This window comes from Haliotis rufescens, unplaced genomic scaffold (assembly GCF_023055435.1).
Source record: "Haliotis rufescens isolate VD_foot unplaced genomic scaffold, xgHalRufe1.0.p SCAF_15, whole genome shotgun sequence".
NCBI classification, from domain to species: domain Eukaryota; kingdom Metazoa; phylum Mollusca; class Gastropoda; order Lepetellida; family Haliotidae; genus Haliotis; species Haliotis rufescens.
The window spans coordinates 29879239-29938903 of record NW_025963835.1 but is presented as its reverse complement, the minus strand read 5'-3'; the positions used below and the strand labels follow the sequence as shown (position 1 = coordinate 29938903).

At 41.0% G+C, this 59665-nt stretch overlaps 5 protein-coding genes across 5 annotated transcripts; all 5 read left to right on the top strand.

The window, feature by feature from the left end:
* The first annotated feature begins 17973 nt into the window (after window positions 1–17973).
* On the top strand, window positions 17974–25907 carry LOC124131949 (39S ribosomal protein L18, mitochondrial-like). The gene is made up of 6 exons (XM_048396434.1): window positions 17974–18176; window positions 20304–20391; window positions 21782–21859; window positions 22479–22592; window positions 24487–24604; window positions 25570–25907. The coding sequence occupies exons 1-6, from the start codon at window positions 18086–18088 to the stop codon at window positions 25717–25719; spliced, it is 639 nt and encodes a 212-aa protein (XP_048252391.1). The 5' UTR covers window positions 17974–18085; the 3' UTR covers window positions 25720–25907.
* Window positions 25908–26678: 771 nt separating this feature from the next.
* LOC124132081 (follistatin-like) lies at window positions 26679–31599 on the top strand. The gene is made up of 4 exons (XM_046495714.2): window positions 26679–26777; window positions 28692–28881; window positions 30053–30298; window positions 31354–31599. The coding sequence occupies exons 1-4, from the start codon at window positions 26735–26737 to the stop codon at window positions 31469–31471; spliced, it is 597 nt and encodes a 198-aa protein (XP_046351670.2). The 5' UTR covers window positions 26679–26734; the 3' UTR covers window positions 31472–31599.
* A 1720-nt stretch (window positions 31600–33319) lies between these two features.
* LOC124132079 lies at window positions 33320–40887 on the top strand. The gene is made up of 4 exons (XM_046495713.2): window positions 33320–33407; window positions 37664–37862; window positions 39863–40111; window positions 40709–40887. The coding sequence occupies exons 1-4, from the start codon at window positions 33365–33367 to the stop codon at window positions 40824–40826; spliced, it is 609 nt and encodes a 202-aa protein (XP_046351669.2). The 5' UTR covers window positions 33320–33364; the 3' UTR covers window positions 40827–40887.
* A 1530-nt stretch (window positions 40888–42417) lies between these two features.
* On the top strand, window positions 42418–47285 carry LOC124132077 (follistatin-like). The gene is made up of 4 exons (XM_046495710.2): window positions 42418–42522; window positions 43331–43529; window positions 45920–46168; window positions 47038–47285. Exons 1-4 carry the CDS (start codon window positions 42480–42482, stop codon window positions 47153–47155), a joined length of 609 nt encoding a protein of 202 aa, XP_046351666.1. The 5' UTR covers window positions 42418–42479; the 3' UTR covers window positions 47156–47285.
* A 10336-nt stretch (window positions 47286–57621) lies between these two features.
* Window positions 57622–59222, top strand: LOC125379959. The gene is made up of 2 exons (XM_048395876.1): window positions 57622–57716; window positions 58970–59222. Exons 1-2 carry the CDS (start codon window positions 57622–57624, stop codon window positions 59220–59222), a joined length of 348 nt encoding a protein of 115 aa, XP_048251833.1.
* The last annotated feature ends 443 nt before the right edge of the window (window positions 59223–59665 follow it).

Sequence of the window (59665 nt, the reverse complement as noted above, 5' to 3'; positions counted from 1 at the left end):
TTAAAAAAACCGTCTTGCAGAAAATGTATAATTTGTGGCATGCAATTACTTTTTCTCAACAGTCAGACGCATAATTATTTGTTCAAGTATTTTCTGGAACAATTTATCCATATACTTTACAAGCTACTGAGATCCAAGGTAAATCCTTTAACGAGTGAGTGAGTGAGTGAGTATTGTTTTTCGCCGCTTTTAGCAATATTCCTGCAATATCCCTGCGGGGGACACCAGTGATGGGCTTCACAGATTGTACACTCACACAAAGATCCAGGTTTCAGGACATACTCGGAATATTTTTCAACTGGATTTTCATTGCAATGTATACTGAACCGCAAAAGAAACGTCACCGTGGATAGATATATGAGAAAAGAGACATTCACGCAATACAAGTGGTATTTTGTAAATTAATATTTTAGAAACCATAGATTTGCCTTGTGGGCGTAGTACATGGGTACAATGTGCAAAGTCTATTTCTGGTGTTCCCCGCCGTGATATTGCTGGAATATTACTAAATTGAGCGTTAAACCGTACTCACTCATCCAATAGAGTGGATCGATGCTCCTGATGTCAATCACTGGATTGTCTGAACCAGACTGGATTATTTACAAACTACCGTCATATCGCTGGAATATTGGTGAGTGCGGCGTTAAACAACAAACAAACAAACAAAGACACTGTGGATGGACAGGTGGAACTAGGTGGGCGGAAGCGGTTCAGTACTAATGTAATTGAGTACCGCTTGGAGGTGTGGGGACCATTACATCTGTACAGGCAGCCTTTGGTTTGAATGCAACAGCATAGGGCAATTTGGGCATCTTGACATGTCTATATGAGATGAGGTTAAATAGGGTTTAACGTCGCGTCAAGATTATTTCACTTATATAGCCGTGCATGCACGTGTGTGTGTGTGTGTGTGTGTGGGGGGGGGGGGGGGGGGGGGCTGCTCGTACTAGTCCGGACTGATGCCGATTTTAGAGGACACTGAGATACCATGCTGCAGTTTTATCATGAATACCCCACTTAGACACAGTATACTGACTCCGAGCCGACCAGTCCTTGTTTTATCCCCTTAATGCCGAGCGCCAGGCAGGGTACCATCTTCTAACGTCTTTTTGGTATGACGCTCTCCAGGCGGACGCTCTGCCACTAGACCACGGAGGCCGTCTCATGCATATGCAAGTATGTCGTGTCTTGCTATTCACGCACGTCAAGTACCATTTTTCTATACATAGCCGTGCCATTACACGGAACAAAAGAAGCCAAATGAATATTAAAATCCTTTCCAACAACGACATATGACACGGATACCAGATTGAAAAAAGACTCAGAGTGGAATCCAGCATGGGTCTACGCACGCAATCCACGTCAAAAAAGACTACAAGGATTCGATCGACATAATAATAGTAATAATAACATATCCAGGCCAACAAATCTGATCTTGTCTTTTTTGATAAATCCAATGAAATCATTCATATTATTGAATTTTCTGTCCCATGTGATTGACAAGATTCAGGAACAACATGGCAAATATGCAGACCTCGCTTTCGAAATGTCAGGCTTGCATCCCAAGTACCAAGTTGTCCGACTCCCCACTGGGTGCCTTAGGTTTGGTCCCTCCCAATATGTTGACTGACATTGGGAGAGTACCCGGGTTTGCTTCTAGGAATACAGCCCTTCTGACAATCTGGGTAATGCAGAAGGCTTCAGTGTTGGGGAGTCTTCACATTCTCTGAAAGGTTCTGGGTGGGTTTGACTAGACAGCGCTTCCTGGGAGAAGTTCCATTCGCTGTCTGAGCTGCCTGTAGAGGGGACAAGGACCATGAGGTGATAATGAGCCTAACCAACCTGACTGTGCCAGGATCACCCAAACCCTCTTTGCTGCATGTTTTATTTTAATCTGTAAATAATAAAGAAAAGAAGAAGAAAAATGGGAAGAAGATGGACCAGATGTTGTCATGCCTCTCTGTAGTGAGCCTAGACAGGGAGGATTTATTTCCCTGAACTAAACGTACACCACACACGTTTGGGACAACCCCAAACCCTGGCGAATTTCTGGGTTGCAGAAAATCAAGGAGAAAATATAAATCTTTCATTTTGGCAGCCCAGTTTGCCTCCCTCCGGCAATGAAACCCACCTTGCTGGGGATCGGACTTGCCCCAGGGGAAGGCACAGTGCCCGACCAAGAATATCTTAGTGGCAAGATTTGAAACTGACACTAGTGGAGTGAGCAAAAGCGACCGAATGGCCTGAAAATCCACGCAACAATGAAAATTTGCTGAAACAGCATTGGGACAATGCCATGCCAATGCATGCTTACCTCACCGAGCAAAATCTTTGCGGCCAACTCCGGCGATGAGAAAAGTACTTTCGTCGTGAGGCAGAACGGCCAAAATCAATTCAGCAGCCCGTCCCGATGGCAGCAGACCAGAAATTAGAGATGGATGTCCGTATTCTCCTTTCACCAAAGATGAAATTAGCTCACCTGACAATGAGCCAATAGGTCTTGAAGATTTTGAACTTGATTACTCTCCTTCTTCTGTTGCAGATTTTATTTGTTTGTTTGTTTGTTGTTTAACGCCGCTTTCACCAATATTCCAATATATGGGTTGCTGAAGACCTATTCTACCCACGTATCTTCACGGGTCGTTGCAGATTTTAATGACGACCCCTTATAGATTTTGTTTCATTCTATTTGTGATGATATACGTGATTTACCTTTAGAAAATCGAAGGCCATTAAAACAATCAAATCAACCATATCCCCAAAATGAAATGAAAACAGTAAATGATGGTATTCCTTCGTCAACTCTTTCTGCGGCGGACTGTTCATTACATGACATCAATTGTAGTGTGTATGCTGCTGCTTGAACTTTGGAGGAACAGCACAGGTTTTAACGTTGCAGAAAACAGTGAGAACAAAACTGAAACCCAAAATAAAACCCGGTTACAGTTAAAATGAACTGAAACATGAAAGTGCCTCTCCTCAACTGAACTCTGCATCAAATGTCAAGAACTAAAATGAAAATGAAAATGTCGTTTTTGTTTTTGACATTTTCGTTTTTGTTTTTGACATTTTCGCTTCACTTTTCAGCGATTCAATATCTACTTTATGCATGATTTATCACATATTTGTATGGCAAATCGTGTTAATTTGCAAAAGGTTACGATAACAGTGAGTGAAATATCAAAATATTGAAAAACAGACTCCATGTCCCTAAGGGGCCACCGTAGCCATTGAATATTGTACTATCACTCTGTTGTGTACTGCCGTTGAAATTGCTGTGCAGTTATTTGTATTGATTTGTAAACCTATCTAAGTTTGTAATATAAGTGTCGGTCGTATTCCACTTGTTGGTTGCTTGTAGGTTTCACACTTAATTCTTTTTATCTACAGATTACTGGGTTGACATATTGTTTCGACTCTAATGCCGGTCCCTAAGACATACACGTCACAGTGTCTACGTTTCGGGTTTGGGGGGAATATCACGATTCTTATAATGACCGGTTGCACACTGGTTGGGAGAGGGTAACGAGGTTTCACGCACAGGGAAGACTTTTGATGTTCAACAAACCAAGGGAGGCAATTCAAATCACACTTCCTGTTACAATATGGCCACAACAGCACTCAACATTTTACCAGCGCTTCAATCATTTGCTGCTACTGACAGTCACTGTAAATAAATCTACACCAATCTATACTGCCACTTAACAATATGTTTTGGGATTTTTTCAAAATTATCATTTTGCATTTATATTTTCTGAGAAGAAAGTGGCTATATGGCTCAAGCTTTTTTTATTAATATTTTAATATATTTTATTTTTTATTCGAAGGACTTAATCGGTCCGTGCGCGAATCACACAAGTCCGTCAGGGAGGACTAAAGCGCCGCCGTGTTTGGAAGGTAGGACTTTGTTCTTAAAGAGTGTGTTTATGGGAACTCTACGCGAAGATGTTAAATAGCCGAGTGATGGGATTTGACAACAACAAAAAGATTTTTCGTCTCGTTTTGATGAAAGTTAAAGACATGCAGATCTTCGATATATACCATTTTAGTGAAATCCATGAGCACGTGAGTGACGTTGACAGACCATTAATCATAATCATAACCAGAGGGTCATGATCCTTTTAAAGGACGCAATCTGGATTTAAAACATGTGTATAGGCTTTATCTGTATAGTCTTTTTTTATGATGATTATTATTTGCACCGGTATGAATCTAACAAAACAACAATCATTGACCTCCACGTATGGCTATTTCAACACCGTTGAAAGCCTTTATTGTTTTTTTGTATGTGTGTTTTTGAATTGTACGTATAGTTTGACTACTGTGAAAATATAATGGATGTTGCTTTCGTAACAAACTATATTTTGGATTGTAGAGGATGCTATTTAATTATTTGAAGTGATTATTTAGCTTCAGATATTGCACTTCTGCATTATTTAGATGATGTTTCTCATCCACATTCGGCATATTCTGAAGAACGTGTCCCAAACGCAATCTGCAGTTCTGAATCCTGTTTGAGGTCGTGTACCTGTCATGACAACTACAGAGATGTACTGCTGGACGTCGTCAGTGTCAACAACACCTGCATGACGAATGGCAGCTGGACTCCACCCTCAATGAACTGCTCTGGTACGTGACATTGAGTTTATGAATCAGTGTGTTTTCAATCACTATCACTTACATTTACAATAAATAGCTAACGTGGAGATGACAAAAAAGATAACGGTTTTCTTTCATTTAGTTTCACCTGTATAAGTTAATGCGCTATCGTGTCACTGGATCTCTTTCTGGCCCTCTATTTGATTTACTGGTTTGTTAATAGACTGCCGTCGCATGGCAGGAGTGCATCTTCCCGAGGCAAGGGCGTTAACTGACTTTACAAATCCAGTTTCCACCCTTGCCGAACTAGGCTGGAATTCCTCGGCTCGATCGTAGCGCCGCCAGTGGCTATTACGAGTTATGTCCCTTCTATGCCTTTCCCATATGGACCAATCAGATTCCACCTCTCGTATCACATGCATTTGCTTCAAACAAAATGGTGGCGCCCAGTCAAGACGATTTGATCGACCATCAAGATCTGTTTTGTGATAAAACGGTTCTTACTTCGCGAAGTACATCAAATCACGTGAGCACCTTGATTAAAAACATGAAAAGATTTGGAAAATATCTGTTGACAACGAGTTGGCGATGCACATGCTTTGCAAATCCTGCAATCGACCGAACACTGCATGACAGTTTACGAACCGGATTTCGATGTCGGGGCGCGATTTTGATTGGACTATGCATAGACTCGTTAGCCCAGCCAAAATGCAACTCGATAATCCCAGCCTAGTTCGGCAAGGGTGGAAACTGGACTTTTATAGTCAGTTAACTCTCTTGTCTCGGCAAGATAGCAGCAGTGCGGCGTCAGGCAACAGAAACTTCCGTTTTTATGCTTACCCTTTCCAACAGGAACACTGGTTGTCATCACTGATTTTGAGTGATCCATGTATTTATTTTTCACGTTTTATGTTAAAAAAGGAATGGGGGCGGGTCCGGTAGCCTTGTGGTTAAGGCGTTCGCTCGTCACGCCGAAGATCCGGGTTCGAATCCTGACATGGGTACAATGTGTGAAGCCCCTTTCTGGTGTCCCCCGCCGTGACATTGCTGGAATAGTGCTAAAAGCGGAGTAAAACCATACTCACTCACTCACTCAAATGTGAGTGAATGGGTGTGTGTTTTCACCGCTACAATATTCGAGCAATATCACGGCGGGGGACACCCGGGCGATCGCCTTATAACCACAAGGCTTCCCAGAAATACATTCAGTGGTATATTGTACTCCCAAGCCAATTCTTTTGGATCAATACTGTAAATACTTTTCAAATAACAGAACATCTACGTCTAGAACGTTCCCTTAAACTAAAGGTTTAAATGGAAATGTATAAAACAATGCTTAATATATATCAATAAGAATAAGAAGAAAGTTAATGATAATAAGCCTCACCGTGTTTCTTTTCCAGGTCCCTACATCAGACTGACCACTCCTAGTATCAGCACATACACCTTCCAACATATATCTGCCAGCAACCTACGCACAATATCAGGCGGCACCTCTACCGTGGTGCTTCTGGTTAAGGCCTGCAACGATGCCAACTTTGCCCTGCACACAAATCCTAAGACCTACACCACTGCTATGTATGAAGTGGTTATTGGTGGATGGGGGAACACTAGGTGTGGCATACGTAGTTGCATGTTGTCCACAATCGAGGATGTCTATATGGAATCATCGATTGTGTCCTGCATCGAGTACAGACCATTTTGGCTCAGCTGGAAGAATGGCGTCATCTCTGCAGGAAAAGGACTGGTTGCTGGGACCCAGAAGTTCATGCAATGGTCGCCAACTCAAGCCATTGGGATAAATTACGTTAGTATCAGTACCTATGTTAATAATCCTGGTACGTGGCTATTTCTACAGCAGTGAGATACATTGAAATGATGCTGTCCGTATGTGTGGGGTTACTCTTTTAGAAGTGCTATCTAACTTAAAGTGTCTAGGCTTACCTTTGACTGAACATCTAGATTATAATAGTATGGCAAGAACGCATGAAGCCCGACAAGATGAGCACTTGGAGTATTAATTGCGAAATGCAAATTATTAGGTGGCATGAAATACCGAACTTTTACAAGTTGTATGACACGATGGTTTGGTCTGTTTATTGCGGAACGCCTCCGTGGTCTAGTGGTAGAACGTCCGCCCGGAGAGCGAAAGGTTCCGGGGTTCGATCTCCGGCCGCGTCATACCAAAAGACGTTAAAGTATGATACTTGTTGTTACCCTGTCTGGCGCTCGGCATAAGGAGCTAAAACAAGGACAGGTCGGCTAGTCCTTTCAGAAAAACAACAACCATGCGTTACATTTTAGGCTAAAATTTTCTTACGCCAAATCATGATGTTAGTGGTGATAGAGCTGAATACTGCCTACTGTTCGCCAATGTGGAAGTGCTGTTAGATACGCTTATACACGTTTATGTTATCGAGACCAAGATCAGATCTCTCACAAAATATTTCGTTGGAGAAATCGTTGGGCGATAAGAAGGAAATGAAACTGCAATTTCAAAATTCAGACCTTGGTCTGGAACGTTTGATTCCCGAATTGGCTAAATTCAGGTGCGATACTGCTCCAGTTAGGGCTGGGACGGGTAACTCGGGTACAGGGTCGGGTGGGTCCTGAGTAGGACCCGGGTACCCACACGACTACCCGTACCCGTGGTTAGTCATGTGATATATTGTTTAATGACAAAAACTCACTATAGCTCAGTGGTTACACTACAAGTCGCTAATGTTCACATTTCTTTCTGACGATGCACACATTCCTTTAACGTGTACATGTTTGAGTAAAGATGAAGCTTCAGTCAGCTTCAGCGTACGCAAGATCTGATCGTTTGATACATGTTTCTAAATACTGAATACAATTCCGAATCAGACATCTTCTTCCGAACGCTTGAGACCTTCAGTGGGTACCCGGGTAGGGTCGAGTAATAGGGGATCGGGTACCCGAGGAGTAAGTTTGGAGACAGAAGGATATTGTAACCTTCCGACTGACCTTCCGAAAGGACTTGTTATCAGTACAGAAGCTGTTGAAAACGAAATTCATGTCCTGCTATTTTGTCCTGTCTGCAATAGGGCACGTAATTAAAACCTGTCACAAGGTAAATAGTAATTTTAATTGTCTGTGATATTCAAAAGTTTGTTTTATTTTATTATGTGAAATGTACAGTGTAAGAAACAACACCTTCCGTGCTATTTTAAAACAGAGAAAATCAGTCCTATATGATTTTTTTTAAATGTAATAAGCTTTAGAAATGTGTATTTAGTGCTTATTATATTCCTAAGTGTGTCAACCCGTGACGATCCGGGGTAGAATAGGTATTCAGCAACCCATGCTTGCCGTAAAAGGCGACTATGCTTGTCGTAAGAGGCGACTTACGGGATCGGGTGGTCAGGCTCGCTGACATGGTTGATGCATGTCATCGTATCCAAATTGCGTGGATCGATGCTCATGATGTCAATCACCGGATTGTCTGGTCAAGAATCGATTATTTACAGACCGCTGTCATAAAGCTGTAATATTGCTGAGTGCGGCGTTAAACAACAAACAAACAAACAATCTTAAGTGTGCACATAGCACCTGGTAGATAGTATATAAGCGTGGGTATTTTTCTCATCTTAGTCTCCTGTAACTCCGTGGTGAGTGGTCCCGTCTGTTTTACATATTCTGTCTACTATTTGTAAATGTAATTTGTATGAGTCTTAAATAAACTATCTGTCTGTAATACATATTCGTTATATAGTAGTAGTATGTATTTTACACATTCTGTCTACTATTTTTAAATGTAATTTGTAGGAGTCTTCGATAAACAATCTGTGTCTGTAATACATATTCGTTGTCGAAGTAGTAGTATGTATTTTACATATTCTGTCTACTATTATTAAATGAAATTTGTATGAGTCTCAAATAAACAATCTGTCTGTCTGTAATACATATTCGTTGGTATAGTAGTAGTAGTATGTATTTTACATATTCTGTCTACTATTTTTAAATGTAAGTTGTATGAGTCTTAAATAAACAATCTGTCTGTCTGTAATACATATTCGTTGTTATAGTAGTAGTATGTATTTTACATATTCTGTCTACTATTTTTAAATGTAATTTGTAGGAGTCTTCGATAAACAATCTGTCTAGTAGTATGTATTTTACATATTCTGTCTACTATTTTTAAATCTAATTTGTATGAGTCTTAAATAAACAATCTGTCTAGTAGTATGTATTTTACATATTCTGTCTACTATTTTTAAATGTAATTTGTAGGAGTCTTCGATAAACAACCTGTCTTTAATACATATTCGTTGTCGTAGTAGTAGTATGTATTTTACATATTCTGTCTACTATTTTTAAATGTAATTTGTAGGAGTCTTCAATAGACAATATGTCTAGTTGTATGTATTTTACATATTCTGTCTACTATTTGTAAATGTAATTTGTAGGAGTCTTCGATAAACAACCTGTCTTTAATACATATTCGTTGTCGTAGTAGTAGTATGTATTTTACATATTCTGTCTACTATTTTTAAATGTAATTTGTAGGAGTCTTCAATAGACAATATGTCTAGTTGTATGTATTTTACATATTCTGTCTACTATTTTTAAATGTAATTTGTAGGAGTCTTCAATAGACAATATGTCTAGTTGTATGTATTTTACATATTCTGTCTACTATTTGTAAATGTAATTTGTATGAGTCTTCAATAGACAATATGTCTAGTTGTATGTATTTTACATATTCTGTCTACTATTTGTAAATGTAATTTGTATGAGTCTTAAATAGACAATATGTCTAGTTGTATGTATTTTACATATTCTGTCTACTATTTGTAAATGTAATTTGTATGAGTCTTAAATAAACAATATGTCTAGTTGTATGTATTTTACATATTCTGTCTACTATTTTTAAATGTAATTTGTAGGAGTCTTCGATAAACAATCTGTCAAGCAGTATGTAATTTACATATTCTGTCAACTATTTTTGAATGTAATTTGTATGAGTTTTAAATAAACAATATGTCTAGTAGAATGTATTTTACTCATTCTGTCTACTATTTTTAATTGTAATTTGTATGAGTCTTCGATAAACAATCTGTGTCTGTAATACATATTCGTTGTCGAAGTAGTAGTGTGTATTTTACATATTCTGTCTACTATTTTTAAATGTAATTTGTATGAGCCTTAAATAAAGAATCTGTCTGTAATACATATTCGTTGTTATAGTAGTAGTATGTACTTTACATATTCTGTCTACTATTTTTGAATGTAATTTGTAGGAGTCTTAAATAAACAATCTGTCTAGTAGTATGTATTTTACATATTCTGTCTACTATTTTTGAATGTAATATGTAGGGGTCTTCAATAAACAACCTGTCTGTAATACATATTCGTTGCTATAGTAGTAGTATGTACTTTACATATTCTGTCTACTTTTTTTTAAATGTAATTTGTAGGAGTCTTAAATAAACAATCTGCCTAGTAGTATGTATTTTACATATTCTGTCTACTATTTTTAAATGTAATTTGTAGGGGTCTTCGATAAACAACCTGTCTGTAATACATATTCGTTGTCGTAGTAGTAGTATGTATTTTACATATTCTGTCTACTATTTTTAAATGTAATTTGTATGTGTCTCAAATAAACAATCTGTCTGTCTGTAATACCTCACGTTACCCTACGTTTCCCCATCACTTGTAAATACACACGGTTCCAGCGAGTGCACAGATACATGAGCACTCTGCTTACATCGGGGACCCGTAAAATTGGAGTTACAAAACAACAAAACAACAATCATTGACCTCCACGTATGGCTATTTCAACACCGTTGAAAGCCTTTATTGTTTTTTTGTATGTGTGTTTTTGAATTGTACGTATAGTTTGACTACTGTGAAAATATAATGGATGTTGCTTTCGTAACAAACTATATTTTGGATTGTAGAGGATGCTATTTAATTATTTGAAGTGATTATTTAGCTTCAGATATTGCACTTCTGCATTATTTAGATGATGTTTCTCATCCACATTCGGCATATTCTGAAGAACGTGTCCCAAACGCAATCTGCAGTTCTGAATCCTGTTTGAGGTCGTGTACCTGTCATGACAACTACAGAGATGTACTGCTGGACGTCGTCAGTGTCAACAACACCTGCATGACGAATGGCAGCTGGACTCCACCCTCAATGAACTGCTCTGGTACGTGACATTGAGTTTATGAATCAGTGTGTTTTCAATCACTATCACTTACATTTACAATAAATAGCTAACGTGGAGATGACAAAAAAGATAACGGTTTTCTTTCATTTAGTTTCACCTGTATAAGTTAATGCGCTATCGTGTCACTGGATCTCTTTCTGGCCCTCTATTTGATTTACTGGTTTGTTAATAGACTGCCGTCGCATGGCAGGAGTGCATCTTCCCGAGGCAAGGGCGTTAACTGACTTTACAAATCCAGTTTCCACCCTTGCCGAACTAGGCTGGAATTCCTCGGCTCGATCGTAGCGCCGCCAGTGGCTATTACGAGTTATGTCCCTTCTATGCCTTTCCCATATGGACCAATCAGATTCCACCTCTCGTATCACATGCATTTGCTTCAAACAAAATGGTGGCGCCCAGTCAAGACGATTTGATCGACCATCAAGATCTGTTTTGTGATAAAACGGTTCTTACTTCGCGAAGTACATCAAATCACGTGAGCACCTTGATTAAAAACATGAAAAGATTTGGAAAATATCTGTTGACAACGAGTTGGCGATGCACATGCTTTGCAAATCCTGCAATCGACCGAACACTGCATGACAGTTTACGAACCGGATTTCGATGTCGGGGCGCGATTTTGATTGGACTATGCATAGACTCGTTAGCCCAGCCAAAATGCAACTCGATAATCCCAGCCTAGTTCGGCAAGGGTGGAAACTGGACTTTTATAGTCAGTTAACTCTCTTGTCTCGGCAAGATAGCAGCAGTGCGGCGTCAGGCAACAGAAACTTCCGTTTTTATGCTTACCCTTTCCAACAGGAACACTGGTTGTCATCACTGATTTTGAGTGATCCATGTATTTATTTTTCACGTTTTATGTTAAAAAAGGAATGGGGGCGGGTCCGGTAGCCTTGTGGTTAAGGCGTTCGCTCGTCACGCCGAAGATCCGGGTTCGAATCCTGACATGGGTACAATGTGTGAAGCCCCTTTCTGGTGTCCCCCGCCGTGACATTGCTGGAATAGTGCTAAAAGCGGAGTAAAACCATACTCACTCACTCACTCAAATGTGAGTGAATGGGTGTGTGTTTTCACCGCTACAATATTCGAGCAATATCACGGCGGGGGACACCCGGGCGATCGCCTTATAACCACAAGGCTTCCCAGAAATACATTCAGTGGTATATTGTACTCCCAAGCCAATTCTTTTGGATCAATACTGTAAATACTTTTCAAATAACAGAACATCTACGTCTAGAACGTTCCCTTAAACTAAAGGTTTAAATGGAAATGTATAAAACAGTGCTTAATATATATCAATAAGAATAAGAAGAAAGTTAATGATAATAAGCCTCACCGTGTTTCTTTTCCAGGTCCCTACATCAGACTGACCACTCCTAGTATCAGCACATACACCTTCCAACATATATCTGCCAGCAACCTACGCACAATATCAGGCGGCACCTCTACCGTGGTGCTTCTGGTTAAGGCCTGCAACGATGCCAACTTTGCCCTGCACACAAATCCTAAGACCTACACCACTGCTATGTATGAAGTGGTTATTGGTGGATGGGGGAACACTAGGTGTGGCATACGTAGTTGCATGTTGTCCACAATCGAGGATGTCTATATGGAATCATCGATTGTGTCCTGCATCGAGTACAGACCATTTTGGCTCAGCTGGAAGAATGGCGTCATCTCTGCAGGAAAAGGACTGGTTGCTGGGACCCAGAAGTTCATGCAATGGTCGCCAACTCAAGCCATTGGGATAAATTACGTTAGTATCAGTACCTATGTTAATAATCCTGGTACGTGGCTATTTCTACAGCAGTGAGATACATTGAAATGATGCTGTCCGTATGTGTGGGGTTACTCTTTTAGAAGTGCTATCTAACTTAAAGTGTCTAGGCTTACCTTTGACTGAACATCTAGATTATAATAGTATGGCAAGAACGCATGAAGCCCGACAAGATGAGCACTTGGAGTATTAATTGCGAAATGCAAATTATTAGGTGGCATGAAATACCGAACTTTTACAAGTTGTATGACACGATGGTTTGGTCTGTTTATTGCGGAACGCCTCCGTGGTCTAGTGGTAGAACGTCCGCCCGGAGAGCGAAAGGTTCCGGGGTTCGATCTCCGGCCGCGTCATACCAAAAGACGTTAAAGTATGATACTTGTTGTTACCCTGTCTGGCGCTCGGCATAAGGAGCTAAAACAAGGACAGGTCGGCTAGTCCTTTCAGAAAAACAACAACCATGCGTTACATTTTAGGCTAAAATTTTCTTACGCCAAATCATGATGTTAGTGGTGATAGAGCTGAATACTGCCTACTGTTCGCCAATGTGGAAGTGCTGTTAGATACGCTTATACACGTTTATGTTATCGAGACCAAGATCAGATCTCTCACAAAATATTTCGTTGGAGAAATCGTTGGGCGATAAGAAGGAAATGAAACTGCAATTTCAAAATTCAGACCTTGGTCTGGAACGTTTGATTCCCGAATTGGCTAAATTCAGGTGTGATACTGCTCCAGTTAGGGCTGGGACGGGTAACTCGGGTACAGGGTCGGGTGGGTCCTGAGTAGGACCCGGGTACCCACACGACTACCCGTACCCGTGGTTAGTCATGTGATATATTGTTTAATGACAAAAACTCACTATAGCTCAGTGGTTACACTACAAGTCGCTAATGTTCACATTTCTTTCTGACAATGCACACATTCCTTTAACGTGTACATGTTTGAGTAAAGATGAAGCTTCAGTCAGCTTCAGCGTACGCAAGATCTGATCGTTTGATACATGTTTCTAAATACTGAATACAATTCCGAATCAGACATCTTCTTCCGAACGCTTGAGACCTTCAGTGGGTACCCGGGTAGGGTCGAGTAATAGGGGATCGGGTACCCGAGGAGTAAGTTTGGAGACAGAAGGATATTGTAACCTTCCGACTGACCTTCCGAAAGGACTTGTTATCAGTACAGAAGCTGTTGAAAACGAAATTCATGTCCTGCTATTTTGTCCTGTCTGCAATAGGGCACGTAATTAAAACCTGTCACAAGGTAAATAGTAATTTTAATTGTCTGTGATATTCAAAAGTTTGTTTTATTTTATTATGTGAAATGTACAGTGTAAGAAACAACACCTTCCGTGCTATTTTAAAACAGAGAAAATCAGTCCTATATGATTTTTTTTAAATGTAATAAGCTTTAGAAATGTGTATTTAGTGCTTATTATATTCCTAAGTGTGTCAACCCGTGACGATCCGGGGTAGAATAGGTATTCAGCAACCCATGCTTGCCGTAAAAGGCGACTATGCTTGTCGTAAGAGGCGACTTACGGGATCGGGTGGTCAGGCTCGCTGACATGGTTGATGCATGTCATCGTATCCAAATTGCGTGGATCGATGCTCATGATGTCAATCACCGGATTGTCTGGTCAAGAATCGATTATTTACAGACCGCTGTCATAAAGCTGTAATATTGCTGAGTGCGGCGTTAAACAACAAACAAACAAACAATCTTAAGTGTGCACATAGCACCTGGTAGATAGTATATAAGCGTGGGTATTTTTCTCATCTTAGTCTCCTGTAACTCCGTGGTGAGTGGTCCCGTCTGTTTTACATATTCTGTCTACTATTTGTAAATGTAATTTGTATGAGTCTTAAATAAACTATCTGTCTGTAATACATATTCGTTATATAGTAGTAGTATGTATTTTACACATTCTGTCTACTATTTTTAAATGTAATTTGTAGGAGTCTTCGATAAACAATCTGTGTCTGTAATACATATTCGTTGTCGAAGTAGTAGTATGTATTTTACATATTCTGTCTACTATTTTTAAATGAAATTTGTATGAGTCTCAAATAAACAATCTGTCTGTCTGTAATACATATTCGTTGGTATAGTAGTAGTAGTATGTATTTTACATATTCTGTCTACTATTTTTAAATGTAAGTTGTATGAGTCTTAAATAAACAATCTGTCTGTCTGTAATACATATTCGTTGTTATAGTAGTAGTATGTATTTTACATATTCTGTCTACTATTTTTAAATGTAATTTGTAGGAGTCTTCGATAAACAATCTGTCTAGTAGTATGTATTTTACATATTCTGTCTACTATTTTTAAATCTAATTTGTATGAGTATTAAATAAACAATCTGTCTAGTAGTATGTATTTTACATATTCTGTCTACTATTTTTAAATGTAATTTGTAGGAGTCTTCGATAAACAACCTGTCTTTAATACATATTCGTTGTCGTAGTAGTAGTATGTATTTTACATATTCTGTCTACTATTTTTAAATGTAATTTGTAGGAGTCTTCAATAGACAATATGTCTAGTTGTATGTATTTTACATATTCTATCTACTATTTGTAAATGTAATTTGTAGGAGTCTTCGATAAACAACCTGTCTTTAATACATATTCGTTGTCGTAGTAGTAGTATGTATTTTACATATTCTGTCTACTATTTTTAAATGTAATTTGTAGGAGTCTTCAATAGACAATATGTCTAGTTGTATGTATTTTACATATTCTGTCTACTATTTTTAAATGTAATTTGTAGGAGTCTTCAATAGACAATATGTCTAGTTGTATGTATTTTACATATTCTGTCTACTATTTGTAAATGTAATTTGTATGAGTCTTCAATAGACAATATGTCTAGTTGTATGTATTTTACATATTCTGTCTACTATTTGTAAATGTAATTTGTATGAGTCTTAAATAGACAATATGTCTAGTTGTATGTATTTTACATATTCTGTCTACTATTTGTAAATGTAATTTGTATGAGTCTTAAATAAACAATATGTCTAGTTGTATGTATTTTACATATTCTGTCTACTATTTTTAAATGTAATTTGTAGGAGTCTTCGATAAACAATCTGTCAAGCAGTATGTAATTTACATATTCTGTCAACTATTTTTGAATGTAATTTGTATGAGTTTTAAATAAACAATATGTCTAGTAGAATGTATTTTACTCATTCTGTCTACTATTTTTAATTGTAATTTGTATGAGTCTTCGATAAACAATCTGTGTCTGTAATACATATTCGTTGTCGAAGTAGTAGTGTGTATTTTACATATTCTGTCTACTATTTTTAAATGTAATTTGTATGAGCCTTAAATAAAGAATCTGTCTGTAATACATATTCGTTGTTATAGTAGTAGTATGTACTTTACATATTCTGTCTACTATTTTTGAATGTAATTTGTAGGAGTCTTAAATAAACAATCTGTCTAGTAGTATGTATTTTACATATTCTGTCTACTATTTTTAAATGTAATATGTAGGGGTCTTCAATAAACAACCTGTCTGTAATACATATTCGTTGCTATAGTAGTAGTATGTACTTTACATATTCTGTCTACTTTTTTTTAAATGTAATTTGTAGGAGTCTTAAATAAACAATCTGCCTAGTAGTATGTATTTTACATATTCTGTCTACTATTTTTAAATGTAATTTGTAGGGGTCTTCGATAAACAACCTGTCTGTAATACATATTCGTTGTCGTAGTAGTAGTATGTATTTTACATATTCTGTCTACTATTTTTAAATGTAATTTGTATGTGTCTCAAATAAACAATCTGTCTGTCTGTAATACCTCACGTTACCCTACGTTTCCCCATCACTTGTAAATACACACGGTTCCAGCGAGTGCACAGATACATGAGCACTCTGCTTACATCGGGGACCCGTAAAATTGGAGTTACAATAGGACTTCAGCAACCCATGCTTGCCGAAAAAATATGACAATGCTTGTCGTTAGAGGCGACTTACGGGATCGGGTGGTCAGACTAGAAGACATGGTTGATACATGTCATCGTATCCCAATTGCGTGGATCGATGCTCATGATGTCAATCACTGGATTGTCTGATCCAGACTCGATTAATTACAGACAGCCGCCTTATAGCTTGAATATTTCTAAGTGCGGCTATAAAAAACAAACAAATCTGGTTACGAAAGGGTAAGACCATGCACGGAGTAGGGCTAATTTGACTTCCATTTATTGTAAACGGCCTCGTTTCATTTCTTAACTATAAAACAGAGTCTGTTACACTGGGTATCTGTTGACCAAAATTATTTGCAGTGCCAGTCCCAGTGTGGTATCGTTTGAGTTTCATACGCGTAGCCATCTTCCCGGACCTGTAAAGATCCGGGTTAGAATAGGTCTTCAGCAACCCATGTTTGCCGTAAAAGGCGACTCTCCTTGTAAGAGGCGACTTAACGGGATCGGGTGGTCAGACTCGCTGACATGGTTGATGCATGTCATCGTATCCCAATTGTGTGGAACGATGCTCATGTTGTCAATCACTGGATTGTCTGGTCTAGACTCGATTATTAACAGACCGCCGTCATATAGCTGGAATATCGCTGAGTGCCAACTACACACACACACACACACACACACAAACACACGCGCACACACACACACACACACACACACACACACACACACACACACACACACACACACACACACACACACACACACATACACCTGTTGTTGCTTTTTGAGTGCAATAATCTTCAACGTGACGTCAACCCCCATTTTTCCTCATCCATCTCCACGAAGTTATAGACTATTTAAAACCTGTAATACTGGTTTTATAGAAGACTCTACAGTGTCATTCTATTAATCTGTTGTGTCTGTAATCACTTCCAGGTAAACTGTTATATCTATTAAATATTCTGTAATTCACCCTAAGCACAAACCAAATGTGTTGATGTCGACATTGCAATTTAATCAAAGACACGCATGTCGATGTTATGTCACTGTGATATATGAGTGCATGGGGTGTATGTGTGTGCCTGTGAGTGCGTGCATGCGTGTGTCTTTGTGTGTGCTTTCAAAATTTGCTACTCAAAAGAAGTTAAAGTAATCCCCCATTCTTTCTTATTACTATAGTTAATCTTGCCATGCCTTGTCAGATTGACTATAAATACATGACAGAGTCGAGTTGTTTTGAACTATTTTGACATTTTTGCACATTAATAAAGTGACATTTTCTGAGATGACCGACATATTGAAGGCGTCGGACAGCAATAACGGGTTGGATCGGTTATATTCCTTTCTAATTATCGACATTCTATGTGTATAAACTGCATAATCAGCAGTCCTCCCTTCAAACGCTTGTCAGCCAAACGCTCCAGGGCTGCGCGTGTATTTATCTTCAGACGCTGTCTGGAGCTCTGCGACTTCCGGCGTGTTCTCACGCATGTCGAATACAATTTAGAGCTAAACAAACTAAAAAGTTCTTTAGCTCTGAGCTGAAGGATACTGTGCACATAATGTTTACCAGATTCTCTAGGGTGGTTTGTCCAGCTTGGATCGACACGGGGTCATTTTCCTGCACAACAACTTGGCGACAGAGAATCCAGGGTAAAACATGACCGTAGGCCGAGTGTCCAGTATTCGATCACTGTAAAACACACGTTAGACAAGGTGATACTGTAACGCCACGATATTAGAGATCAAGTTATGTTAAAAAGCTGTGGAAATCACCTAATTTTATTGGCTCAAAGTAACAGGGATTTATCTCGTGTTTTAAACTAAATGCCCTTGGCACTATTTTGTTCAAAGTGTCAAACCCACAGCGTTGTGGCAAGGGATTTAACTCTCCAGTACACGCCAAAACATAGTCCAAATTTACTCAAGGAAGGGCCCTTCGTCTTTGGCGCTCTGGCACTCTCCAGGAGCTATTTAAGTAGAAAATAACCTATGGTCCCTTAAGCAGATGTCCGGGGCGGTCGGGTAGCCTAGTGGTTAAAGCGTTCGCTCGTCACGCCGAAGACCCGGGTTCGATTCCCGACATGGGAAATATGCAGTGTTTAGGCAACTATATTCTGATGTGTGCCCACCTGCTACATGCTTTGCCATGTGTCGTTCAGCAAGTTGCAAACGTCACTTGATCAATGCTCTTGCTTCCTTTGGGGCGGTCGGGTAGCCTAGTGGTTACGCCGAAGACCCTGGTTCGATTCCCGACATGGGTACAATGTGTGAAGCCCATTTCTGGTGTCCCCCGCCGTGATATTGCTGGAATATTGCTAAAAGCGTCGTAAAACCAAACTCACTCACTCAGCAGATGTCCCAGACGGGGCACATAAATATTATTTTTAAGTTGCATTCAATGCAATAATGTAAAACTCTAAGCCATGCTGAATTAGGGTGGAATTCTGGAGTTACATTTTGGCTGGACTAATGAGTCATTGCACAGTCTCATCAAAACCGCTAGACATCCGGTTTGAAAACAAAATGGATTTCAACATGCAGATTTTTGTCGACTGAAGGCTTTGCAAAGCTGGGCATCGACAGATATTTTGCAAATGTTTTCACGTTTGTTATCAAGGTGTTCAAGTGATTTGATACACCTTGCAGGGTAAGACCTGGTTTATTACAATACATGTCTTGAATATCCATCAGATCGTCTTGACTTGGCACCTCCATTTTGTTTGGAGCAAATGCAAGTGATATGAGAGATGTAATCTGATTGGTCAATAGGAGGGACATAGAAGGGACATACCTCGTAATAGCTACTGGTGGCGTAAAGATCAAGCCATGAAATTCCAGCCCAGTTCGGCAAGGGTTGAAACTGGACTTTTATAGTCAGTTGACGCCCTTGTCTCGGGAAGATGGGATTAACAGGATTAAAGCCTTGTCCTCATTACTGACCCTGGGTATCAGCCTTTGAGCTGGTCTTTGTATCATGTGTAGAGATACAACCCTGTGTATTAAACAGAGCTTAAGAGTAAAATACACTTAAAATCTACTGAAATATGTGGACAAATCAAATCCTAGGGTATCAGATACATGTACTCAACAAAAACTATAAATACGCCATTGACATAAAATCAATGCATATATTATAGCTATTAGATAAAATGAGTGTGTATATTACAACTGTTAGATAAAAGGATTGTGTATCAGTCGATCGCCAGATTCACTTACCATGCTTACCCACAGTTACATTCAGAAAAGCTTCTGTGACAAACATACTGATAGATGCCAACTGAAAAGCACATCTAATCCTAGCATATTTAGATTAACTTCTTTGAGAGGCATTTAGATGTTTGAGTAGTAAGTAAGGATAAGCTATGTGGATGAAAAACGTCATTATTACAATTAAGAGCGACGTTTTAATGTAGGTTCTTACACCATTATTAAGCATGCGATGTGTCTTGCTTCATAACAGTGTTAGAACCTACGCCGAAGTGTTCTCCTAATTGTAATAATCATGTTGTTCATCCATATCTTATCCTTACATAATTAAATTATTGTGATGTTTTTAAGGCATATTGAGCATCTTTATCATTTTTTGTCAAACTGTCAAAAAAAAGAACAGATTTTTCAGTCAAATTGTAAATTGACATAATTATTTAGGCAATTTACAAAGTGAATCCCATTTTACACACTGACTGTGACATAAATACCTGTTGGCATGTACACTGTATATGTTGACCAAGTATGAAACTTCTCTGTATTCTACATCACTTTGCATTTTTTGTGCAGGTTTTGGGAGCACATGTTTGAGATACCATGATGACAGCCCTAACAAAGACTTCAAAGTAAACCCAGTGTTCCTGAACAAAAACCCCAGGTGAGTCTGTAGGAGCAGAAGGTATGGCACTGCTGTAACCATAGTAACCATATATTCATCTTCTCGGGGCAAGTTAGTTAACTGACGATAAAAGTCCAGTTTCCACACTTGCCGAACTAGGCTGGAATTTCGTGATTCAATTGTAGCGCCACTTGTGGGATTTACGCCCCTTCTATGTCCCTCCGATTGACCAATAAGTTCCCAGCTCTCCTTCCACTTGCATTTGCTTCAAACAGAATGGTGATCTATATTGTAATGAAGTGAATCTTACCATGCTTACCTTGCAAAGCACATCAAATCACTTGAGCACCTTGATTAAAACATGAGAACATTTGGAAATTTTCTGTCGACGCCCAGTGCACATGTGCCCTGCAAATCCTGCAATCGACCATATCTGCACGGCAGTCGCCATGTTGTTTATGAACCCAATGTCTATTTTGTTCTGCTATTTTGATTGGACTATGCATAGACTCGGTAGTCCAGCTAAAATATAACTCCATATTTCAGTGTTCCCACTGGTTTTTGAAACTGGCAGACCTGGACTTGCAACTCTAAAAATTATCAGTCCCCCTAATTTTTGTCAGCCCCAACTTTCAACAAATAAAAAACGTATGAAAATTACTTGGTTTTAATTCTGTCAACATCATGTTCAATGCAATGATGTAACTCTCTGAAGTAACTTATTTGCACGTTCAGTCAAGTTCAGTTACAATTTTCTGTCTCTTTTTTGAATATTATATATAAGTCGCAAGAAATATATATTTAACCTCAAAGCAAAGCAAAATGTTATTTACTTGCACTAAAAAAAACCTGATGGTAACAAACTGACTTCGTTCAAAAATATACTTTTATGAATATAATATGCTTGTTCAACAAAGATTTATAAGGTACTATATGCCGGTCCACAGGGAGTAGCAGTCACATGAAGTACCGGTCCAAGCCGGTCCAAGCCTAATTTTACCGGTACAAAACTGGTAATTACCGGTACATGGGAACACTGTAATTGCTGCCTTGTTCGGCAAGGTTGGGAACTGGACATTGACTCTGAGTTAACTCCCTTGCCTCAGGAAGATGCCGTATCTAGGGTTCTCAGTGTTCTAAGGTTCATCTAGAGGAAAGAATCATTCTGCTTAGCTCTCCAGAATAATTATCCCACCATGCATATAGGCAAACCTTTAGAAACAAAATTTGACACTTGCAACAATACCCTTATCGTTGTGCCGGCTGTTTTTGGTGAGTGCCCTCTTGGCATGTGTTGTTTTTTTATCCATCAAAGTTTTAATTCTTTTGCAGGAATCAGAAAAGAATATGATTTTATCATGGCATTGTTTTGAATGGAATATTATATCATGAAAACAATCTCTTTAGTCGCATTCACTGTGTGTTTCAGAAATTTAGAAACAATGGGAATTGCAAGGAAAAGACAAGGTTGGATTCTGCAATATCCCAGAAAGAATTTCTATCACAAGTAAGTTGATGTTTGTTTCAATTATATATTTACTGTCAACAATGTGGTTATAGCTTTTCACATGATACCATGGATCATTGATGATAAATTGGCTGTTAACATGAACATAGTGATATATGATACCATTGAACAATAGTTATATATTGGCTGTGAACATGATACCATTGAACAGTAGTGATATATTGGCTGTTAACATGACACCATTGAACAGAAGTGATATACTAGCTGTTAACCTGACACAATTGAACACTAGTGATATATTGGCTGTTAACATGACACCATTGAACATTAGTGATATACTAGCTGTTAACCTGACACAATTGAACACTAGTGATATATTAGCTGTTAACATGACACCACAGAACACTACTGATATACTGGCTGTTAACATGACACAGTTGAACAATTCCTGTTTTCTGCCTGGGAACATTGTTGGTCTCAGTATTACCCTATAGGCCAACAACTTCTTCAGCAGTTAGTATGAATTTCTGTCTATGAATATATGTTGCTATGGGGGGGTTGTGATGTTAGCATCTGTATATATATATATATATATATATATATATATATATATATATAGAGACTTGAAAGAATACCAGACACTATTGTTTTCACCCAGGTTGTTTTTTGAGAGAAGTGCTCGCCACACATCAGCTTGGGTGGAGCACATGAATGGGGAGACAGTTGTGTCAGCATCTACACGGGAGTGGGCGGTCCGGGAACAGCTGTACAGGTAGGTGGGTGATGACATGGGCGGTCCGGGAACAGCTGTACAGGTAGGTGGGTGATGACATGGGTGGTCCAGGAACAGCTGTACAGGTAGGTGGGTGATGACATGGGCGGTCCGGGAACAGCTGTACAGGTAGGTGGGTGATGACATGGGTGGTCAAGGAACAGCTGTACAGGTAGGTGGGTGATGACATGGGCGGTCCGGGAACAGCTGTACAGGTAGGTGGAGACAGAGGGAGTCCAGGAACAACTGTACAGGTGGGTGGAGACAGAGGCAGTCCGGGAACAGCTGTACAGGTAGGTGGATGATGACATGGGTGGTCCAGGAACAGCTGTACAGGTAGGTGGAGACAGAGGGAGTCCTGGAACAACTGTACAGGTGGGTGGAGACAGAGGCAGTCCGGGAACAGCTGTACAGGTAGGTGGATGATGACATGGGTGGTCCAGGAACAGCTGTACAGGTAGGTGGGTGATGACATGGGCGGTCCGGGAACAGCTGTACAGGTAGGTGGGTGATGACATGGGTGGTCCAGGAACAGCTGTACAGGTAGGTGGGTGATGACATGGGCGGTCTGGGAACAGCTGTACAGGTAGGTGGGTGATGACATGGGCAGTCTGGGAACAGCTGTACAGGTAGGTGGAGACAGAGGGAGTCCAGGAACAACTGTACAGGTGGGTGATGACATAGTCCAGGAACAGCTGTACAGGTTTGGTGATGATGTAGTTAGTCCAGAAACAGCAGTACCGGTGGGTGATGACGTAGTTAGTCCAGGAACAGCTGTACAGGTTTGGTGATGAACTAGTTAGTCCAGTAACAGCAGTACCAGTGAGTGATGACGTAGTTAGTCCAGGAACAGCTGTACAGGTGGGTGATGACGTAGTTAGTCCGGCAACAGCTGTACAGATGGGTGATGACGCAGTTAGTCCGGGAACAGCTGTACAGATGGGTGATGACGTCGTTAGTCCAGGAACAGCTGTACAGGTGGGTGATGACGTCGTTAGTCCAGGAACAGCTGTACAGGTGGGTGATGATGTCGTTAGTCCAGGAACAGCTGTACAGGTGGGTGATGATGTCGTTAGTCCGGGAACAGCTGTACAGATGGGTGATGACGTAGTTAGTCCGGGAACAGCTGTACAGATGGGTGATGACGTAGTTAGTCCAGGAACAGCTGTACAGGTGGGTGATGACGTCGTTAGTCCAGGAACAGCTGTACAGGTGGGTGATGACGTCGTTAGTCCAGGAACAGCTGTACAGGTGGGTGATGACGTCGTTAGTCCAGGAACAGCTGTACAGGTGGGTGATGCTTCGTTAGTCCAGGAACAGCTGTACAGGTGGGTGATGCTTCGTTAGTCCAGGAACAGCTGTACAGGTGAGTGATGACGTCGTTAGTCCAGGAACAGCTGTACAGGTGGGTGATGACGTCGTTAGTCCTGGAACAGCTGTACAGGTGGGTGATGCTTCGTTAGTCCAGGAACAGCTGTACAGGTGAGTGATGACGTCGTTAGTCCAGGAACAGCTGTACAGGTGGATGATGACGTAGGCAGTCCTGGAACAGCTTTACAGGTGGGTGATGATGTAGTTAGTCCGGGAACAGCTGTACAGATGGGTGATGACGTAGTTAGTCCAGGAACAGCTGTACAGGTGGATAATGACGTAGGCAGTCCTGGAACAGCTTTACAGGTGGGTGATGATGTAGTTAGTCTGAGAACGTCTGTACAGTTGGGTGATGACGTAGTTAGTTCGGGAACAGCTGTACAGGTGGGTGATGATGTAGACTTCCGGGAACAGCTGTACATGTGTATGATGACGTAGACAGTCTGGGAACAGGTGGGTGGTGATCACATGGAAACTCCAGGTATTGCTTGATTGACAACACATACTGTTCTGTCTGTTACAGCACCTCAGATGTGTCCGCAGCAGAGAACGTTGGCCGAGTGCTGGCCCAGCGGTGTGTGGAGAGTGGACTGACCAGTGTCTTCTATGACAGGGCAGAAGACGACACACCTTCCGAGTCTGTGAGTTTCCTTTTGGTCGTATGGCTACCATCACTTCTGTCAGTTAATGTATCACACGTTTCAGTTTCTGTATCACATCTGTCAGTTTCTGTATCACATCTGTCAGTTTCTGTATCAGTTCTGTCAGTTTCTGTATCACATCTGTCAGTTTTTGTATCACATCTGTCAGTTTCTGTAACACATCTGTCAGTTTCTGTATCACACATTTCAGTTTCTGTATCACTTCTGTCAGTTTTTGTATCACATCTGTCAGTTTATGTATCACATCTGTCAGTTTATGTATCACATCTGTCTGTATCACATGTTTCAGTTTCTGTATCACACATTTCAGTTTCTGTATCATTTCTGTCAGTTCCTGCATCCCATCTCTCAGTTTCTGTGTCACACCTGTCAGTTTCTGTAACACATCTGTCAGTTTCTGTATCACATGTTTCAGTTTCTGTATCACGTTTCTGTTTCTGTAACACATCTATCAGTTTCTGTATAACATGTTTCAGTTTCTGTATCACACATTTCAGTTTCTGTATCATTTCTGTCAGTTCCTGCATCCCATCTCTCAGTTTCTGTGTCACACCTGTCAGTTTCTGTATCACGTTTCTGTTTCTGTAACACATCTATCAGTTTCTGTATAACATGTTTCAGTTTCTGTATCACATATTTCAGTTTCTGTATCATTTCTGTCAGTTCCTGCATCACATCTGTCAGTTTCTGTATCACATGTTTCAGTTTCTGTATCACGTTTCTGTTTCTGTAACACATCTGTCAGTTTCTGTATCACATGTTTCAGTTTCTGTGTTACACATTTCTGTTTCTGTAACACATCTGTCAGTTTCTGTAACACATCTATCAGTTTCTGTATCACATCTGTCAGTTTCTGTATCACATCTGTCAGTTTCTGTAACACATCTGTCAGTTTCTGTATTACATCTGTCGTGCTGTGTCACATTTCTCTGATTCAATTTCAGCGTGAGGCGTTTATGAAGGCAGTTGAAGATGTGGTGACATTGAGAGAACCAAGACAACTGAAGCCAAGGTATGAACCAGGAATCGACTATGACAGACCAAACAGATATGGAGAGAAGAAAAAGCTGAAACCAGACTACCAGATCTCCTGATATGTGTCGTGCTGTATGTCCATCATATGGACATGTGTCCTGATGTGTGTCGTGCAGAATGTCCTTCACATGGGCGTGTGTCCTTTTAACAATAGACACATGTGTATGAGATGTAGATGGAAGACATGTCAACGTTGGTCATAGATAACTGTATTGCTGGCTTTACAATAAACAAGCTTGTTATGTTATTGTGTGTGTTATTTCTAGATGGCATAGAGTACATCCAGGTGTAGTGAGGCGTGGAGCTGGCTATCCACAGTTTGAGGAAACACGTTTTGCTAGAAAGAGACATACCTACGAGGCAGAGTATTTAAGGGAACACCCGTTTAGATGTAAGAATGAAATGACCAGTTGCATCAGACACAGTTGCTGAACGCGGATAGCCTTGCTTGACAACAGTATAAGGATCTATACCAAAACTCGCCTTTACAGTAATTAAAGATGTTATCCATAAATTGTGTCTACTTTGGCTGTAGCAAACAAAGGTCAAACTTTGCACATTACACCTGTGAAACATGCGTCCATGTGACACATCCTGATGACTGGCATGTGCCAATAAACATCACAGCCATATGGTTCTTTGATACAAGGAAGGACCCAAACAATGGACCATGTTGCTGCGACTTTTACAAGGAAGGATCAGATCAATGAACCATGTTGATGTTTATTGGGTACAAAGAAGGAGATCCGGGTAGAATAGGTCTTCAGCAACCCATGCTTGCCCTAAAAGGTGACTATACTTGTCGTAAGAGGTGACGGGTGGTCATGCTCGCTGACTTGGTTGATGCATTTCATCGATCCCAATTACGTGGATCGATGCTGATGTTGTCAATCACTGGATTGTCTGAGTGCGGCGTTAAACAACAAACAAACAAAAGTAATCCCAAGCCTTTAAGTGAATGAAGCAATATCATGCTATATATGGCATATATTCTGGGCTTATCTAAAGAGGTCAGCATTGCCAGTTTGTCTTCAGGTATACGCCACGCTGACCTCTTCACACCTGGAACTAACCATGCACTGTTCCCGAGGACTGCTGATTCTGGGGCTATCTCTTGGTGAGTCTGGCCTCGACGTCTTTGACTGTGCCACGTGATGTTAATATTGTTTTACGCCAGGTTTCCATTTGACCTAACAATTTCTGACTTGTGCCATGCTAAAACTACCCACGTTTGAAAGTAACTGGAGATCAGGTCAGATAAGTCGGTAAACGTAGATGAGATATAGACTGATAAGACTAGACATGAATTGGGCGTAGACAGGTCAGGCGTAAATATGACAAGATGACCGGAGAAGACCAATTGTTCACGTAAACTAGTCGGATGTTTGACATACTTGTACCGTGGTGTTTCTAGACGAGACAGGCTTGACATCCATTGAACATAGGTTTGGCGTAGATGATACCAGGGCCATTCAATATATAACCAGCCTAAGCTATTTATCAGATCTTAACGGTTGCATGTTTGTCACGTGCTGTGCACCAATGTATGTCACGTGCATAGACAAAGTTTCACTGAGGAAATTGTATTTGAAGTCACACACGTGATCTATAAAGATGGCAAGGGTAGATTCTGCCAAATTTCCGTCAAAGGTTGAATACAGGGCTGTTATTAGGTACCTCTACTTAAAAGGGAAACCGGGAAAGGAGATACATGATGAATTGTCAGATGTTTATGGTGACAGTGCACCTTCGTATGCACAGGTCAAATTCTGGGTTGCAGAATTTAAGAGGGGTCGGGTGAACCTGGAAGATGAGCAACGCCCTGGCAGGCCTGTCGAGGTGACCAATGACCAAACCAGTGAAGCTGTGAGACAACTGGTTGTCAAAGACAGGCGAATGAAGGTGTCAGAAATGGCCAAGGCCTTGGACATTTCAGAGGGAAGAGTCCATACCATTTTGCATGATCGTCTGGGTATGAGGAAGCTGTCTGCCCGATGGGTCCCGAAATGTCGTCCCGAGTGATGATCAGAAGGCTGTACGTGCTTCAATGTGTCAGGCACTTTTGACGCAATGCAGTCGGGATGCAGACAACTTTATGGAGAGAATTGCAACTGGTGATGAAACCTGGGTACACCACTATGACCCAGAAACCAAAGAACAGAGTAAGCAGTGGACTGGCTTTGCTTCACCCCGTCCCAAAAAGTTTAAGACTCAACCATCGGCTGGCAAAGTCATGGCAACCATCTTTTTGGATACCAAAGGGGTCTTGCTCATTGACTACTTGCCACGTGGCCAGACTATTACTGGAGAGTACTACTCCGATCTCCTGGACCATTTGCGGACTGCTATTCTTGCCAAACGTCGTGGAAAGATCACAAAAGGTGTGCTGCTCCAACATGATAATGCCAGAGTGCACACCTGTCGACTTGCGGTTGCCGCAGTGAAGCGGAACGGGTTCAAAGTATTGCCTCATCCACCTTACTCACCAGACCTGGCACCAAGCGACTAGTTTCTCTTCCCAAACTTGAAGAAAGAACTGCGTGGACGTCATTTCCCGTCCGATGATGAACTCACGACAGCAGTGGAGGGGTGGTTACACGAACAACCCCATGGTTTCTATCACAACGGGCTTTTAGCTCTCACACATCGCTGGACAAAGTGCATAGACCTCAATGGTGATTATGTGGAAAAAGAAGAAGTGAGGAGCAGTAGCAAATAGGTTAGGCTGATTATATATTGAATGGACCTCGTACATAGCCTTGACGAACATTGTACATAAGCTTGACGTAGATGAAACAGGCTTGACGTCCATTGAACATAGGTTTGGTGTATCTACAGTGTAGTGCTACGGAAGTATACCAGCAGTCTAGTGTAAACCAAGTGTACCTACAGTACTGTGCTACTTAAGTGCACCGGTAGTATAGTGTAAGCTAAATGCGCCTATCGTTGAGTGTTACCTAAGTATTCCAGTAGTGTTACTCGTGTCTATGTAGTGCAACCCAAGTATAGTGCAACTAAAAAATGTTTGTAGTTCTTCTGACCGAGATTCAATGGACACTAGCGAAGCCGACCCAGTCAGTGGATCAGGCCCTCGCCCACATACCAAAACATCCTTTCTCCGCCACGATGTGCGCCGCCATCTTGAAGTTTGACTGCAGTCATCACAAAGTCACAGACGACGAGACAATGTGTGGCACCGACCAAGTCACCTACCCCGACCAGTGAGTGTGTTCAGGGCCGAATAATCGAATATGAGTAGGCCTAAATGTTTTGTGGATGCAATTAGAAGCAGTCAAATCACAAGCATCGTGTGCCGGTGCAGCAGGCTCAAATCAATACCTTAAAATTCACTCTAGAGTGAATTAACCATTCGTGAACAACTCGTGTGATTCCGGGACAAGCCGAATAGCGACTCGTGCCCCTCTCATGGCCATATTTGCGACCGGGTTCCGTCTTAGCGCAAACGGGCATACCTAAAACAATTGTCAATTCGTTGCGAAACGGTTCACCTACATTTCCCCATATATTACATATATTTCAGATGCAATTTAAAGCACATCGGGACGTACGGAGTTATACAGTATGATTGAACACATTAAACTGTATCTTGGGTATATTTTTAGATGCAAGACATATGTAAAATCAAAAATTATTTCTGAGGGATTCTTTGACGAAGAACTTGAAATCATACGCGCATTCTGATTGGTTTGTCGTATTTTCGCACATAACATTCATCGATAGGCGGACGAGTCTTCTTGCAGGTTACGGAAAGGAGCGAGTGGTGACGAATGTGAATTAACCTGTAACATCAGTCGCTCGTTACAAATCTGAAAGGATGTTTAACTTTAACCTAAAAAATGTCAGATTTCTCAAATAGTTACGTTAAAAGTCACTGGTGCTCCACTTTTGTTTTGTTTCTCGTCATAATAATCAGGTTAACGTCAAACTTCGACCCATGAAAATAATAAGATGCATCTATACGGTTGTGCATACCCATATCAAATACATATAAAATATATTCCTCTTGGAACCTCTGTTCATATATATATATATATATATATATATATATATAAAGTTTCTGTAGAAAGCAATATCTATTGTGAGTGAGTGAGTTTAACGCCGCTTTGGGCAGTATTCTAGTCATACCACGGCGTGTCAGTTTGATGTCAGCTTTTCAATTCAATATTAAAAAAGCATATGCTAGTTTGCAATTCACTTTCATCACATTTATATCACATTTATAGCCTACTTTTCCATTCCCCATTACAAGATGAATATATTACTCTCCATTCAGTGTTATTTCATGAATATCTTACTTTCCCATTCAACAATATTTTCCGTTTTACTGTATGAATACTATTGAATGGGCTGTATTTTCCCATCCACATCCAGCTGCGTGTTTGCCAAGGCCAGCTGCCAACCATCATCTACCATTAAGTTGGATTACGAAGGAGCGTGCGGCACGCAACCCCAAGACAGTCACATGACCACCATTCCTCCAAGCACCGTCACCTGGGGCCATGACCCGGGATATGACCTGATCAAAGACGTTTTCTGTGACAACATCAACACCATCATCTGTGGGAATCACGTAGACTCCGACATTTGTGCCACGGACGGGAAGGTGTACACGAACCAGTAAGACCGTTGCCGTTGTTTGCGGTTGATCTGATTAAACGAAATACTAAATAAACGTAACTGATTAGTCATTCAATAAAGGCGGGCCTGAGACAAAGGCATTTTGTAAAGTTAGTCCAATTCAGCTGACATCCCCAAATAGTCGTATTTTTCAAGACCCTTCTCTTAAAAAAAGTATTTCTTGAATAATTTGTATGTAAAATTACACAAAACGTTTCAATATAGACTACTTACTTCCCAATTCTGCCATGTCCTTCCTAAATTTCTTCTTTTTTTTTCACGACCCTCACCTGAAATTGGAATATTTGCGTCGTTAAACAATAAACAAACAAATAGAATATACGTAGAGATATCCCCCCCCCCCCCCCCACACACACACACACTCACCCAACACACCAATAACAACCCCGCACATGCACACACACACACACACACACACCCCAATACCCCCTCCACACACACACATCCACACACCCAAACATCAACACCCACACTCATATCCACTCCCACACACCCGCACACTCCCAGACACCCACGCACAATCTTACACCCATACCAACACCCCCCACACACCAATACCCATCCACACCCACATGAACACACACCTACACCTACACCTACACCCACACCCACACCCACTCACACCCACACCAATACCCAACACACCCACATCCACACACATATACACCCACACCCTCACCAATACCCACCCACACACTCACATCCCCTCACACACCCCCACCCCTACAAACACTCACACCCACACCAATACCCACCCACAAACACACAGAGGCACATACTCTCTCTCTCTCTCTCTCTCTCTCTCTCTCTTTCTCTCTCTCTCATACACACAGACAAACAGAGACGCAGACAGACTCATACAGAAACACAGACAAACCCACACAGAGAGACAGACACACACAGAGACACACAGACATATGTGGTGTTTATGAACATATTACTGTAGTTGATGACATGTGTTTTAGTGATAGACGAACCTCTGCGCTTCTTTGTATTATTTTTTTTTTCCTGACACAAAGTTTCTTTATCCCAAGGTGCCTCTTTGCCAAAGTGAAATGTTTCAAGCCTGACCTGGAGCCGACCAACCCCGCGAAGTGTCACGAGAACGGCCTCCCCTTGAAGTCAACACCGAAGTCTGTTCTGATTGGATAAATTCACACCCCATGTGACGCCTGAAGTGTTTCAATGTTTCTGGTGCCATGATAAACCTGTAATTAAACAATACTGACACTAGTTTCCGTTCTGTAAATATTCTCGTGACATTAAAAACCATTACCAAAGATTCAAATGAATTTACAATGTTTCCGGCATCACGTCCTTGGATTAAAGTATAATTAAAGTTTCATTCAAACATCAACACCACACTGCCGCAATGCAGTGATACTGATGTTTTTCCACAACACAAAACATCAACACCACACTGCCGCAATGCAGTGATACTGATGTTTTTCCACAACACAAAACATCAACACCACACTGCCGCAATGCAGTGATACTGATGTTTTTCCACAACACCAAACATCAACACCACACCGACGCAATGCATTGATATTGATGCTTTTCCACAACACCAAACATCAACACCACACCGACGAATTGCTGTGATATTTATGTTTTACAACATCACCAAACAACAAAACCACACTAAAGCTGTACTATGATATTTACACATAACTAAAAGAACGCAAATAGAAGTGACAAAACGCATAATCATAAGAAATTTCCGTCTATTGTACGATTACGACTACGTCATGAACATGTGTTTGTGAATCGCAATCAAATTATGACGAAACGAGGTGTTAGCGAAATGGTGAGAGGCACTGGTTGCTCCCATCACAAACACACGCAAAGACACCTCACTTTTTCACCCCCCAAAAGCACAAGTCAAAACAGGGAACCACACCGGACACAACCTTTGACCCTGGAAATATCCTCGACATGTCCACCTGAAACATGTTGAAAGTTTTACTAAGGCTTTGAATGTTCAAACTTGGTTCAAACAACTTTTGAGCAAGAGTTGTATTAGGCTCTTTGAAATCTTCGTAGAAAGAGCTCGATTGAACCTCAAAGGTTATGAGGTGAGGTGAGGTGAAATGGGGTTTAACGTCGCGTCCAAGATTATTGCACTTATATAGCGACGTGCATTCACGTGCATGTGTGTGTGTGGCTGCTTGTACTAGTCCGGACTGATGCCGATTGATAGTGCTAGCCCACTGAGATACCATGCCGCAGTTTAACATGGATACCCCACTCAGACACAGTATACTGACTCCGAGCCGACCAGTCCTTGTTTTGGCCCCTTAATGCCGAGCGCCAGACAGGGTAACAACAAGTACCATCTTTTAACGTCTTTTGGTATGACGCGGCCGGGGATCGAACCCCGGGCCTTCCGCTCTCCGGGCGGACGCTCTACCACAAGACCACGGAGGCGGTCTATGAAATTGCAGACACCAAAGACTGGAGCTGTTGGGATATTGCCCGACACGTAGAGAAAGTTGACCACTGGAAAGCTGAAGTCATCCCTTTTGTCATTCCGTCTTGTGGGTAGGTGTTTTTCACTCTGAATCTATATGCGCAGACCTAAATAAAAACAGACGAGGCGGTTTCGTTTGTCTCCTCTTTATCTAGCTCAGGTGGGTAAATCGGTGGTAGGGAATAGGCTATTTGACCACTATTTAACAATATCAGACCACCGATATGCCTGAAGTTGAAATAAAGCTTCTTGGCCAAAATTCCGACCTGTGCGAAGAAAGAAGGGAGAAGGAGAACACCCGGTGTCCAAGGTGACGCCCACCCTCTGTGCAATATAGAAGCCAGTATCTTAGGCTTGTGGTTGTTGGTTTTTATCGTACAATAAAACACTGCAAGGAGTATGACCACTCGGGGCCACGCCCATCGTGATTAGTCTCCATGCAGTGTTTTATTGTTTTTAAACAACGACCACGAGTCGTTTATTTCTAAAATGAATATTTTGGGTTTATCTCAAGAGGTCAACATTGCCAGGAGATATACGCCACGCTGACATCTTCCCACCTGACACAAACTATGCGTTGTTCCCGGGCACTATTGGTCGCTGGGCTGGCTATTGGTGAGTCTAACCTCAACATCTTCCATGTGCACAGAGGGTACAGCGTCTGCTAGTATTGAACACGTGATGGTTTTGAAGGTAAACGCCAGGTCTCCATTTGACCACACAAATGCCGTATTGTGCAAGGCTATAAAACGACCCACTTTGGAAGATAACGTTATTATAATGCCTGGCATGACCGTGGCTTAATATGGGTGTCTAGTTTGACTCCCTTGTTTAATGCACCAAACATGCAGTGTGAACTGGTTCAGTAGTGTATACACACAAAGTAGACACAATTTATTGATAATTCATAGCATAAAATAAGTGTACCTATGGTATGTGTAAGCCAAGTGTACAGGTAGTATAGTGTTATCCGAGTATGCCTAAAAGTACAGTGTTCTGTACGTCTATTAAGTGTACAGGTAGTATAGTGTTATCCGAGTATGCCTAAAAGTACAGTGTTCTGTACGTCTATTAAGTGTACAGGTAGTATAGTGTTATCCGAGTATTCCCAAAAGTACAGTGTTCTGTACATCAATTCAGTGTACAGGTAGTATAGTGTTATCCGAATATACCCCAAAGTACAGTGTTTTGTATGTCAATTAAGTGTACAGGTAGGATAGTGTTATCCGAGTATACCTAAAAGTACAGTGTTCTGTACGTCGATTAAGTGTACAGTTAGTAGAGTGTTATCCGAGTATACCTAAAAGTACAGTGTTCTGTACGTCAATTAAGTGTACAGGTAGGATAGTGTTATCCGAGTATACCTACAAGTACAGTGTTCTGTACGTCTATTAAGTGTACAGGTAGTATAGTGTTATCCGAGTATGCCTAACAGTACAGTGTTCTATACGTCTATTAAGTGTACAGGTAGTATAGTGTTATCCGAGTATGCCTAAAAGTACAGTGTTCTATACGTCAATTAAGTGTACAGGTAGGAGCGTGTTATCCGAGTATGCCTAAAAGTACAGTGTTCTGTACGTCTATTAAGTGTACAGGTAGGAGCGTGTTATCCGAGTATACCCAAAAGTACAGTGTTCTGAACGTCAATTAAGTGTACAGGTAGAAGCGTGTCATTCGAATATACCCAAAAGTACAGTGTTTTGTACGTCAATTAAGTGTACAGGTAGGATAGTGTTATCCGAGTATACCTAAAAGTACAGTGTTCTGTACGTCAATTAAATGTACAGGTAGCATAGTGTTAGCCGAGTATATCTTAAGGTGCAGTGTTCTGTACGTCAATTAAGTGTAAAGGTAGCATAGTGTTATCCGAGTATATCTAAAGGTGCAGTGTTCTGTACGTCAATTAAGTGTACAGGTAGTATAGTGTTATCCGAGTATACCTAAAAGTACAGTGTTCTGTGCATCAATTAAGTGTACAGTTAGTAGAGTGTTATCCGAGTATACCTAAAAGTACAGTGTTCTGTAAGTCAATTAAGTGTACAGGAAGTATAGTGTTATCCGAGTATACCTAAAAGTACAGTGTTCTGTACATCAATTAAGTGTACAGGTAATATAGTGTTATCCGAGTATACCTAAAAGTACAGTGTTCTGTACATCAATTAAGTGTACAGTTAGAAGAGTGTTATCCGAGTATACCTAAAAGTACAGTGTTCTGTACATCAATTAAGTGTACAGGTAGTATAGTGTTATCCGAGTATACCTAAAAGTACAGTGTTCCGTGCGTCAATTAAGTGTACAGGTAGTAGTAGTACAGTGTTCTGTAAGTCAATTAAGTTTACAGGTAGTATAGTTTTATCCGAGTATACCTAAATGGACAGTGTTCTGTACGTCAATTTAGTGTACATGTAGTATAGTGTCACTCGAGTATAACTAAAAGTACAGAGTTCTGTGCGTCAATTAAGTGTACAGGTAGTATAGTGTTATCCGAGTATACCTAAAAGTACAGTGTTCCGTGCGTCAATTAAGTGTACAGGTAGTAGTAGTACAGTGTTCTGTAAGTCAATTAAGTTTACAGGTAGTATAGTGTTATCCGAGTATACCTAAATGGACAGTGTTCTGTACGTCAATTTAGTGTACAGGTAGTATAGTGTCACTCGAGTATAACTAAAAGTACAGAGTTTTGTACGTCAATTAAGTGTACAGGTAGAAGCGTGTTATCCGAGTATACCAAAAAGTACAGTGTTCTGTACGTCAATTGAGTGTACAGGTAGGATAGTGTTAACCGAGTATACCAAAAAGTACAGTGTTCTGTACGTCAATTCAGTGTACAGGTAGAAGCGTGTTATCCGAGTATACCAAAAAGTACAGTGTTCTGTACATCAATTAAGTATACAGGTAGGATAGTGTTAACCGAGTATACCAAAAAGTACAGTGTTCTGTACGTCAATTAAGTGTACAGGTAGGATAGTGTTATCCGAGTATACCCCAAAGTACAGTGTTCTGTACGTCAATTAAGTATACAGGTAGGATAGTGTTATCCGAGTATACCTAAAAGTACAATGTTCTGTACGTCAATTAAGTGTACAGGTAGCATAGTGTTATCCGAGTATATCTAAAGGTACAGTGTTCTGTACATCAATTAAGTGTACAGTTAGTAGAGTGTTATTCGAGTATACCTAAAAGTACAGTGTTCCGTGCGTCAATTAAGTGTACAGGTAGTATAGTGTTATCCGAGTATACCTAAAAGTACAGTGTTCCGTGCATCAATTAAGTGTACAGGTAGTATATCGTACGTCAAATGTACAGGAAGTACAGTATTGGCACATGTGAGTGAGTGAGTGAGTTGGGTTTAAAGCCACTTTTAACATTATTCCAGTTACACAGCGTGTCAGCTTAATGTGGGAGGAAAGCCCGAAGTGATGCAGGTCTCAGCCATTTATCACTTCGGTCAAACCCACGAGCACGGGTATGGTGCTGACAAACCTGGAAACATAATCAAGGCGAACCGGGATTCGAACCCACATTCATAGGTTTCTGGAGTGCCCAAGGGACGCAACTCGCACAGCGAATCGGGGCGCCTCAGACGACTGGGCCCCCATTCCCCCCTAAAGCCACATGTACCTGTGGTACAGAATAAACTAAGTGAATACGGGGCTTTGTGTAAGCCAAGAGTATCTGCAGTAATCTAAGTGTTCCTCCACTTCTCTGTATCCCAGTTTCGTGTACCTCTAGTGTAGTGTAAGCCAATAGTATCTGCAGTAATCTAAGTGTTCCTCCACTTCTCTGTATCCCAGTTTCGTGTACCTCTAGTGCAGTAAAGTGTTCCTCAAATGAACCTGGATTGCCGTATAAGCCAAATGTAAATATAATGATTCGTACCCCAACTGTTACACATGTATACATGTACCGTAGGATTAACCGAGAGTATCTGTTTTACAGTGTCAGACATGTATTGTAGTGTTAAGTGCACATTTAGTTTAGGGTTAGGTGAGGTGGGGTGAAATGGGGTTAAACGTCGCGGCCAAGATTATTGCACTTATATAGCGACGTGCATGTACGTGTGTGTGGGTGTGTGTGGGTGTGTGTGGGTGTGTGCGTGTGTGCGTGTGTGTGTGTGTGTGTGTGTGTGTGGGGGGGGGGGGGGGGGGGGGGGGGGTTGTACTAATCCGGACTGATGCCGATTAATAGTGCTAGCCCACTGAGATACCATGCCGCAGTTTAACTTGAAAACCCACTCAGACACCGCATACTGACTCCGAGCTGACCAATCCTTGTTTTAGCCATTTAATGCCGGGCGTCAGACAGAGTAACAACAAATATCACATTTTAACGTCGTTTGGTATGACGCGGCCGGGTATCGAACCCGCTCACCGAGCGTACGCTCTACCACGAAACCACGGAGGCGGTCAGTTTAGTGTTAGACAAGTGAGTGAGTGAGTTAAAATTTAACGTCCCAAGGCATTATTTCAGCCATATAGCGACGAGACAAAGTTGATATATACACAGTTTGTTCATGAATACCAAGTTATATTTACAAACAATTTATGAAACATATTGGGCATAACAATCTCATGTATACAGTTTTAAAACACGGACTATAGGCCACGACTAACCAAAGCTAGGCCATCTCGCTAGACAATGGGGCGGTCGGGTAGCCTTGTGGTTAAAGCGTACGCTCGTCACGCCGAAGATCCGGGTTCGAATCCCGACATTGGTAAAATGTGTGAAGCCAATTTCTGGTGTCCCCTGCCGTGATATTGCTGGAATATTGCTAAAAGCGGCGTAAAACCATACTCACTCATGTTAGACAAGTACAGTGTGGTCCTCCCGAGATATGTGTGCTATGTAGTGTAACTAAAGTATGTTTGTAGTCCTCGTGTCCGAGATTCAGAGGACACACGCGGCCAGGACGAGGACGGCGCAGCCAGTGGAGCAGGCCCTCGCCGATCCCGGACACCCGGATTTCTCAGCCACGATGTGCGCCGCAATGATGGAGTTTAACTGCAGTCAGCACGTCGTCACAAAGCACGAGATATTGTGTGGCACCGACCACGTCACCTACCCCGACTAGTGAGTGTGTTCAAGAGCCGAATATGAGTTGCTGTGGTTACCGTACCCCCTTCCTCGTTTAAAATCAGTTTGTCTTTATGTCACTACTAGGAATACTTTGGAAACAAGATGGCTGCACCCAAAAGAACAACCGGTTTTTGTTGTGGATCTGGAATCCTATTACTAAATCTTATTTCAAAAAGTTTAAAAAATATTCTAATAAAGCATGCCCTTTTGGAGTAAGGGATTAGAAAACCGACTGGTATATAAATTGTAAATCCTAGAGCACAAATCCGCTGACTTTTTGACGGGATGAAACATAATCCCCAAATTAAACGAGGAACAGATGAAGGGATACAATGACCGCAGCCAACCAGATGCAAATGGAGGCAGCAAAACACAACCTCCTTGTCGTGATGCTTTGTGCCACCTGAACTCTGATTATCTTCCATACATACGGGTTTGTCTGCACCATGTTCCTCCGTCACCCGTGAATACATACGGCCGAGATACAGTGTAACCGTGAAAAACTCACGGAAGTCAAATGAACACAACTCCGTACATGTACCTTTTGCGAACCCTGCCGTTGAATGATGTGGAGGCGATGTGTAGAGCCGATGTAATCTGAACGCTCAGTGGTCTGAACATTTCCTTGTTCTCTCTCAGTCCTTGCCTTGACACGTTGGTTCCAAACAGCGATACAACTGCATAGCGACTGTATGTATTCCCGGGCACTGGGACAAAGTGGTGTATAACAATCTATTAAGCGTAGACGATGTTAGTAAATTGGACTTTGGAACCAATCAAGCTTTTATCTTATAGGATCAATATTATGGTATGAACAAAATACCCCATTCAACATTGCCGCGGGAATAATATTTCTATTCAATATCATCCTGGGTATATACTATTTTCGATTCGGTGATACATCAGAAGTATAATACTTTCCATTTTCCATAACTGCATTTTCATTTTCAGGCATATAATCCCCCCCTCACTTTCAATATTACCTACACAATACAAGTACTTGACTATAATACATTCAATTCGAACGCAGCAATATGCCATTTTCCATTCATTATTATATTAAGAACATATCAGTTCAGGAATATACTACTTCCCACTGAACATTACGGCAGGAATATACTACTTCCCACTGAACATTACGGCAGGAATATACTACTTCCCACTGAACATTATGGCAGGAATATACTACTTCCCACTGAACATTACGGCAGGAATATACTACTTCCCACTGAACATTACGGCAGGAATATACTACTTCCCACTGAACATTACGGCAGGAATATACTACTTCCCACTGAACATTACGGTAGGAATATACTACTTCCCACTGAACATTACGGCAGGAATATACTACTTCCCAGTGAACATTACGGCAGGAATATACTACTTCCCACTGAACATTACGGCAGGAATATACTACCTACCACTGAACATTACGGAAAGAATATACTACTTACCACTGAACATTACGGCAGGAATATACTACTTCCCACTGAACACTACGGCAGGAATATACTACTTCCCACTGAACATTACGGTAGGAATATACTACTTCCCACTGAACATTACGGCAGGAATATACTACTTCCCACTGAACATTACGGCAGGAATATACTACTTCCCACTGAACATTACGGCAGGAATATACTACTTACCACTGAACATTACGGCAGGAATATACTACTTCCCACTGAACATTACGGCAGGAATATACTACTTCCCACTGAACATTACGGCAGGAATATACTACTTCCCACTCAACATTACTGCAGGAATATATCGCTGTTCATTCAATATTAAAATACAAATATTTTACTTTCCAACTCAATATTACAGCAGGAATATATTACTTTCCGCTTAATATTAACAAAGCTACAAACAACTTTCCTTGTAATATTACATTAAGAATATACTGATTTTCCGCTCAACATTACAATACGAATAAACTGTATTCCGTTCCAAGTTACAGCTTTTTTTTCGCCATCCACATCCAGTTGCGTGTTTGCCAAAGCAAGATGTCAATCATCATCTACCATTAGAATGGATCACAAAGGACCGTGTATCGTCACGCCATCTCCAGCCAGTCACATGACCACCATTCCTCCAAACACCGTCACCTGGGGCCACGACCCGGCCTTTGACCTAATCAAGGACGTTTTCTGTACCAACATCAACCTCATCATCTGCGGGAACAACGTAGACTCCGACATCTGTGCTACCGACGGGAAGGTGTACACGAACCAGTAAGACAATTACACGGCAACATTCTCACACACAAATCAGTTTCCCTAAATTAAATTTTCCACAATATTTAAAATTTCAGGAACCGTCAATAGCTGTTTTTCCCCATACGAACAGTCATAGGAACGTGTTGCAAAACGTGTCAAATGTGATTTCTCTATTGTTGACATAAACAGGCTTCATGGCGTTTATTAAACTATGGCCCAAATATTGTACACAGCCGGTTTGCAACTGGGATGAAAACATTACAATCATTACGGGTGCTGTAGAAACAGTATGCCAATGAATGAGCCATAAAGAAGATTAAACCGCTCTGGGTCTTTCAGTGAGTGAGTGAGTGAGTTTGGTTTAACGCCGCTCTTAACAGTATTCCAGTTACATCACGGCGTAATGTGAGAGGAAAGCCCGAAGTGATGCAGGTCTCAGACGTTTACCACTTCGGTGATTTTTAATGATGTGTGTTTTAGTGATAAATCAATCTCACCCCCAAACCAAACCACCCCACCCAAACTCACCCATCCCCACTCCATCCCTCACACCCACACCCGGTTCCTAGTATTTTTTAATTCTTTCCTGAGACACTGATTTTCTATCTCAAGGTGCCTCTTTGCCAAAGTGAAATGTTTCAAGCCAGGCCTGGAGCCAACCAACCCCGCGAAGTGTCACGAGAATGGCCTCCCCTTGAAGTCAACACCAAACCCTTTTCTGGTGGGATAAATTCACACCCGATGTATCAAATTAAAAGTTTCAAATGTCAATAAACCTGTTGTAAAGTGAACACCGGTTTCGGTACTGTTAATATACCTATGATAGTAATCATTAACAAATATGAACTTCCAATGTTTCTGGTATCACGTCAATGTATTTTAAGCTTGTATTCAACCTGGGGATTCAAGATTAGTATAGATTCCCTTCAACGTATTCTGGTGTTAATTGGTGACATAGTTTATCATGTGGTTAGGTTATCTGGCATGGTTGATAAGGTGAACATCAGCACAACAAGAAAGCACAACCGTTTGTGATACAGCATACAAGGCTAAACCGTCGACAGTGAGTTGCTGCACTCTGCAATATTCCAGCTCTTTGATGGCAGCCAGTAATGGATCGATTCTGGACTAGGTGAACCATTGATTGCAAGCATGACCAAAGGCTCACCCCATCCGTGTATGATGGCAAAATTCCGGAAAATCCATTTGTTGCTGGTTGAGGGTTGGACTTGCATGCACCTTGACACTGCTTGTTTGGAATATGTCAACTGATTCTACCATGGAGGAATGAGTTTGGTATATTGACACTGTTTGGTTGGATCATTTCATTTGCCATCATTGGTATTACCTGTTTTTATCCAAGTTGTTCTTTTGATTTGTTGTAAAACATAACATGACTTTTCAAAATACTTGCTGGCTGCCTACAGTCTGCAGCTGTAGTGCCTTTAAGGAGTTGCAAGTTTCCTGCTTTGATGCACAATCCTAGACTAGGTTGGAACCATGTAATTAGTGTCATCATGGAACTGGAACATTGTATCTATGTTTGTGTAAATAAAATAATCTGTTATTACTGAAATACGGATATATTTTGGATGCAACAGTTTAACCTTGATATCAAACATATCAATAACTAAGACAATGTAATTGCAGATGCACTTTGTAGATTTCGTTGACTGGATCAGAACACACATGAAGTTATCATGCTTTGGGCAGAGATTTCTTATAAATATGGAAAGGGTTTTGTTACGTTTGTATATTGACTCTCCAGGTACAGAGAGCTCCACTGTGGGGAACTTGTTTACATGGTTGTTGGGTTGTTTACAGTTGTTCACTTGCAAGACTGATTGACTTCTGAAAGTTTGTAGAAGGCAACAGTTTTCAACTGAATGCTTTCGTTTGCCATGCAGTTTGTATAAAAATGATACGATTCCTGTTTTGTGGATTTCAGAACGGAGCACGTGTCTCGTTCAAGACAAACGAACATGACACATTCTGGACATTCGTCAGTGAACTGACTTTTATTGCCTGTTTATTGCTGCTGCCACATATTTAACCAATTTTATTGCCTTCTATGATTGTAGACATAATCCTGTGTGATTGTTCAGTTATCTTGTGCAGTCATTTACTGATTTCACAATTAATTATTTTGTTTATTCTTCGCGTTTCAACTTGGGAATGAACATGCAACACTGACAGCTGAATCAAGCAAGTTTCTCTTAAAGGATTTGACTTCATACAAACCAAATTCTACAGATAGTTAACAGACTTTAAGCAAGTGTAGCAATATTATTCAATATATGTCAAACGTGCTTGGCCTTATCTCAAGAGGTCAGCATTGCAAGGGTTTTTCTCTAAGAACACGCCACGCTAACTGAAACAAAGCATGTGGTTTTCCCGGGTACTGCTGTTTGTTCAGCTGGCTATAGGTGAGTCTGGCCTCAAGTTCTGAATGTGTACACATGGTAGAGAGTCTTTAAGTCTGTAACTGTACCATGTGATATTTCTGCAGTTATACGTCAGGTTTCTGTTGAACAAACATTTGCGCCAAGCTGTAACGACCCACTTTTGAAGGAATCTGGTGATCAGGGCCCACTTGCACAAAACGATCTTAGCGCTAAGATGATCGTAACTCCCATACTTTAACATAGGCTTACAATAGTTGTAGCGCTAAGATCACTTTTTGCAAGTGGGTCCTGGTCAGATAAGTCAGTAAATCGGATATCTTGAAGCTGTGGCAAAAAACAACTATTCTGTCCCTAGCAAACACCTCACACCACCTCGTCCGCTACTCAACACACAACAACAACACCTACCCCCACCCCACCCCACAGCCACTCCCCCTTGTCTTCTGGATCTCAAAAATCGTAGCTCCATGCCGACCGAGCTATCCATGCTGACCCGGAACTCTTTTCAACTTTTCAGTGCTTACTGGTAGAGCTTACTGGTCCTCGACCCCCTATCTCCAACATTGTTAGCATGTTATATCACCCGAGTCTACTTATAGCGTAGGGGCGGTCGGGTAGCCTAGTGGTTATATAAAGCGTTCGCTCGTCACGCCAAAGACCCGGGTTCAATTCCCGACATGGGTACAATGTGAAATTGCTGTAATATTGCTAAAAGCGGCGTAAAACCATACTCACTCACTCACTTATAGCGTAATGTACCTAAGTCTACATATATTGTAGTGTAACCCAATTGTGTATGTAATGTAGTATAACCAAAATATGTTTATAGTGCTTCTGTCCGATATTCAATGGACACTAAGTGGTGATGCCAGGTCGACGCATTCTGTGGAAGAGCTCCTCAGCCACATTCACGGACATGGTTACTCCGCCATGTTGTGCGCCGCCATCTTGAAGTATGACTGCAGTCAACACAAAGTCACAGGGCATGAGACAATATGTGGCATGGACCAAGTCACCTACCCCGACCAGTAAGTGCAGGGACCGAATAATCGTAAATGAGTTGGTCTAATTGTGGAGGGTGCAAAAAGAAGTAGCGAACCACCAGTTCCTGGTAGCCTGCCTTGTGCCGGTGTCACGAAATATATTCGCCCCCAGAATAAAATCTCCCCCCGGCGAATTTATACCGGTACAGTTCCGCCCCTCTCGAAATAAACTCTCTCCCACCCTACGAAATAAAATTTCCCCCAAGAATATTTCCTCCTTCGGTCGTTTTATAAATACTTGCCATGCAGTTCAATAGTTGAGGGCATTGCCTAAAAGTCGGGCCGGGCCAAGACGGGCCAAAGTGTAATTGACTAATTACTTTATTATCGGCGATCATATCTACATATTATTGATGCGACATACACACATGACATTACTGAACAATCACCAACCATAAACGTGCACCAGACTTTATACTGATGGGTTAGCGAAATATATCCGCCCGGGGGAGATTTTATTTCAGAACAGATTCTCCGGGGGAGAATTTGTACCGGTATAAAATCTCCGGGGGGAGAATTTGTACGGGGGAGAGTTTATACCGGGACACCGGCTCTGAACTCTGATCCTCTTCAACACCTCACAGGTTTGTATTCACTATATTCCCCTATCACCCGTGAATTCATACGACCTGCTTACGGTGTAGCTGTGTCACGTGTCTGTTGTGAGTCCTTTAATGGAGTGAGTCCACACACTGTCAGGAGCTTGACCTGGTGAAGGTATGGGCGATGCAGAATCCCCGTCGTCTATACTACTCCGCGTATAGCTTACGGAAGTCAAATGATCACAACTCCATCCATAAACCTTTGCAAACCCTACTGCTGTCTGATATCATTCGTCATCACTCGCCCCTTTCCGTAACCTGCAAGAAGACTCGTCCCCCTATCGATGAATGTTATGTGCCAAAATACGACAAACCAATCAGAATGCGCGTATGATTTCAAGTTCTTCGTCAAAGAATCCCTTAGAATTAATGTCTTGCATCTAAAAATATACCCAAGACAGAGTTAAAGGTGTTCAATCATACTGTATAACAATGCGCTATTCGACACGAGTCGCTATTCGGCTTGTCCCGGAAAAGCACGAGTTGGTCACGAATGGGCTGATATAGAAGCGTTATGTAGAGCCGATGTAATCTGAACTCTCATTGGTCTGTGTATACCCTTGTTCCCATCTCTTTTGACCAGACCGTGGTTTGACTCGTAGGTTCCACCAAGCAGCTTTATTGCATCGTGACCGTATGTGTTCACGGGGAATACAGGAAAGTAGTGTATACAATGTAATGAAGTACGGAATAGTGATTATTTCTATTTAATATTACCCTGGGTATAATACCGCATTCGGTGATACATCAGGCATATACTAGTATTACGTTCCATTCACCATAACTGCAGTTCAATATGATATGACATCAGGCGTATCACACTCTCCCGTCAATATTACTGATTAAATATACTGCTTGCACATACATTTGAAGCGTTTGACTATAATTTATACCCGCTCAATATTACAGCATTGCGATCCTACTTTTCTTTCAATATTACACCCGGAATATTAGCTTCCCATTCAATATTACACCAGGAATATTAGCTTCCCATTCAATATTACACCAGGAATATCAACTTCCCATTCAATATTACACCAGGAATATCCTACTTTTCATTCAATATTACGCCAGGAATATGCTACTTTTCATTCAATATTACGCCAGAAATATAAAACGTTTAATTCAATATTACACAAGGAGTATCTTCTTTTCATTTAAAATAGACCAGGAATTTACTACTTTTCTTTCAATATTACACCAGGAATATCAACTTACCATTCAATATTACGCTAGAAATGGCCACTTTTCATTCAATATTTCACCAGGAATAAACTACTTTCCATTCAATATTACACCGGGAATTTACTACTTTTCATTTAATATTACACAAGGAATATATTACTTTTCATTCAATATTACACCAGAAATGGCCACTTTTCATTCAATATCACACCAGGAATATACTACTTTTCATTCAATATTACACCTGGAATATACTACTTTTCATTTAATATTACACCAGGAATTTACTACTTTTCACTCAAATTACACAAGGAATATGCTATTTTCCATTCAATATTACACCAGGAATATATTATTTTCCATTCAATATTACACCAGGAATATAAACTTTTCATTTAGAATTACACCCGGAATTTACTACATTTCATTCAATATTACACTTCCTATTAAATATTCACACAGGAATGCTCTGCTTTCCATTAAAGATTACATCAAGAATATACATTTATTACTTTTTTACTCTACATACGAATAAACTATATATTTGCAGTTCCCAGATACTGCTTCTATGTTTCCATCCACATTCAGCTGCGTGTTTGCCAAAGCTAGATGTCAGCCATCTTCCGCCATGCTGTTCAATCACAAAGGACCGTGTCACGTCACGTCATCTCCAGCCAATCACATGACCACCATTCCTCCAAGCACCGTCACGTGGGGCCATGACCCAGGATATGACCTGATCAAAGACGTTTTCTGTACCAACATCGATACCATCATCTGTGGGAATCACGTAGACTCCGATCTCTGTGCCACGGACGGGAAGGTGTACACGAACCAGTAAGATTGTTGCTGTTGTTGGGAAAGATCATGACCCCCATATCAACCTTAGTTGTTGTTGTAGTAGTAGCAGTAGTGAGAGCAGTGGTAATTGTAGCAGCAGCGGTAGTAGAAGTAGTAGTACTAATTAAAGACAAGTGTGACAGTGAGTTGGGTTTAACGCCGCTTTGAACAGTATTCCAGTTTTCTCACGGCGTGTCAGCTTAATGTGGGAGGAAAGCCCGAGGTGATGCAGGTCTCAGACGTTTACCACTTCGGTGAAACCCACGAGCACGTGTATGGTGCTGACAAACCTAGAATCATAATCGGGGCGAACCGGGATTCGAACCCACAATCATAGATTTCTGGCGTGCCCAAGGGACACATCTCTGCACGGCGAATCGCGGCGCCTTAGACGACTGGGCCACCCGTGTCCCTAGTTAAAGACATGTGTGACCTACAGTGTGTGACTTATAAGTGAGATTGTTGCTGTTGTTGGGATTGATCATGACGCCCCCCTTCATCATCACCATTACTTTTATTATTATTGGTTGTAGTAGTAGTAGTAGTGGTGGTGGTGGTTGTAGTAGTAATAGTAGTTGTTGCTGTAGTAGTAGTAGTAGTAGCAGTAGTAGTGGTGGTAGTTGTAGGAGTAATAGTAGTTGTTGCTGTAGTAGTAGTAGTAGTAGAAGTGGTGGTGGTTGTAGTAGTAATAGTAGTTGTTGCTGTAGTAGTAGTAGTAGTAGTAGTAGTAGTAGTAGTAGTAGTAGTAGTAGTAGTAGTAGTTAAAGACAAGTGTGACCTACAGTGTGTGTTTCAGTGATAGACGAACCTCTGCACATCCTTGTATTATTTTGTTCTTTCCTGACACAAAATTTCTTTATCTCAAGGTGCATCTTTGCCAAAGTGAAATGTTTCAAGCCCGACCTGGAGCCGACCAACCCCGCGAAGTGTCACGAGAACGGCCTCCCCTTGAAGTCAACACCAAAGTCTATTCTGATTGGATAAATTCACGTCCAATGTGACGAAATGCATGTTTCAAGTACCATATGATGGACCTGTATTTCAGCAATGCTGACACTGATTCCTGTACTGTAAATATGCTTATGATATTAAAAACAAGTAATACGAATCAAAATGAATTTACATTATTTCCGGTATCACAGCAAATTCCAGGTTGGAATTGATTCCCTACAATACATGCGAGTCTCAATTAGCAACTTAATGGATCGGGTAGTCAGCTCAGCCGATTGAGTTCAATATTAGCAGCCGAAATAATAGGTTTAATTCTTATTCATAGAGGCGGAATAATATACACAAAGAAAAAAGTTAAGTACACCCCTATTTCAGAACCATGACAAATGGCAAAAAATCATGACATTGGATGACTGACCACAGGAGCTGGGCAATACCAATGTCATCGGAGAGAACAAACCTTTGACAACAAATAAAGAAGATATTGGTGAGCTGTGATTGAAATTTACTGACAAAAACACCATGGTAACACATGTACTGTTTTCGACCTTAGACAATGCCTCAAAAAGGATGGAGCTGTAGGGTTAGATAAAGGAATTACGTTTGATGTTTCATGTGAAAATGTTCCTTAAAGTCTACTTGACATGACACGCGAAACAGATCAGCTGCGGGTAAAACCGCCACGTGCCCGTCTCATGCCCCAGTCAGACGTTGGATCTTTTGAAGGGTCAACAACAACCACTCCTGATGCAATGCTGCTTCCAATTTGCGTAAATCGTGTACAGGAGGATCTCGTGCCTGTATGCGCCGCCCCAGAATATCCCAAACATGTTCAAGGAGGTTCAAATCTTGGCTCATGGAGTCGTTATTGCATTGGCCCTCACGTAATCCACGACTGCAAGTGGACGGTGAGGCCTGGCATTGTCATCCATGTTCTGAGGTCGAGAAGCAAGAGGTTGGTTGTCAAAATGATGAACCATGGCTATCCTCAAAACGTCCCGGATGTGCTGAGCCCTTGTGAAGTTGCCCTTTATGGTGACCAAATCCAACCTGCAATCATAAGAGATACACCCCCAAACTATTACCGAGCCACCGCCGTATGCAACAGTCGGTGTAGGCCGTGTTCCGGTGCCTCCAAACTCTCGTTCTTCCGTCAGTGACGTGGAGCAGGAAGCGACTTTCGTCTGACCAATGGATCCGTCTCCAAGTTCTCAGATTCCAGTTCTGTCGCGCAATACACCATGCTAGACGAGCAGCTTTGTTGTGATCTCTCAACAAGGGACTCTTCATCACTCGTCTGGGCCTCAGTCCTGCTGCTTTCAGCCGGTTCCTGACGGTTCTGGCGCTGAAACGACGATTGGGCAACCACAACTGTTTGGATGTCTTCCGGGTCTGGGTCGGTCCTGTACATCACCGGCCTGAGCATGTTTCTCAACAAAACGGCTTACGACAGTGTGATGATTCCCCAAATTCTGACCAATGGCATTACAAGAAATTCCTGCGTTATGCATGCCGATTATTTGCCATCTTGTCGCGTTTGATAATCCCCTTCGTGGCATGGTCACACAATGTCATGGAATAACTGTTAAAAACCGAGCTTAAGAAAGCAATTTTAACATTTGGATATACTGCTTTCAGAGATACTCGAGGGAAGCATGCTGCACGGCCACGTGAGCTTTCGTCACGCATGACTGATTACATCATCTCGAGAAAACATGATTATTCCCGTATTTATATTTTTCATGACTGTTACAAATATTGGGACCAAAGAATTATGAAATATGTTAGGGTGTGCTTTCTTTTTTTACTTGTTGATGACTTTACAAATTTGATTGGAATTCCCGTTAAATGTAAGTAGGGGTCCCTATGTAGTTTATATATTTGACAAAAATGAATGCGATTTGTCTTAGATTTAGAATATTTAAAGCTGATCCGTCCAATCATCAATTTTATTAAGACAAAGCTGCAGCTGTCTCTCATTCGTGTGCATATTTTTACCTTGAGATGATACTTTAAAATCATCGACAAGAGATGACCCATCAACAGAGTCATTTAACACATCAGATAAACTATTCATTTTTATACTAAATAAGGTCAACGATAATATGCTACCTTGTGGGACAACCTTATCTGTTGATCATAAACATCATACAAGGTGGATTCCACACGTACCTTGATATTTTTATATATGTTACACAAACTGTGATATTAAATTAGGCAAACCGCCTCTCAATCCGATCTCATGAGGATCTTTTGAACTTCCATGTTTCCAGGTTGTAATGATACGCTTTTTCGAAATCGAAATATATATATACAGAGTGTTGTTTATTGATGATAGCATTTTTAGCAAATGTTTCCTGTCTAACCAATTGGTCAATGATACTTCTATATTTTCGAAAAACACATGGAATATTAGTAATAAGATTATTTGTGTTAATGTACCATATTAATTTATTAATGACCATTCTTTCCATGGTCTTACAAACACAGCTAGTAAGTGATATTGGCCTAATTGGAAGGGTCGGTATGATCACGGCCAGGTTTGGGTATTGGAATGAGCACGAATCAGATAAATCTTTAAGTAACTGATAATGAATATTATCAGCAGCTGCAGCAGTGTCATGTTCTCTTCTTGTTCTTTAAATCTCTCAAATTTCGGTATATTATTTGACGAGAAAGAATGTTTAGCTATAGTTTCACCTTGTTTATATGCTAAAGATTGTGAACACTAGATTTGGAACCGTTACCTTTAATTCTTTTTTACCATATTCCAAACCTTAGACAGTGGAAATGTTTCTCTGCTTTCTCCCTAGCTCCTTTACTATCAGTGTTAAACCAAGGTGTACGTATATAGGAGGATTTTTAGAGGAATTCATCAGCAAATTCATTTAAAACGTCACAAAAAAGTGAATACGACCAGAAACATCACTGAAACATTCGGATGTTTGCATAATTGTGCATAGAATTTGAAACAAGTAACAGTTTGCCATTGTAAACTTCAATCTTGTTGAAGGTGAAATTTTAGATGGATTTACTGTTGAAGGATAGTTGGGAAATGGTCACTTTCGTTCACACTTGTTTAGTAGGTTAGAGTCTGTAAAAGATGACTCTAGAGTAAGCGTATGAGTAAGTGATGAAGATACGTGCTTGAGGCATCATTCACTATAAACTGGTGGTTATTGGAGAGAAAATCCTGAAGTATTTTACCTTTAGTATTTGTGTTTGTACCACCCCTAAGTGGGGTTTTGCCATAAAATCACCAATGATTATACAGGGTTTGGAGCTTCATCGCAGATAGCTTTTAGACAGCATGCTGAATGTTTAAAATTCTGAACTAAGAGCTGTAATTCATTAAAAGTAGTCCTCAATCCCATTGTAGAAGATGTGAAGATGCTATCTCTTCGGAGGATTGACGGGAGATCTACCCCTCACGTTCCATTTGTGTATTCAGTCTGGCAACCTTCTGAATGGCCTGAACAGTTCTCGGAACAATAGCAGGAGGTGGAGTTGAAACAGAAACAACAGCAGCAGCATTTGACGGCCCCGTTTATTCCTGAGCTAGAACGATCTTCTTTGCACCCAAAAAATAGATGATTGATTCGTGAAGTTTTAGATTGCATTTTCCATGTAGGGCAATCTTTTGAAAATGAAGGATGAATTCCAGAGCAGTTTACACAGGCAGGAGTTTTGTCATGTAATCTAAGTTCTTCACTTTTCACCACATCTATGAGACAGCTTCCTCATGACATGATTATGAGACGTGGTCATAATTTTTATACCTGTACCATCTAATTAGGGATAAATTCATCCACCTTTTAATTGCAGAAGCCCGATTTGAGCGATTCCAGATGTGATGGAAAACCAAATGTATATAAATAGGTATTTGTCTTTGCGACTTCATTGTCTTTGCTTGCAGTGAAACATAACCCATCAGTAACCCCTTGTGAATGTAGCTCTGAAACAATGTCACTCTCTGTTGTGTATGAGAAGCAGCGTCCAACATTGGATATTTTCCTGCATTCGATCAATAGATGTCCAGATCATAGCTTCTTAAACTCCTTTACATCTCCAGGTAAATCTTCAATACCCGTTCCTATGGCAAAGAGATTCAACTTTAGAAGACAGCCATCCAGAGAAGACATGACAAGGAATCTCGCCCAGTTATTAGGTTTTGTGAGAGGTGTTGAAGGGTCCTCATCCTCTGTTTTTGAAGACAAGTGAGAGCCATGGTAGTTTCGAATATGTTTCGCTCTCCAAGCCCCCCAGCCACAATGGAGTGTCTACATGGACGATGCCTCACGTCTGTGGACCTCCAACGGCACTAAGGATACCAGGAGGGTACCAGGAGGGTTTACTCAAGCAGAAATATATCTTCAAAAGATACATACTAACAGATTGGCCCATTGGCCACCACCTTCTGACACTGGCATCGGGACAAATTATTTAATAATCAAGTATAGTCAAAATCAGTGTAAATGTGTATTCAAAAGAATACAATTATAATTATAAACTCCCAAGCCAATCTGTGTGCAAACAAGAAAAGTAAGGTGTACAGTGCTTTGCATGACCTGCCGATTGATAGGAACATCCCACCATCCATCTGGACGAAGACAAGTCTCAAAGTGGTGTATTGAGCAAAGGATCTTTACTCCTGGAAACAGAGCCCTTTACCACCATACTCCCGTCCTCCACAACACATGGACGCAACCCTAGGCAAACTCGGTTGCCCAATTTGGTCGCCTCTTACAACCAGCAATGGGGTGCTGGCGACACATTCTATTCCAGGTTGCCACGGGGTCAAGGGCTAAGACAATGTAATTGCATACATTCATCATGGACACATATTTTCATTATGGTTTAAAGTGTCAATTCTAAAGAGAGTTTTTAGAGCGTTCAGCTTTCTCTTCTCTGGATCATGAAGGGGAGAGTATTCTGTGACAGTAAATATTGTGACTACTTCTGATGACTGCTTGTGGCAGAGAATTGAGGCGCGCATAAAATGTCAAGTGTTCTGTTGGGGATACTCCCTTGGTTGTTAATCGTCCAAACTCTGCCCCAGTTCTTGACTCGTCTTTGCGTGTGTTTGTGACGGGTGCCAGCGGCGGGGCAGGATACGCTTACGTTTTCGCTAACACCTGATCATTATGTGATGGTGATCTATAAACACATGCTCACGTTATGGTCGGAATCGTACAATAGAGACTGCTTTATAGCAGAGATTTCTTATGAATATGGAAAGGGTTTTGGCACTTTTATTTTTTACCTCTCCCGGTATTGAGAGCTCAGCTGTGAGGAACGTGTTGACAGATCTGTTTACAGTTGTTGACTCACTTACAGGACTGATTAACTTCTCGAAATTTGTAGAAGCCTGGCTCCGAATTCTCTGCCTTCTTCCTGTTTTCTTGATTCAAGAACGGAGCAAGTGCCTCGTTCAAAACATTCGACCATGACACATTCTGTATATTCGTGAGTGCACTGACTTATGTAACGGGGACTGTTATTTATTGTTGCTGCCATACATTTGACCCATTGTATTACCCTTTACGATTCTAGACATGATCCTGTGTGTTTCAATATAAACTGTTGATTGTTCATTTATCTTGTGTGTTCATTTTGTTATATGTCAGTGTATTATTGTTTAACAATCATTGTAACTGAGTTGCATTGTTTCTGTTTAGATTCAGTAGACGCTCATTGCATTATTTTTTTACAGTGATCAGTTGTCAAGAAGTTACTATATTTAGATGTGTAAACTTCCGGTCCGTTATACGCGGACGGTGTCAGTATGTTATCGAAATTTTTTCATGCGGCGAGGGCACGGTATGGACATTTCCAGTAGCTTGTATATAACGGGACAATGTCGTTTTACGTATCTCTCACATTTCATCACATTAAGACCAGCTTTCGTGTGTGGATCACTCATCACCGAATCCCTTCTTCGGCCTGCCTCGGAAGATTGCCTGCTGTCGCTGCTAAGTGTATATATTTCATTTTCACTGACTTTTGCTATCACCACTGTGTTTTTGTATTTGATCGAGACCACTGCTATCATAATATGTATTGCCATTGAATATTGTACTACTGCTCTCTTGTGTACTGGCATTGTAATTGTTGTGCAGTAATTTGTATTGATTTGTAAATTAGTGATTTTTTGTAGTACATGTGTTGATTATAAACCATTTGTTGGTTGTTTGTTGGTTTCACGTATTGTTTTAATATGGGAATCGACAGTAACAATTTACTGATTTCACAATTAGGTTCTGTACGTACCGATTTTTGGGTTAACCTTCGCGTTTCAACTTGAGAATATAACACTGATAGTTGAACCATTCAAGTCTCTTCTTAAGGATTTGACCTGATACAAACCACGTTCTACAAATAGTTCAGATTCTTTAAGCGTGTGTAGCAATATCATTCAATATATGTCAAAAGTTCTTGGCCTTATCTCAAGAGGTCAGCATTGCAAGGACTATTCTCCACGTACACGCCACGCTGACTTCTCCCCACCTGAAACAAAGCATGTGGTTTTCCCGGGTACTGCTGTTTGTTCAGCTGGCTATAGGTGAGTCTGGCCTCAACTTTTTGAATCTGTACACATGGTACAGAGTCTTTTAATCTGTAACTGTACCATGTGATGTGACTGCAGGTATCAGGTCAGATAAGTCAGTACAAAACAACTATTCTGTCCCTAGCCACCCACCAAACAACCCCCACCCCACCCGACAAAATCTCCCACTCCCTCTTCTCTCCCGGAATATCAGTTGATTGATCTCGTATATCGCAACTTCATGCTGTACTGAGCAATGGCATTAGATGTGGACATACTAACCCTTTTCGCGAACCCCTGGTTTCCGCAATGATTATTAGTGATCCATTCATATAAGTTTCACCACTATTGCCTTTTTACGCCAATTAGAATCTGTTTCAGCAGACAATGGAGACTGGTTGTTGTCTGGCGTTGACGAGTTATATGTATGAATATTTCCCTTGATAAGTATTGACTGCAGTGTTTTGTGCAAATGTTAGAATGACTTGTCTTCGCACCATGTGCCTCAACATTCTTAATATGTTACCCTAAAGACGATGGTGACTTTAACATAATAAGTTAGTTCCACATCCACTAAATTTCAATTAATAACAAGGTACAAGCCAAGCATAGCTAAATTAGGAGTAAAAGAAACAACTAATTATGTACCTCATTAAAGCTGTAAACATTGGTGCACAAAGTCTTCTGATAAAAAGTGACTTAATTGTGAAGGCAAACGCGAATGTTTGCGTGAACGTCCACTGGCATCAGTTTCCCACCAACATGCATAAAAGGACCGTGACTCCATCGAGGAGTCCATGTCAGGTGATCTAGTTTGACACTTAATGCACATAACATGCATGCCACGTGAGTTTTGATAAGACTCCTGTGTCACAAGAGTCACTGGAGTGTGAACATCAGGTGTACTTGTAATCCAAGTGTGCATGTGGTTTGGCTCACTTAATTAAGTAAACAAAGCGACTAAACCCTTTCCATGTCCAGTAGAAATTTCTGAATAAAGCAGAATCGATAGTACGATTCTGACCACATCATAAACTTGTGTTTACGAATCACTATCAAAAAGTAACATTACGAGGTGTTCGCGAAAAGGTGAGCATATCCTGCCTCACCGGTGTCACCCGTCACACACACACACACACACACACACACACACACACACACACACACACACACACACACACACACAAAAGCAAGTCAATTGTTCACCTGAAAAAACAAGGGAACATATTGTAAAAGTCAAAATAAGGAACTGCATCCGACATCGTTATTGTCACTGATGCGTCAAATTTGGAAATGTCCAACAAATGTCCACCACAAAACATTTTGAAAGATTTACTGAGACCTTGAATGTTGTAACTTTGATCAACAATTTCTGAGCAAGAGCCTTATGGCGCTCTTTGAAATCTTGGTAGAAAAAGTATGATCGATTGTATCTCAAAAGTTGTGAAATGTAAACACCAAAGGCTGGAGCTGCTTGAGTATTGCTCAACATGAAGGGAAAGTTGACAGTGGACAGTTTCCTGGGCAGAGTGTTTCCTTACTCTGAATCTGTATGCATAGATTTAAATATATAAAAGATGAGGCGGTCTCACTGATCTCCTTTATTTCTAGTGTACCTACAAGTACAAGCCAAGTACTTAAGCCAAGTGTATCTACAATGTCGTGTTACCCATGTTTACCGGTAGTAAGGTATAAATATTAAACGTCAAGCCAGACAATAAGCCAAGTGCACTGCAATAATATGTGCGCCTTGCGTACCTACAGTGTAGTGTTACCCAATTGAACAGGTAGTTTAGTGTAAACCAATACCTACAGTACAGTATCACTAAAGCTGTATCCCAATTAAGTGTACCTTTAGTCCATTGTCAGCAAAGAGTGCCTCTTGGTTTGGTGTACGTCAATGATACCTTTTAGCATTGAATAAGTCATGTGAATATGTAATATCATGAAATCCCTTTGTACCAACGTGTGTATTCAGTTTGCTTGTACTGCTTCACACTAATGCCTGTTTTATACTGCTAGTCAACTAAGACACCATGACACAGATAACCAACTCAGACACATTATGATAACTCTGATCCGTCTAGTCCTTATTGTATCCCCTAACGCCGAACCCAAGGAAGGGTAACAACAAGTTATAACATCCTTCAGCTGAGATCGAACCACATACCTTCAGGGCAGAAACTAGGTTCCAGACCACTAGACAACTGAGGCGCTTTTCATGTAGTGGTTCACAAGTGTACCTACCATGGAGTATAATATACAAAAATAGAGGGGGGTAGTATGTTTGGAGGTGGAAGAAAAGGGAACATATACAAATGTCTGGCAATGAAAGAAAATGTCCGAAGAAATCAAGCTCTGAAACACATTGTGACAGTCTTGAGGCTTGTGGCCTCGGACAGCACGTGAAATGGGTGTTATGACAGATTTGGCACTCGGACTCGGTGTGTGCAGACACATTTATATTGGAACCAAACGCCCAAAGACACTTTATTCAGCACATTTAATCACAAAGGAAGCAAGAGTGAGTGAATAAGTGAGTGAATATGGTTTTCAACTGTTTTTAGCAATATTCCAGCAATATCGCGGCGGGGGACACCAGAAATGGGCTTCACACATTGTACCCATGTCGGGAATCGAACCCGGGTCTTCGGCGTAACCACCAGGCTACCCGACCGCCCCAAAGGAAGCAAGAGCATTGATCAAGTGACTTTTGCAACTTGCTGAACGACACATGGCAAAATCATGTAGCAGGTGGGCACACATCAGAATATAGTTGCCTAAACACTGCATATTTCTCAGTCTGTCATCAGCAGATTGTTGGCCCGATAACAGTGAACACATAACGTTGGCGATCGACGATGCTCGGGACGCCCAAGGGCAACAACTCCAGCACAGGACAGATTTATCAGAACGATGACATTAAGAAATCGGCTGCAAACTGCCACTCAGATAACGGACCGGTTGCAACACGCAACTGGTGTACGAGTACATGCCCAGACGGTGCATCATCTGCACAGATGACATTTACATGCACGATACGGTGTAGGGAATGTAAGCACTGGGATAATGGATATAATGTGCTATAGTCATGTTTTCTGACGAATCGAGGTTCACTCTCAACTTCCATGACCAGAGAATCGGGTTTGGAGAAGACCTAATGACCGTTTTATGGGCGTTAACGTCGTACAGCATGATCGTGGATTGAGACCAGAATGGTATGGGGTGGTATCACAATGACCGGCCGAACTTCGCTTCATATTGTCTATGGCAGTCACAGGTCAATACTATCAGGTCAACATCATTGCACCACTCGTGGTGCCATTTGCACAATGTGTTGGGCAACGTTTCAACTTTCAACATGAAAAGGCACATGATCATCGTGCAAGGATTGTGACCCCGTTCCTATAACAGCAAAACATCCATATCATGCCATGGCCAACACTCAGTTCAGGCCTTTCCCCCCATTGAACACGCCTGGGATGTCATTGGCAGACAGTCAACGTCAACGTCAAAACCCACCTACCACTCTCAATGAACTCGCTGTTGCTCTTACTTATAAGTGGAACAACAATAGTCAAGCCAGCATAGGTCGACTCACCAGAAGCATCTCTGGAAGAACTTTATGCATGTCTGTCCAGCAGAGTTGATTTTACCCGATAATAGTAAAGTACCAGCAAAGTGCAAACTCGGTGTTTCTCTCACTGATGAGTGCAAATTTCGAAGTTGAGCCACTATCTCCTACGTTTGTGGCATATTATATTCCCAATGTGTACTTATAGCGTAATGTACCAACGTCTACATATATTGTAGTGTATGTTATGTAGTGTAACCAAAATATGTTTTGGTGCTTCTGTCCGATATCCAATGGACACTGAGTGGTGATGCAAGGGCGACGCATTCAGTGGAACAGGTCCTCAATCACACCCACGGACATCCCTTCTCCGCCACGATGTGCGCCGCCATCTTGAAGTATGACTGCAGTCAACACAAAGTCACAGGTCATGAGAGAATGTGTGGCACTGACCAAGTCACCTACCCCGACCAGTGAGTGTGTTCAGGGCCGAATAATCGTAAATGAGTAGGCCTAAATGTAGAGGATGCAAACAGAAGCCGGGTAGCCATGACTTGTGCTTGATGAACTCTGATAATCTTCAACACTTTACGTGTTTGTATTCAATAAGTTCCTCATTACCCGTGAATACACGGTATACGGTGTAGCTGTGACACAAGTCCGTTTTTGAAGTGGGGGCATATTGTCAAGAGCTGGACCTGGTCCTTATGATGTAGAACCCCCATCGTCTATACTACTCCGTGTGTAACTCACTGAAGTAAAATCATCACAAGTCCATCCATGAACCTTTTGCAAATCCTACCGTTGGCTGATATGGTTCCAACTAGCAACTACACTACATCGCGACCACATGTATTCACGAAGAATGGAGGAACGTAGTGTATACAGTTTTATAAAGTATATACTGTTGGTTATTTCCATTCAAGGGGCTGCGTTTTAGCATTCAATCGTCCAGCCGAAGGTTCGACCCAGGTTCGATTCCCCACATGGGTTCTATGTGTGAAGCCCATTTCTGGTGTTCCCGGCCTTGGTATTGCTGGAATATTGCTAAAAGTGGCCTAAAACCATACTCACTCAAGCGCTATTTGCATTCAATATTACCCTTGGTACATTACCACATTCGGTGATAAATCAGGAATATATTACTTTCCATTCACCATAACTGCAGTTCAATATAACATAACATCAGGCATATCCACCCTCCCTTCAATATTGCCAATGGATATACTGCTTGCTCATACTTTAGGACTGCTCAACTATAATATGTACTTGTTCAATATTACAGTATTGGGCACCTACTTTCCATTCAATATTACACCAGGAATATACTACTTTCCATTCAATATTACACCAGGAATATACTACTTTCCATTCAATATTACACCAGGAATATACTACTTTCCATTCAATATTACACCAGGAATATACTACTTTCCATTCAATATTACACCAGGAATATACTACTTTCCATTCAATATTACACCAGGAATATACCAATTTTCATTCAATATTACACAAGGAATATACTAATTTTCATTCATTTCTAACACTTCCCATTCAATAGTCAATACTATGCTTGCCATTCAATATTAACACAGGAATGCTATACTTCTATTAAAGATTACACCAAGAATGTAAATGTATCACTTTCCCACTCTACATTACACGAATAAACTATATATTTGCAGTTCCAAAATACTGCTTCTATTTTTCCATCCACATTCAGCTGCGTGTTTGCCAAAGCAAGATGTCGGCCATCTTCCACCATACTGTTCAATCACAAAGGAGCCTGTGACGTCACGCCATCTCCAGCCAGTCACATGACCACCATTCCTCCAATCACCGCAACGTGGGGCCATGACCCAGGATATGACCTGATCAAAGACGTTTTCTGTACCAACATCGATACCATCGTCTGTGGGAACACTGTAGACTCCGATCTCTGTGCCACGGACGGGAAGGTGTACACGAACCAGTAAGATTGTTGCTGTTGTTGGGAAAGATCATGACCCCCATGTCAGGCTTAATTGTTGTAGTGGGCACGGGTGGCCCAGTCGTCTAAGGCGCCGCAATTCGCTGTGCAGAGTTGCGTCCCTTGGGCACGCCAGAAGCCTTTGATTGTGGGTTCGAATCCCGATTCGCTCCAATTATGTTTCTTGGTTTGTCAGCACCATACCCGTGCCGGTGGATTTCACCGAAGTGGTAAACGTCTGAGACCTGCATCACTTCGGGGTTTCCTCCCACATTAAGCTGACATTGAAGTCTACTCTGATTGGATAAATTCACGTCCAATGTGACGAAATGCATATTTCAAGTACCATATGATGGACCTGTATTTCAGCAATGCTGACAGTGATTCCTGTACTGTAAATATGCCTGTGGTATTTAAACACCAGTAACAAGGATCAAAATGAATTTACAT

Excerpts from the sequence above, each read along its gene's own strand:
- LOC124131949 (XM_048396434.1), top strand. The coding sequence starts at position 18,086 with ATGTTTACCAGATTCTCTAGGGTGGTTTGTCCAGCTTGGATCGACACG. Across the intron at positions 18,177-20,303 it reads TTGGCGACAGAGAATCCAGG|GTTTTGGGAGCACATGTTTG; the intron begins GTAAAACATGAC and ends TTTTTTGTGCAG. Across the intron at positions 20,392-21,781 it reads TTCCTGAACAAAAACCCCAG|AAATTTAGAAACAATGGGAA; the intron begins GTGAGTCTGTAG and ends TGTGTGTTTCAG.
- LOC124132081 (XM_046495714.2), top strand. The coding sequence starts at position 26,735 with ATGCACTGTTCCCGAGGACTGCTGATTCTGGGGCTATCTCTTG. Across the intron at positions 26,778-28,691 it reads GATTCTGGGGCTATCTCTTG|TTCTTCTGACCGAGATTCAA; the intron begins GTGAGTCTGGCC and ends AAATGTTTGTAG. Across the intron at positions 28,882-30,052 it reads CAAGTCACCTACCCCGACCA|CTGCGTGTTTGCCAAGGCCA; the intron begins GTGAGTGTGTTC and ends ATCCACATCCAG.
- LOC124132079 (XM_046495713.2), top strand. The coding sequence starts at position 33,365 with ATGCGTTGTTCCCGGGCACTATTGGTCGCTGGGCTGGCTATTG. Across the intron at positions 33,408-37,663 it reads GGTCGCTGGGCTGGCTATTG|TCCTCGTGTCCGAGATTCAG; the intron begins GTGAGTCTAACC and ends GTATGTTTGTAG. Across the intron at positions 40,112-40,708 it reads GGGAAGGTGTACACGAACCA|GTGCCTCTTTGCCAAAGTGA; the intron begins GTAAGACAATTA and ends TTCTATCTCAAG.
- LOC124132077 (XM_046495710.2), top strand. The coding sequence starts at position 42,480 with ATGTGGTTTTCCCGGGTACTGCTGTTTGTTCAGCTGGCTATAG. Across the intron at positions 43,530-45,919 it reads CAAGTCACCTACCCCGACCA|CTGCGTGTTTGCCAAAGCTA; the intron begins GTAAGTGCAGGG and ends ATCCACATTCAG. Across the intron at positions 46,169-47,037 it reads GGGAAGGTGTACACGAACCA|GTGCATCTTTGCCAAAGTGA; the intron begins GTAAGATTGTTG and ends CTTTATCTCAAG.
- LOC125379959 (XM_048395876.1), top strand. The coding sequence starts at position 57,622 with ATGTGCGCCGCCATCTTGAAGTATGACTGCAGTCAACACAAAGTCACA. Across the intron at positions 57,717-58,969 it reads CAAGTCACCTACCCCGACCA|CTGCGTGTTTGCCAAAGCAA; the intron begins GTGAGTGTGTTC and ends ATCCACATTCAG.